This window comes from Dendrobates tinctorius, unplaced genomic scaffold (assembly GCF_039654945.1).
Source record: "Dendrobates tinctorius isolate UK_male_01 unplaced genomic scaffold, ASM3965494v1 ptg000098l, whole genome shotgun sequence".
Classification (NCBI taxonomy): domain Eukaryota; kingdom Metazoa; phylum Chordata; class Amphibia; order Anura; family Dendrobatidae; genus Dendrobates; species Dendrobates tinctorius.
In genome coordinates, this window is record NW_027361766.1 from 19143011 (window position 1) to 19215099 (window position 72089).

Genomic DNA, 72089 nt, shown 5'->3' on the forward strand with positions numbered 1-72089 from the left:
CACATGACCAAGGAGGGATGCTAGGCCTGAGGGTTAGTGAAGGGTTAAGGTGTAGTGCTTTTGTGTTTGTGGGGAAGGTGTGGGTTGGAGCTATGGGGCTTATGGTGCAATGTGAGTTGGCAGGGAGTGGTCAGTTGTGGGATGGATATATAGGGCAGAACTGTGGGGGGATGGTCATTCCTTACCTTGCAGACGTCCGGAATCGTCCCGCCCTCCCGCCCTAATTTTAGGATCTTCTGGAGATCGACATGGTGAAGAGAAGAAGAGGTTTGACGTTGTCGCAGCAGTCGGCGGAAAGGAGGGGGGTATTTGAAGTCGGTGGATTGCAAAAGAGCGGGGGGGTGAACCCAGTGCAGGAGCGGGTTACCCCTGGTGGTGCAATGGTATACTTGGTTAAGGTGGGTCCCAGCTGTGCTGGGTCACAGCGGGACATGTTAACGTGGGACCCTGCTGTGCTGGGTCACAGCGGGGCATGTTAACGTGGGTCCCTGCTGGGCTGGGTCCCAGCAGGACATTGGTTGGGCAACACTCGGCTGGGTGTCCTCGACCCGGTGTGGTGCGGCTGAGGGCACATGGTGGAGCTGGTGTTGCAATCATGTACAATGGACTCTTCATTTACCCCCCCTCCTTTTGCTGGTGGTTATGTTTATGGAATAGTTCTACGTTTATGGATAAAATGTTATTGCTTGTTTGGTGTTAATAAACGGGGCTGCTGTGGCCTTTTACATCCAATGTCACGCAGTCGTGTCTTATTTAAGTTAAGAAGGGGTAAGTGTGGGTTTTGGGATGGGTCATTACAGTGAAGCCGTCAGTCAGACTTTCCTAAGTCAAGTAGATGAAACTAGGGCAGGAAAGAAGGCGTCCACCTCTCATCAAACTCATGAAGAGCAGTGACGTTCACTAAGCCACAAATCTAGCCAGAAGGAACTGGAGTAGGATTTGTGTCAAGGCGTACACAGAGGTGGATGCCACTCACCCGACTCTCCTGATTCCTGAAGAGGCGTATGCCTCATTCATTTTCTCCCGGTAACAGCAATTTCAGTAAGTTTGCAAGAGAGCATTGTAACGTTATTAATCTACAGATTAACCCTATTTCTAAGGCCTCTGGTATCTGTGTTGGCCTGGAACATTGAGGCCTCTTAACAATTGAGCCACCCTCACCACTCGAGTAGCTGTGTGATTTCATGAGCTCACCAGGGAGAATGACTGGGGCCAATGCGCTCAAAAATCTGTATTTCTTCTATGTCCATGTCTAGAGAAGGACTATCTGAGCCCATGTAAATCAACAACAGGGCTCTTCCATTTCTGAGAGGGCTCACCGCTAGTCTGAGGGTTTTTGCTTCTATTGTGGAAATAGTGGGAGAATGTAAGGGGGTGTTTGGGTACCTCATGTGCCTCCCCCATCTTGATGCTGTTCACATGTTTCTAATATGGCACCTTGATGGTTATTCTTGTACTGTAATGCAAACGTATTGTGAGTTGCTGTAGTGTGTACTGTAATGTATTTGCCATACCTTGTAATGTGTTGTGTATTGTGCCTAAGCTTAGGGATAGATTAGTAGGTAGTGCAGGATTATAGGGGACTAGAATAAAGGGAGCACATTAAGGCCCCATCACACTAAGCGATCTCGCTAGCGAGTTCGCTGATTTTGTGACACATCAGTGATCTCGCCAGCGAGATTGCTGTGTGTGACGGGGATCAGCGACCGGCCCCCCTGCCGGTTATCGCTGATCGTGCTCGAGCGGCCAGGACCATTTTTCGATCGCTGGTCTCCCGCTGCCCAGCGCGCATCGCTGCGTTGCTAATGTAAACGTCGGGTATCCAGGAGTCGTGCAGCTCCTAGATACCCGATGTTTACATTAGAAAGCAGCATCCAGCGTCGCTGGTCCTGATCGCTGGGGCTGTCTAACGATGTCCCAGCGATCCCATCATGTCAGATCGTTGGTGGGATCGCTGGGACATCATTTAGTGTAACAGGGGCTTTAGAGATAGAGCATAGGAAAGAAAGAGTGTTAATTAGTTCCAGGCAGCAAAGGAGTTAAGCAGATGGGAGGGGCACGGAGCAGAGCACCACATAGCAGGGAAGTATAAGAAAAACACTTCCTGTTTAGTGAGCAGTTCCTGGGCATGCTGCCTGAAGGCAAGATGCAAGTAGCTGACAGGACTTTTATAGCCGGAAGAATGGAGTGGCTATGTCTGGAGGGAGTCTTAGGATAGGGACAGTGTGGTCTGCCACCAGTGAACAGAGGTCAACTCAAGGAGGATTCGGGGTCTATGACTGGGGCAGGTGGAGCTGAGAGAGCGTACCTAGCACCTTTTCCTAAGGAAGCCGAGCCTGTGACTGAGGAGGAACTGGTGAGCCTGGAACACGTGTGAAACAAAGTAAGTGCAGGAAGTGCATTGAGCAGCAAGGTGGTGTGCTGGTAAAAGGGGAAAAAGAAAAAAAAAAAAATCTTTTAAATCTTCTGCCTGAGCGAGTGTGAACGAGCTGAGTGTGACCTGAGCGTAAGTGCGAACTGTGGTAAGTGTGTGACTTGAGATTCAGTGAAGAGGTGTTTGGAAAACCTATAACAAATACCTGTGTGAGTTGCTGAATTGTAGGTTGCTGAGTGCTTTCTACCTGTTCAATTTTTGGGGGGCTTGGGGGCTTGTTTAACCTATTTTTTTTTTTTCTCTCTAATCTTTAATCTCTTATTTTACTATCTGTGTTTTTAAGGGTTAACTATATTGCATTTAAATCTTGAGGTGTAACTATATTCACAAGGGGTTAATTAAGGGTGGGAGTTCATACAGTAATTAAGGGTTTATAAGGGGCAGCTGGTTGGGGCTTAACTCCTTTTGGAAGTGCATTGAGCAGCAAGGTGGTGTGCTGGTAAAAGGGGAAAAAGAAAAAAAAAAAAATCTTTTAAATCTTCTGCCTGAGCGAGTGTGACCTGAGCGTAAGTGCGAACTGTGGTAAGTGTGTGACTTGAGATTCAGTGACTTTGGATTCAGGGAGTTTCCAAGGGAGGTATTACTGAATTACTGTTATATTTTATTAATACTTTTTATTTTATTTTTGCTTATCTTTCCTGTCTGGTGCAATCCCCATTAGGATGTGCTCCACTATTGCCAATGCCATCCAGTGCACGTCTTGCCGCATGTATGAAATCCTTGAACAGCCGGTCGAGGGTGCTGCTGTGCAAGATGTGAGCACGTTGTGCATTTGGAAGCCCAGATACTGGATCTAAATGTGCAGCTGGCAACACTGAGATCCATAGACAATATGGAAAGGAGTCTTCTGCTCACTGAGCAGACGCTCAATGGGATAGATGAGGGGGGGGATGCTAGGTTGGAGCTGCAGGACAATGAAGCAGCTAGCTGGGTGACAGTTAGAAGGCGGGGTAGAGGGAAGAGCACCAGGGAGGCTAGTCCTGATCTGGCACACCCCAATAAGTTTGCTAAGTTGGCAGATGAGGGGAGTGTTAGTGCAGGAGTAGCACTGCTGCAGCAAGGCATGTCCTCTGAAAGCCGGAGGAGTGTCTGCTCAAGCAAGGGGGGAAATAGGAGAGCAGGGCAGGCCAGACAGGTTCTGGTAGTGGGAGACGCAATTATTAGGGGAACAGATAGGGCAATCTGTCACAAAGACAGGGATCGTCGAACGGTGTGCTGCCTACCTTGCGCTCGAGTCCGACACATCGCTGATCGGGTTGACTGATTACTGGGAGGGGCTGGTGAGGATCCAGCGGTCATGGTGCACATTGGCACAAATGACAAAGTTAGAGGTAGGTGGAAGGTCCTTAAAGATGATTTCAGGGAATTAGGCTGTAAGCTTAAAGCAAGGACCTCCAAGGTGGTATTTTCGGAAATACTTCCTGTACCACGTGCCACGCTAGAGAGACAACGGGAGATTAGGGAGGTTAATAAGTGGCTCAGGAATTGGTGTAGGAAGGAGGGGTTTGGGTTACTGCAGAACTGGGCCAACTTCTCAGTTGGGTACAGGCTCTACGCTAGGGACGGGCTGCACCTCAATGGGGAGGGTGCAGCTGTGCTGGGGGAGAAAATGGCTAGAAGGTTGTAGGAGTGTTTAAACTAGGGACGGGGGGGAAGGTATTCCTTTTATAGGAGGGGAAGACAGTGCAGATAGAGACCTGGGCACAAATAATGAGATTGGGGGTGGGGGTGGCATGGGGGGTGGGGTTAGAACAGTTAATAATTTAAGAAAGAATAGAGGTACAGTAAGATACATAAAGTGCATGTATACTAATGCCAGAAGCCTCGCCAACAAGATGGAGGAATTGGAGTTAATGTTGTTGGAGCATAATTATGACATGGTGGGGATAGCTGAGACATGGCTGGACGAGAGCCATGACTGGGCGGTTAATTTACAGGGCTATAGTCTGTTCAGAAATGACCGTACTAATAAACGAGGGGGAGGCATGTGTTTATATGTAAAATCATCCTTAAAACCCATCCTTCGTGATAATATATATGAATCTAATGAAAATGTAGAGTCCCTGTGGGTAGAGATAAGGGGAGGGGGGAAAAATAATAAATTACTGATAGGGGTTTGTTATAAGTCTCCAAAAATAATGGAAGCAACAGAGAATATCCTCATAAAGCAAATAGATGAAGCAGCGACTCAAGGAGAAGTCATTATTATGGGGAACTTCAACTACCCTGAAATACATTGGGGAACCGAAACCTGCAGTTCCAGCAAAGGTAATAGGTTTTTGACAACTATGAGAGACAATTACCTTTCACAACTGGTTCAGGACCCAACAAGAGGGGGGGCACTGCTAGACCTAATATTATCCAACAGGCCAGACCGCATATCAAATGTAAGGGTTGGGGGTCACTTGGGTAATAGTGATCACAAATTAATAAGTTTTCATGTATCCTTTAATAAGATGTGTAGTAGAGGGGTTACAAGGACACTAAACTTCAGGAAAGCAAATTTCCAACGGATGAGAGATGATCTTGGTGCAAATAACTGGGACGATATCCTGAGACATAAAAATACACAAAGAAAATGGGAGACGTTTATTAACATTCTGAATAGGACCTGTGCACAATATATACCCTATGGGAATAAACATGTGAGAAATAGGAGGAAGCCACTATGGCTAAATAGTGCTGTAAGGGGTGCAATAAGAGATAAAAATAAAGCATTTAGAGAATTAAAGCAAGTAGGTAGTGATGAGGCATTAAATAAATGCAGAAAATTAAATAAATTCTTTAAAAAGCAAATCAAGACAGCAAAGATTGAGACAGAGAGACTCATTGCCAGAGAAAGTAAAAATAATCCCAAAATATTCTTTAACTACATAAATAGTAAGAAGCTAAAAAATGATAATGTTGGCCCCCTTAAAAATAGTCTGGGTGAAATGGTGGAGGAGGATGAGGAAAAAGCCAATTTGCTAAATGACTTTTTTTCAACAGTGTTTACACAAGAAAATCCCATGACGGATAACATGATCAGGGATAAAAATTCTCCATTAAATGTCACCTGCTTAACCCAGCAGGAAGTACGGCGGCGTCTAAAGATCACTAAAATTGACAAATCCCCGGGCCCGGATGGGATACACCCCCGAGTACTGCAGGAATTAAGCACAGTCATAGATAGACCATTATTTTTAATCTTTAAAGATTCCATAATAACAGGGTCTGTACCACAGGACTGGCGTATAGCAAATGTGGTGCCAATATTCAAAAAGGGGACAAAAACTGAACTTGGAAATTATAGGCCAGTGAGTTTAACCTCAACTGTGGGTAAAATCCTGGAGGGTTTTCTAAGAGATACTATACTGGAGTATCTGGAGAAGAATAAACTTATGACCCAATATCAACATGGGTTTACAAGGGACCGTTCCTGTCAGACTAATCTGATAAGCTTTTATAAAGAGGTAAGTTCCGGACTGGACCAAGGGAATGCAGTGGACGTGGTGTATATGGACTTTTCAAAAGCTTTTGATACGGTGCCACACAAAAGGTTGATACATAAAATGAGAACAATGGGGATAGGGGAAAATATGTGTAGGTGGGTTAAGAGCTGGCTCAGGGATAGGAAACAAAGGGTGGTTATTAATGGAGCACACTCGGACTGGGTCACGGTTAGCAGTGGGGTACCACAGGGGTCAGTTTTGGGCCCGCTTCTTTTTAACATATTTATTAATGACCTTGTAAGGGGCATAGAGAGTAGAATTTCAATATTTGCAGATGACACTAAACTCTGCAGGGTAATCAATTCAGAGGAGGACAATTTTATATTACAGGAGGATTTTTGTAAACTAGAAGCTTGGGCTGATAAATGGCAAATGAGCTTTAATGGGGATAAATGTATGGTCATGCACTTGGGTAGAACGAACAAGATGTATAATTATGTGCTTAATTGTAAAACACTGGGCAAAACTGTCACTGAAAAAGACCTGGGTGTATGGGTGGACGACAAACTCACATATAGTGGCCAGTGTCAGGCAGCTGCTGCAAAGGCAAATAAAATAATGGGATGCATTAAAAGAGGCATAGATGCTCATGAGGAGAACATAATTTTACCTCTATATAAGTCACTAGTGCGACCACACTTAGAATACTGTGTACAGTTCTGGTCTCCGGTGTATAAGAAAGACATAGCTGAACTGGAGCGGGTGCAGAGAAGAGCGACCAAGGTTATTAGGGAACGGGGGGGTCTGCAATACCAAGACAGGTTATTACACTTGGGGTTATTTAGTTTGGAGAATCGAAGGCTTAGGGGTGATCTTATTACAATGTATAAATATATGAGGGGACAATACCAAGACCTTTCTAATGATCTTTTTACTCTTAGACCTGTGACTGGGACAAGGGGGCATCCTCTACGTCTGGAGGAAAGAAGGTTTAAGCATACTAACAGACGCGGATTCTTTACTGTAAGAGCAGTGAGACTATGGAACTCTCTGCCATATGATGTTGTAATGAGTGATTCCCTACTAAAATTTAAGAAGGGACTGGATGCCTTTCTTGAAAAGTATAATATTACAGGGTATATACACTAGTTTCCTTAATATTGCGTTGATCCAGGGAGCTAGTCTGATTGCCGTATGTGGAGTCGGGAAGGAATTTTTTTCCCCAATGTGAAGCTTACAGTTTGCCACATGGGGTTTTTTTGCCTTCCTCTGGATCAACATGTTAGGGCAAGTTAGGATAGGATGGGTTGAACTAGATGGACTTAAAGTCTCCCTTCAACCTTAATTACTATGTTACTATGTTACTATGTAGGTGGAAGAAGTTGTCAGGAACAGATCAGAAGCTGATCATAAAAAGGATATATAGGAATACGGTTAGTCAAAAGGATACACCAGAGTTACCAGACAGTTGTAGCAGTTGGAGAAAGCCTGTCAGATTGCCAGGGAAAGGAAGGAAAGTGCCACTGCATGTGATGTATGCTGCCAGAGAAATTACAGCTTTGATGTTCAGTAAAGTTGCACCGTTGAACGAACCAGGGAGTACAGAATGTTTATTGGGACTCAATTGTCAGAGACTGAAGCAGCAGTGATCATGGAAATTCCAGTGGCTGAAGTGAGTACAGTATTGCATACTGCATTAAAAAGACTTGTTGTTATTCATGTGAGACAGCAAGGTGTGCGAACAGTTCTAACCATTGCCACGACTACCACTCTGGCTGTCTTACAAGCTGATTCTCATAGCTGATACTTGGCACCCAGTGTCAGGAGCGGTCACGGCACTTTAACCCCTGGAACACTGCGATCAAACATGATCGCAGCATTCCGGAGCCGGCAGAGGGGCTGACAGGCCCTCTGCCTTTGGATCGGAGACCCCGCATCATGATTCCTGCCATGGAGACCCAATGTCGTCATGACGACATCCGGGTCTCCAAACCTGAGAGACTTCCTGTCATGCACAGTGCATGTCAGGAAGTCTTTCAAGTCAGTACATAGAAGCTGCAGTGCTGACGTCAACTCGTCCCGCAAAAAACAAGACCTCACATTACTCTGTGGGACAAAATATTGGAAAATTATAGCTCTCAAAATGTGGTGATGCAAAAACTATTTTTTTGCAATAAAAAGCGTCTTTTAACCCATTTCCTTCATTGGACGTAATATTCCGTCCATGTGCCCTGGGCCCTAATTACCATGGACGGAATATTACGTCATACCGATAAGCGGCGCCCACGTGGTGAGGGCCGCTTATCGCGGCCGGGTGTCAGCTAATTATCACAGCTGACACCCGGCACAATGTGTCAGGGGCGGTTACGGACCGCCCCCGACACGTTAACCCCTTGTACACCGCGATAAAACACAATTGCGGTGTACCGGGGGTTAAAGGGAAGCATCGGCAGGGAGGGGGCTCCCTCCGTGCTTCCCTGAGCCCCCACGGCAGCGCAATGTGCAGCGCTGATGCGGGGGGCTCCTTTCCTGCAGGTCCCCGGATCCAATTTGGTGGCGGGGACCTCCAGGGGCCTGCAGGAAGCTGGCTTCCCCACTGCCCGCAGAGCGCAGGCATGAGGAAGCCTGCAGCACTGCCTGTGACAGATCGATGATCTGTCACAGTGATCTGTGATGTGACAGATCAGCGATCTGTCACATGACAGTTATGTCCCCCCTGGGACATTGTAATAAAGTAAAACAAAAAAAAGTGTAAAAATAATTTTAAAAAAATCGCTAAATAAATTAAAAAAAAATAAATTCCCCAATAAATTCATTTTTTTTAAATAAAAAACAAAAAAAACAATAAAAGTACACATATTTGGTATCGCCGCATCCGTAACGACCCGCCCTATAAAACTGTCCCTTTAGTTAACCCCTTAAGTGAACCCCTTAAAAAATAAAAATAAAAAACGAAGCAAAAAATAACGATTTTTTATCATACCGCCGAACAAAAAGTGCAATAACGTGTGATCAAAAAGACGCATATAAATATCCATGATACCGGTGAAAATGTCATCTTGTCTCCCAAAAAACAAGCCATCATACAGCATCATCAGCGAAAAAATAAAAACGTTATAGCTCGCAGAATAAAGCGATGCAAAAATAATTATTTTTGTATAAAATTGTCTTCATTGCATAAAAGCGCCAAAACATAAAAAAAGACATTAATGAGGTATCGCTGTAACCGTACTGACCAGAAGAAGAAAACCGCTTTATCAATTTTATCGCACGTGGAACGGTGTAAACGCACCCCCCCAAAAGAAATTCAAGAAACGCTGGTATTTGTAAATTCTGCGTCCCAAAAAACTAAATAAAAAGCGATCAAGAAATGTCACATGCCCGATCATGGTACCAATTAAAACGTCAACTTGTCCCACAAAAAATAAGACCTCACATGACTCGGTGGGTCAAAATATGGAAAAATTATAGCTCGCAATATGTGGTGATGCACATTTTTACAATAAAAAGCATCTTTTAGCATGTGACAGCTGCCAAATATAAATACCGCCATAAATAGTAAATCAAACCCCCCGTTATCACCCCCTTAGTTAGGGAAAAATAATAAAATTAAAAAAATGTATTTATTTCCATTTTCCCATTAGGGTTAGGGCTAGGGTTAGGGTTAGGGCTAGGGTTAGGGTTAGGGGTGTGTTGGGGTTAGGGTTGGAGTTAGAATTGGGAGTTTCCACTATTTGCATACATCAGGTGCTCTCCAAACGCAACATGGCGTCTGATCTCAATTCCAGCCAATTCTGCGTTGAAAAAGTCAAATGGTGCTCCTTCCCTTCCAAGCTCTGCCATGCACATAAACAGTGTTTTACCCCCTCATATGGGGTATCAGCCTACTCAGGACAAATTGCAAAACAACTTTTGGGGTCCTATTTCTCCTGTTGCCCTTAGGAAAATAAAAAATTGGGGGCAAAAATATCATTTTTGTGGAAGAAAATATGTCTTTTCTATTTTCACGCCTGGGCGTTATAAACTTCTGTGAAGCACTTGGGTGTTCAAAGTTCTCACCATAGATCTAGATAAGTTCCTTGAGGGTCTAGTTTCCAAAATGGTGTCATTTGTGGGGTGATTCAACTGTTTTGGTACATCAGGGGCTTTCCAAACGCGACAAGGTGTCCGATCTCAATTCCAGCAAAAAAAGTCAAATGGCGCTGCTTCCCTTCCGAGCTCTGCCATGCGCCCAAATAGTCGTTTACACCCACACATGGGGTATCAGTGTACTCAGGACAAATTGCACAATAACTTTTAGGGTCCTGTTACCCTTGGGAAAATAAAAATTGGGGGTGAAAAGATCATTTTGTGGAAAAAATATGATTTTTTAATTGTACCGCTGTACATTATAAACTTCTGTGAAGCCCTTGTGGGTTCAAAGCTCAACACATATCTAGATAAGTTCCTTGGGGGGTCTAGTTTCCAAAATGGGGTCACTTGTGGGGGGTTTCCACTGTTTAGGTACATCAGGGGCTCTCCAAACGTGACATGGCGTCCGATCTGAATTCCAGCCAATTTTGCATTGTAAAAGTCAAACGGCGCTCCTTCCCTTCTGAGCTCTGCCATGCGCCGAAACAGTGGTTCCCGCCCACATATCAGGTATCAGCGTACTCAGGATTGCACAATAATTTTTGCAGTCAAATTTCTCCTGTTACCCTTGGTAAAATAAAAAAAATTGAACCTGAAGTATTTTTTTTGTGAAAAAAAGTTAAATGTTCATTTTTTTTTTTTAAATATTCAAAAAATTCCTGTGAAGCACCTGAAGGGTTACTAAACTTATTGAATGTGGTTTTGAGCACCTTAAGGGGTGCAGTTTTTAGAATGGTGTCACTTTTGGGTATTTTCTATCATATAGACCCCTCAAAGTGGCTTCAAATGTGATGTGGTCCGTAAAAATAAAATGGTGTTGCAAAAATGAGAAATCGCTGGTCAACTCTTAACCCTTATATCTTCCTAACAAAAAAAATTTTGGTTTAAAAATTGTGCTGATGTAAAGTAAACATGTGGGAAATGTTACTTATTAAGTTTTTTGTGTGCCATATCTCTGTGATTTAAGTGCATAAAGATTCAAAGTTGGAAAATTGCAAAATTTTTGACAAATTTCCGTTTTTTTCACAAATAAACGCAAGGTATATGAATGAAATTTTACCACTAACATGAAGTACAATATGTCACGAGAAAACAATGTCAGAATCACCAGGATCCATGAAAGCATTCCAGAGTTATGGCCTCATAATAGGACAGTGATCAGAATTGTAAAAATTGGCCCGGGAGTTAACGTGCAAACCACCCTTGGTAGTGAAGGGGTTAATGTGTGACAGCTGCGAAACATAAAACCCGCTATAAATAGTAAATCAACCCCCCTTTATCACCCCCTTAGTTAGGGTAAAATAATAAAATTAAAAAAATGTATTTATTTCCATTTTCCATCATTGTTAGGGTTAGGGTTGGGGTTAGGGTTGAGGTTAGAGTTAGGGTAATGGTTGGGACTAAAGTTAGGGTTAGGGTTGAAGCTAAAGTTAGGTTTAGGGTTGGGGCTAAAGTTAGGGTTGGGGCTGAAGTTAGGATTACGGCTACGGTTGGGATTAGGGTTAGGGTTGGGATTAGAGTTAGGGGTATGTTAGGGTTAGGTTTGTGGTTAGGGTTATTATTGGGGTTGGCATTAGAGTTAGGGGTGTGTTAGGGTTGGATTTAGAATTGGGGGTTTCCACTGTTTAGGCACATCAGGGGCTTTCCAAATGCGACATGGCGTCTGATCTCAATTTCAGCCAATTTTGCACTGAAAAGTCAAACGGCGCTCCTTCCCTGCTGAGCTCTGCCATGTGGCCAGTTGTTTACCCCCACATATAGGGTTATCATCATACTCAGGACAAATTGCACAACAACTTTTGGGGTCCAATTTATCCTCTTACCCTTGGGAAAATAAAAAATTGGGGGCGAAAAGATCATTTTTGTGAAAAAAATATGAGTTTTTTACTTTTACGGCTTTACATTATAAACTTCTGTGAAGACCTCAAAAAGAGGAAAAAATCCCCCAAAAATTTCAGATACATACCAGACAGGCCTAAATGCATCTGCACTAATACAGGGTGCAGCGGACCCAAGTAAAATGGCAGCTGCACAGGTGCATAAATACCAAATGAAACAGCCAGTCTACAATCAGGGATTGGCCGTGTAGTACACCAGTGCAGAAAAATTAATCCGCATGTGGCAGTGTTCACACAGGGAATGCAGGGCTTCTGGTTCACAACCTCTTAGTAACACCATATAGGGGGGTTGCCCAGTGCCAACTAGAATGCATCCCGTGTGAACAGAGGCAACAAGTTTGCAGAACAATTTGGGCCCAACTGCACCCTGAAAGAAATATAAAAAGTGCACAAAAAACATCTCAATATATGTAAGGTATAGGTTGATATTAAGGCCTTAATACGGAAGCTGACAAACTGCGTCAAAGTTCCTTACACTTGCCAGTCCTACTCTAACATGAAAACCTCAAAAAGAGGAAAAAATCCTCCAAAAAATTCAGATACAAACTTCTGTGAAGCACTTGGGGGTTCAAAGTGCTCACCACACATCTGGGTAAGTTTCTACTTTTCAAAATGGTTTCACTTATGGGGGGGTTCCCGCCGTTTAGAAACATAAGGGTCTCTCCAAACGCGACATAGCGTCCGATCTAAATTCCAGCCAATTTTGCATTGAAAAGTCAAACGGCTCTCCTTCCCTTCCGAGCTCTGCCATGCTCCCAAACAGTGGTTTACCTGCATATATGGGGTATCAGCGTACTCAGGACAAATTGCACAACAACTTTTGGGTTCCAATTTCTCCTGATACCTTTGGTAAAATAAAACAAATTGGATCTGAAGAAAATTTTTTGTGAAAAAAGTTAAATGTTCATTTTTTTTAAACATTCCAAAAATTCCTGCAAAGCACCTTAAGGGTTAATAAACTTCTTGAATGTGGTTTTGAGCACCTTGAGGGGTGCAGTTTTTAGAATGGTGTTACTTTTTGGTATTTTCTATCATATAGACCCCTCAAAGTGACTTCAAATGTGATGTGGTCCCTAAAAATAATGGTTTTGTAAATTTTGTTTTAAAAATGAGAAATCGCTGGTCAACTTTTAACCCTTATAACTTCCTAACGAAAAAAAAAATTGGGTTCCAAAATTGTGCTAAAGTAAAATAGACATGTGGGAAATGCTACTTATGCTACTTAATGCTGGAGAAAATAGCGCAATATGGTCTTATCCGAGAAATAAATTATTGAAATTATAGTATTGTACTCACCAGATTTAGCCACAAAACAGGCTTGTAGAGATATCCGCTGCAGCAGATACACCGGTCCACTCGTGACCAACCGAAGATAAAAAAAAAAGGGGGGTAGTTTGTGGATTTAATTTGCGCTGCTGAATGATTCAAGGTCCAAAACATGTAACCATTCAATTGTGGATTTATTCAACGCGTTTCAAAGTACGCGACTTCTTCATCAGGAACATCACAATGTACATGTACTGACGTTACAGGACTTTCAATAGATGTGACATTCAAATTTAGACGCCCATAGCAATCACCTGACATACCGGTGTCAAAGTTCAGGGATGAGCACATGGTATATACATAGCATATATTTTACAAGAAAAGCACTTTTTTGTATAGTCTTTACATTGTTTCTCAATTCTCTTTCTTTCACAGTGAAAATATATAAAATGTAAAATATGAACAAGATACAAAAAAAAAACAGCTCATCAAAAAAACAAAAGGGGGGACAAGAACTCGCTGTCCCAGAAGACAGAATGCTATATATGCTACTGATAAATAAAGCCAAGAAAAGGACATGAAACCAAAAATACTTTACAGGAATAAATTTACTATAAAATTAAATAAAATATCCAGATTCTTGAAGATAAAACTAATAATTATAGGTATATGTCCAAAAACAATTGAATGGGAGACCATTCAGAATAAACTCCTATAGATATCTCACCAAGAATAAGATTAAAAATACATGGGAAAATGATAAAAAAATAATAATAAATAAAAAATAATAAAAAAAATTATAAGAATAAATAGAATTAAAATAATATAAAAAAAGGAAAAACAAAAAAAATAAAAGGACAGGTAGAAGTTACAATTTTAGATAAAATGCCTTTATTAATATAAGAAATTGGCAAATAGGTGCAAATATACAAAGGTGTCCACACAAAAAGATATTAAAAACAATAATACAAGCTGCCAAAGGAAATGCAATGATGCTACTAGATGTTACCATAAAAAAATAGGTATCAATATTATGTATAATAAAATGGTAATCATAAAATTACTGCTACTTGGCCATGATAGCCAAGGGGACAAATTATGACCCCTCCACTAAAACACTACACAGTAAATAGGGCAAATACAATTATAATGAGGCGACCAAAAGGTCAGCAATATGCAAGGTAGTGTGGTGTGAGTGTAATCAGCTATCAAACACCCAACACAGACTAGATATGTGGCCAAGGAAGAACAAGTAAATACCTGAACAAGCAGTATGGCAGCCCAAGGATTGTGCAGAGCACACCCCGATGCACGTTTCAAAGGTGGGATATCTATAGGATGCTACTGATAAAGGATGATGTCACTTCACATGAGCTAAATGGCCGACGAGACTCCTAACTAAAAAAATACGAATAGTTCATTTTATTTTATTGGTTAAAATTGATTAAAAACTTAATTAAAAAAAAGATTAAAAATTGATGAATGCTAAAATAAACTTAATGAAATAAACAAAGTGTTGAGAAGTTATTAATTATATATAAACTTGCAACTTAAAAAATTAATTTTAATATTATATCACCTCTATATGAATGATTGATTAAAAAAACTTTAAAAAAGCACTGGCAACTGAGAAATATACTCCTCTCAAAGTGCAAGAAATGATGAACTTACAAACTTACGAACTTTATCTTGTTCATGTTTTACATCTAATATATTTTCACTGTGAAAGAAAGAGAAAAATAATTGAAAACAATGTAAAGACCATACAAAAAAGTGCTTTTCTTGTAAATATATGCTATGTATATACCATGTGCTCCTCCCTGAACTTTGACACCGGTATGTCAGGTGATCACTATGGGCGTCAAAATTTGAATGTCACATCTATTTAAAGTCTTGTAACTTCTGTACATGTACATTGTGATGTTCCTGATGAAGAAGTCGTTTACTTTGAAACTCGTTGAATAAATCCACAATTGAATGGCTACATGTTTTGGACCTTGAATCATTCAGCAGCGCAAATTAAATCCACAATCTATCCATTTTTTTATATGAAGTACAATATGTCACAAGAAAACAATGTCAAAATCACCGGGATCGATGGAAGCATTACAAAGTTATGTCATAAAGGGACAGTGGTCAGAATTGTAAAAATTGGCCTAGTCATTAACATGCAAACCACCCTTGGGGGTAAAGGGGTTAAAATAGTTTGCAGCATCTAGTGTGTTATAGAGGCCTGATCCAGAGGCCACAAAAAATTCTTCTGTTATTAACATCATACAGTAAGGGACCTGACTTTAAAATAGCATGTAACATCTAGTGTATTATAGAGGCCTGATTTAGAGGTCACAAAAATTCTTTTGTTCCTAGTGTCATACAGTAGGGGACCTGACTTTAGATTAGTTTACAGCATCTAGTGTGTTTATAGAGACCTGATCCATAGGCCACAAAAAATTATTCTGTTATTAACATCATACAGTAAGGGACCTGACTTTAAAATAGTTTGTAACATCTAGTGTGTTCTAGCTGTCTGATCCAGAGGCCACAAAAAATTATTTTGTTCCTAGTGTCATACAGTAGGGGACCTGACTTTCAAATTGTTTGGACTTCTTTGTCATAAAGGCCTTATCCACATGTAAGGAGGTTGATCGGACCGTGGGTGCCTGCATGCGTGGTCCGGAACTAAAAAGGCTGTATCCTCTGTTTCCAGTGGGAAGCCTGAGAGAGGTGGACCTTCCCCTGCTACAAGAGGTAAGGAGGAGAGAAACGGGGTTTCCTGCTGACAGGATGGGGCGGGGAGAGCCTGAAAAGAGCACGCTGACCTAGGGGTATAACAAGGAAAAGCGCGCACTGCAGGGGAAGTTGGTGCCAAGTAAGTGCAGCGTGCAGAGCAGAGAAGAGCGTGCTCTGCTTCCCCCACCAAAGAGTGCTGGCCCTGTGATAGTCCATGCTTCTGCTGTCCAGGATAGGAGCTCTAGTGCTGGGGGGATTAGCTGTGCCAGCAGAGCGGAGCGTGCGGAGCCGAGCCAGCAGAGCGGAGCGTGTGGACTTAAGCCAGGTCCGTACACTATGAGACAGTGAGTACTGCACCCACTCTGCCAAAGAGCTACCGCATACTTGACAGACCCCTGCACTTAGGCCCACCGTTTGTGTATGACTGCCTGTCAGCTCCCACTACACTCCACCCACGCTAGGAAGATACCCCAGTTCTTCAACTGGGGTGAACAGCAGAGACTGCACTGAGTGTGCAACGCAGAGAGAGAGACGAACGGCTAGGCTAGAGCCTGAATACTAAGGACTTGTGTACACCGTGGAGTGAAGTCTCGTTCCGGCAGTATCTAACTTTTGACTCAGTACCATGCCAGACATTGTTAGGTACGGGAAATCTGCCCGCCATACAGAGACTGCGACGAGACGACCTTCATCGCTGTTGTCGGTGCCACCGTTGGATTCCCGCCTGTCAGAGACTCCATCAAGACGGCCCGCGCCGCTGGTGCCGGTGCCACCGATGGAACCCTGAACATCCTCACAACAGAAGTCTACAGTCTGATAAGTTTTACCTCTTTATTATTGATTTCTCATTCGTCCCTCACCTACCCTGCCATCCTCCCAATTCTGCCCCATTCCCTACCGTCACCCTACAATCCCTCACTCACTACGTGGAGCACATCCCCCTGTAAATAAACCTGTTTAACCCTTGCTCTGACTCCCCGTGCGTCACTGCATCCCACGTTCCTGCAGGTTATTACACACACACAATTCTTTTTTCTGTGACTAACACAATACAGCACACCATATTTCAACTTGGAATTTACTGTTGCTGAAATTCAGCTGTTTGCAGAGGTGGTGCAGAGTTTAAAATCTAATTTAATTTTTGTTGTTGCTAATACTGTGCTCACACTATCTGAGCAACATGACTGGTAAAAAGACAGGCTGTGATGGAAGGGGACTTAGGCTTGGTGTTCAAGGTGTATGTGGGGTAGGTGGTAATGTTTGTTAAAGCACTAATGAAGCAATGTCACGTCCTATGCAAAAACAACTGACAACTTATGTTACTGGACAGGCTACACCACTACCTTTCTTTGGCAGACGCACAGCGCTATGCCTTGTTCATGATGCTCAGAAAGAGCATGTAATAGAATGGATAGCAAGTGCAGCTTCAAGTGGCCTCTCCTTCTCCTCAACATCACACCCAGTACAGTCCACAGAGGTGGCACCCAAATTCTCCTTTCTTCCCCTCGCGTCCCAACTATCCCACCATTCAACTGACTGTACGGAACCACAGATGGATGAGTCTGAAGAGCTGTTCACACATTATATGCCATATTAATGAGAAGGGTACTCAAAAGCTTTGCAGAATCAAGAGGAGGAAGTTTTCATCGATGCCCAAAATTTTTTTAGCATGGATCCAAGGCACGATGAACTACAGTCCGAACAGCATCCTGACCCTCGTCATCAGACATTAACCATGGGAGGTGTTCCTGATGAGACTCAGATATTTGAGGCTCACGTGGACTATACTGTGCAGTCAGGGTAAGAAGAGGAGGAGGGTGACTCCAAGGGAGAGGAATGTGATAACACAGAGGATAATGATGAGGTGTTAGATCCCAGTTGGTGTGAACATAGAGGCACACAGCTGAGTAGGTCATCTGAGGAGGAAGACAAGGAGGTTACATTGCACCATACGATGCAGCCACGACGAGCAATGCATCCTCAGCCACAACTGTGCCTTTGAGCAGCAGCGTCCACGGGTCTGCAGCTCGCAGGGGTGGCAAGGGTTGCCTAGCCTGGGCTTTTTTGACACTGCAAAGGGTGAGCCAACTCATGTAATCTGCCAACATTGCAAAAAAAAATGAGTTGAGGTAAAAAGTTAAATAATTTAACAACTACATGTATGAGCCCACTGCTCAAAAAGGCGGTCCAGCGGACCTCAACAACTATCAGCCGCCCCACCAATCACATCTGCTGCTTCTACCTTCTCCTCTGTTACTGTGCCAACAATAGAGATGCAGGTCTTCGACCGGAGAACCTCGGGTTCTTGACCTGCTCCACTCACGCTGACTGAGAGCCCGCCTTCAACTGTAACGGAAGTGGACATGCCTGCTGTTTTCGACCGATCTCAGAGAACGAGCACACCACAAGTTTCTCGATCCACCATAACATCTCCGCCTGCACCTCTTTCACGTTCCAGCAGTTTGTCCGGTTCACCGTACTTTGCCCTCTCTCAGCACTGCAGCCAGCCCACGGTTCCGCAGTTGTGGTCACGTAAAAGATTGTTTCCTCCTAAGCAAGACAAAGCTAAGAGGTTGAAGCTAAGAGGTACCATCTCCAATCTGTTGGCCACGGAAATGCTGCCATTCTGCCTGGTAGATACAGACGGTTTCTGAAAGCTGATGGCCGTCGCAGTCCCCCAGTACCAATTACCCAGTTGTCATTACTTTTCTAAGAAAGCTGTGCCTGCGCTACACCAGCATGTCGCAGACAACATCACCCATTCCTTGACAAAATCTCTGTCTACCAGGGTGCATTCACCACAGACACTTGGACGAGTAAGCATGGCCAAGGGTGTTACATCTCACTGACTGGGCACTGGGTGACTTTGGTTGCTGTGGGGACAGGCACTGCTCCACAAGTCTGGGAATCCCTAAGGTTTGCAGGACAAACCGCTACATTTAACACTTCCTCTACTGCTTCTGCCTCCTCTGTCTCCTCTAAGGCCTCCACCTGTACCCTTAATCTCTGCCTTAACGAGACATGTGTTCCAACTTTGCAGAGCGAATCCCCACCACCTCAGTGCTGTGCAGCCATGGCTCACTGAAATCAGGCAGTCTTAAAATTGATATACCTTGCAGATCACAGTCATACAGCTGAAGACTTGTGGACAGCTCTCCAGGCTGAGATTGATCAATGGCTGTCTCCGCTAAACCTGCATCCAAGGAAGGCCATGTCCGATAACGGTGAGAACCTGGTGGCGGCCCTACAGCGAGGCAAGCTCACACACGTGAAAACCACAGAAAGAGGAAAAATCCTCCAAAAAATTCAGTTGCAAACCAAGCAGGCCCAAATGCATCTGCACTAATCCAGGGTGCAGCGGACCCAAGTAAAATGGCAGCTGCACAGGTGCATAAATACCAAATGAAACAGCCAGCTTACAATCAGGGGTTGGCCGTGTAGTACACCAGTGCAGAAAAAATAATCCGCATGTGGCAGTGTTCACACAGGGAATGCAGGGATTCTGGCTAACAACCTCTTAGTAACACCATATAGGGGGGCTGCCCAGTGCCAACTAGAATGCATCCCGTGTGAACAGAGGCCACAAGTTTGCAGAACCATTTGGGCCCAACTGCACCCTGGAAAAAATATAAAAAGTGCACAACAAACATATCAATATATGTAAGGTATTGGTTGATATTAAGGCCTTAATACGGAAGCTGACAAACTGCGTCAAAGTTCCTTACACTTGTCAGTCCCTACTCTAACATGAAAACCACAGAAAGAGGAAAAATCCTCCAAAAAATTCAGTTGCAATCCAAGCAGGCCCAAATGCATCTGCACTAATCCAGGGTGCAGCGGACCCAAGTAAAATGGCAGCTGCACAGGTGCATAAATACCAAATGAAACAGCCAGCCTACAATCAGGGATTGGCCGTGTAGTACACCAGTGCAGAAAAAATAATCCGCATGTGGCAGTGTTCACACAGGGAATGCAGAGCTTCTGGCTAACAACCTCTTAGTAACACCATATAGGGGGGCTGCCCAGTGCCAACTAGAATCCATCCCGTGTGAACAGAGGCCACAAGTTTGCAGAACCATTTGGGCCCAACTGCACCCTGGAAAAAATATAAAAAGTGCACAACAAACATATCAATATATGTAAGGTATTGGTTGATAGTAAGGCCTTAATATGGAAGCTGACAAACTGCGTCAAAGTTCCTTAACCTTGTGCAGCCATGGCTCACTGAAATCAGGCAGTCTTAAAATTGATATACCTTGGAGATCACAGTCATACAGCTGAAGACTTGTGGACAGCTCTCCAGGCTGAGATTGATCAATGGCTGTCTCCGCTGAACCTGCATCCAGGGAAGGCCATGTCCGATAGCGGTGAGAACCTGGTGGCGGCCCTACAGCGAGGCATGCTCACACACGTGCCTTGCATGGCTCATGTCCTCAATCTAGTGGTACAGCATTTTATCCACAGCTATCCTGGCCTGGATGAGCTGCTCCAGAAAGCACTTAAACTATATGCTTATTTCCGCCATTCGCTCCCCTCTGGTCATCGACTTGCATCGATACAGAGGTCTTTGTCCATGCCAGATAACAGGTTGATATGCAATGTGCCAACACGTTGGAATTCCACTCTGCACATGTTGCAGTGACTGTGGCAGCAGCAACGAGCCCTGACGCAGTATGTCATGTCGTATAGCCTGGGCCAACGCAGTACGGACGTGGCGCATATCACATTTACAGAGTGGGCACAAATTAAGGACCTTTGCACACTTCTGCACAGTTTTGAAATGGCTACTAAGATGGTTAGCACTGATGATGTCGTCATCAGCATCACTACTCCGGTCATCGATATGCTGAAGCAGACTTTGAATAGCCTGCGGGAGGAGATGGTGGTCCCAGACAAAGAGGAGGAAGCAGAGGAGGATGTAGAAGGGATAAGATTGTCTCTAATTTCAAGACTGTCATCACACAGGCGGGTGCCACGGGAGGGTGGATTACTGCGGTCGAGGTGGGCTGGTGATAACAAACTGTTATCAAAGGTGCAAGATCCATGGAACAAATGGAGGAGGAAGAGGTGATGGGCGAGCAACTGCAGGATGAAGAGGATAATCCTCCCCTCTCTGTTGTTTGTTGTTGCCGGGAGGGGACGGAGGAAATGTGCCTTATTGTTTCCCAGCCACCAACACAGCATAGGCTTGGACCTCATGGTAGAGCCCAATATACTGTATGTGTGCCTTCTTGCTGCACTATCTGCAACATGATCCCCGTATAGTTATGATTAGGAATAATGCTGCCTACTGGGTTGCCACTCTGTTAGATCCACGTTATAAAACCAACTTTTTCAAGATGATTCCCACCGTAGAAATGGACCTGCGAATGCTGAAGTATTGAAACACGCTTTTACACAACCTTAAGAGAGCTTTTCCCCAAAACAGCAGTGAAGCACACAGTTCACATCGCAGCTCTACGCTTCCAACCTCCGGCATGTCAATTCGTCAATGCCACAACATTAGCAGCAGCAGCAGTGGTGAAAGTGGAAGAAGCAATTTCTGTGAGTCCTTTGACACTTTTTTAGACCAGTCTTACACATGGTGAATGAATGGAGAGGATGGTGCAGGAGTATCTAGAACTTAATATAAATACCATCAGGGAGGGTTTGGACCCTTTCACATTTTGGCCTTCCAAAATGGATGAGTGGCCTGAGCTCACCTCACATGCCTTGGAGGTTTTATCGTGCCCGGCAGCCAGCGTTCTCTCAGAACATGTCTCAGCACTGTTAGTGGTGTTCTGTCCCCTGAAAGTGTAGACCGCCTAACTTTAATCAAGATGAACAAGTCATGGATCTCCAAGGACATTTGCACCTCAATCGCAGTCTGTACAGACTAGGTAATATTGCTTTTTTTTTACTGTGATGCATTAATGTCACGTAACTGCACTCTATGATATTTTAAGCGTGGCTTCTTTGCCTTCTGCTGCTGATGTTAAGACAAATTTTTGGAAATGTGAACAGTCATGGTTGGCCTACATCTGCTGGGTTAGCTGTAGTGGATGACGTCTCGGTCCCAATTATACTATTTCTATTCTCGTGACAGTTATTCCACTTTGGTGATGTCATGCCCTCATTTTTTAAAATGTGAACACTCCTGGTTGGGCGTCCATCTGCTGGATTGGATGTAGTGGAATACCTATTGGTGCCTATTATTCTATTTCTACTGCGGTGAAATTCGTGCCACTTCTGTTTTGAAAGGCCCTCATTTGTTTAAATGTGAACACTCCTGGTTGGGTGTCCTTTTGCTGGATTGGGTGTAGTGGAAAACCTATCAGTCCCTATTATACTATTTCTACTGCGGTGAAATTGATGACACTTCTGTGGTGTAAGACCCTCATTTGTTTAAATGTGAACACTCCTGGTTTGGTGTCCATCTGTTGGATTGAGTGTAGTGGAAGACCTGTCGGTCCCTATTATACTGTCTATACTGTAGTGAAATTGATGACACTTTTGTGGTGTATGCCAGTAATTTTTGGAAATGTGAACACTCCTGGTTGGATGTCCATCTGCAGGATTGGGTGTAGTGGAAGACCTGTCGGTCCCTATTATACTATTTATACTGTGGTGAAATTAATGCCCCTTTTTTATTTATTTTTTTTTTTTTTTTAATAAACTGTCTTTATTGATTGTAATACAAAGTATACATATAATGTCCAATAACATAACAGAAGAACATTTATGCAATATTATTAACATTAGACGGCATTTTTCAACTATAACCCCCCGCCCCTCCCCTCCTCCCCCCACTCCCCCCGGGCAGACTCCATAACTTCGTAACATAATTTCAATCCAGTCTAACAGGGATATTACCAGCAAGCTGCTCTCTCATATACCAGTTGGTGAGCTGGAAACAACTATGTATCGCCTGGCATGTGGAAGATATCTGAGTATTGATAAAAGAGGACCATGTGAAAAAAAAGCGTTCGGTGTCTTTTTCTTACTTTTGTAGTAATTAGGCTTAAAGAAGGTTTTACATCTTGTGCCCACAAATGGAGAATGCTTTTACGTGTGGCTGCCGCCCATATGAACAATATGCGGCACTGCTGGACAGAAAGCCTCACCAACTGGTCCTGTGCGAGAATATTAAATATAGCCCACTCTGGGGAAAGAGAGATTGCTATGCCAAAAGTGTTGATGAGATGTTGCAGAAGTGTATCCCACACCTCCCTTATTTTTGGGCAGTCCCAAAGGCAATGGAAAATATCAGCTGGAGAGTGTAAGCATTTAGGGCAGGGATAGTCCCCTCAGGGGGACATTTTAGACTTCCGGGGAGATGTATGCTCTATGAAATATCATAAGAGACATGGTTATGTAACTGTCATATGGTAATATTGAGTTTACGTAATGTCTAATTTGAGAGATAGTAAAATTGTCTTCTGTAAGGATTGGGTATTTGAAAACCATGTCCTCTAAGGTAAGAAGGCATTAATTATTTGTTAACGTATATCAGACCAGTCTACACCCATTGTTTCCAAGCACCTTGTAAATGAGAGCAGGGCCGCCATCAGGGCATTACTGCCCTGACTGGCGTATGGGGCCCGGTGGGCAGAGTGGGCCCGCATCGGGCCCTGTCTCCTCTGGTCACTGGGCCCTTACCGGTAAGTAAACCGGGCCCTTGGCACTGCCGCAGCTAAACACTATTGACAATGCGGCCCGCCGGCCCGCATGTCAATAGTTAACAGCCGCCAGCCAATAGGAGGCTGGCAGCTGATGTCAGCCGCAGCGCGCACCTCGCCGGCATCTGACGTCACTGTCAGTCGCCGGCTGGGACGTGCTGAAGTGTAGAGGGAGCGCGAGCATCGCCCGCCGCTCTACCGCAGCCAGGTAAGAAGAACTTTTTTTATTTTTTTAATTTTTAAGAGCGGCAATCCGGGGGGCCCGGGGGGAGAATGAGACATGGGGGCAGAATGCTGGACATGGACAGAATGCTGAACGCTGGGGCAGATTGCTGGACGTGGGGCAGAATGATGAACACTGGGGCAGATTGCTCGACATGGGGCAGAATGCTGGGCACGATGGGGCAGATTGCTGGACACGATGGGGCAGATTGCTGTTCATGATAGGGGCAGAATGCTGGACACGATGGGGCAGATTGCTGGACACGATGGGGCAGATTGCTGGACACGATGGGGCAGAATGCTGGGCACAATGGGGCAGAATGCTGGACACGATAGGGGCAGAATGTGACAGTGAGACACAGGAGGGGGCTGAATGGATGCGGGGGCAGAATGTGACAGTGAGACACGGGAAAGGGCAGAATGTGACAATGAGACACAGGAAGGGGCAGAATGTGAGGCATGGGGGCAGAATGTGACAGTGAGACACAGGAAGGGGCAGAATGAGATACGGGGCATGATTGGAGAAATGGGGCATGATTGGAGACACGGGGCAGGATCAAAGACATGGGGGCACGACTGGAGACACTGGGGGCAGGATTGGAAACAGATGGGGCAGGATTGGAGACAGATCGTGCAGGATCATGGGGCAGGATGGATACGGTGGAGACAGATGGGGCAGGATGGGGAGATCATATGGGGCAGAATGGATACTTATGAGGGCGGGATGGGAGAACGGATGGCTGAAGCCAGGAATGAGACACACGGGGGCTAGGATGGGGGATATTATTACCACAGGGTCTAATTAAGGGATATTATTACTGCAGTCATGTATTTACTTTATTTTTTGAGTATACTGTTTTAAATGGGGGAGGGCGGTCCTGTTACTGTGTAGAGTGACACTATGTTGCCTTTTTTTCTTCATGTGATGTAATGTAGAAGTTGGGAAAATTAAGTAATATGTTCTGCAAGCGGAGCTCTAGGTAACTGTGTTACTTCCTGCAGAGACGAGCCCTGGCTGGAAGACGTGATGGCGGTCTGTGCTGGATGAAAGATGAAAAGCAAAGATGAAGAACTTCACCTAGAGACGTCACTGGTGAGTTAGTGTGTCACCTATACACCGACACTATACACTGTATAGAGGCCTTGTGTATAATGTCATTGATCACTGTATTACCTGTACACAGACACTGCATACTAAGTACAGATCTCCTGTGTATAATGGCACTTATGGTGATAGTATTGTGTTTTTTTTATTACTGATCAGTATTGTAGTATTCAGTCACTGTGGTGGTAATATGTGGACTGGTCATGGTGCGGTGTTGTTCCTTGTAGGTGATATTATTCGGTCACTGTGGTGGTAATATGTAGTCTGGTCATGGTCTGGCGGTATTTGTTCCTTGTGTGTGGTATTATAGGTCACTATGTGGTCTGGACATGGTGCGGTGGTATTTTTCCCTTGTATGTGATATTATTGGTTATTTTAAAAATTGAAAAATAGAAAAAATCCTAAATTGTGTCACATATTTTGACAAATATTTAATAGATTACAGTAGAATAGAGCTCAGCCAAAAGAGTCTACCCTGTTATGGTGGCGGCTTAAAAAATCTTTTGGCCAAAACAAAAGCTGCCGGCTATATGTGTGATCTGGTGATGGGAACTGTTAATGTGTGATTGGTGATAAGTGGAGTTTTTCCAAGAGAGAGCGGTGGGACTTTTGACAGTTCGAGGGGTGGAGGCGGGGCTGGGGTGGAGCCTGGGCGGGGTCTCAAGGGGCCCCCGAAAATTTTACCAGTATGGGGCCCCGAAATTCCTACTGGCAGCCCTGAATGAGAGGTGGCTTGCCTTGTAGAAAAAAGGGTTACCTTGAAAGGGAAGAAACATCGAGATGTGGGGGTCAAGACCGCTAACTCGTCTAGCTTGACATCATCCTAAGATTGCCGACCATAATAGAGGATTATCTCTAACCTCCACTGGAATTTCAGCATTTCGTAGATGAAGCAATGCTGGGAGGCTGAAGGGTCTACACATGGCCTCATCTATTGGGGTATTAGTGAAGCGATTAAAGGCATATATCCAATCAAGGGAATGGCGAAGAGCAGCCACTATACTGTAGAGGCGTAAATTTGGGAGATTAAGTCCACCCAAAGATTTGGTTTGCTGTAGCTTAAAGGGAATCTGTCACCCTTTTTTTGACTATCAGCTGCCGGCATTGACATTGTCCGATAGGTGTCGCGGTCCGGTCCGACGCCTCTCATCTTCATACGACGCGTCCTCCTCTTCCCTTCCTGTAGTAGCTTCTGTTGAGGGCAGAGCAGAGTCCTGCAGTGTGGAGGTGGGTCGCCCTCCCAGGGCTGTGGGGTACTTGGTACCGGGCCCGATGAGCTTCAATGGGAGATGTCACGGCAGCTGGGACCTGGCCCGTGGCCCTGGGCGCTCATTGTAAAAGGAGTTGTTGCAGTGTGCTTAGGGTGATGAAAGTTTATAAGTGATTCGTGACGCCACATGTGGTGTTCGGCAATGAAGATGTAAGCCGACGCTGCAGACAGATCCTCTGGGACAGATGGTGTGGTGCAGCAATGATGTTATAGCCCTCCACAGGCAGGGCTGTAGTCCCAGGGCAGAGTATGTGAAATGACACTTAGATGGTGTAGTGTCGGGCGCAAGGGATGTAGCAGTGCTGGGTGGGTTGACACAGGAATAAGTGGAGGACACCAGGGCATGTAGTTCAAAAGCTTGCCGTGTCCTCCGGGTCAGGAGCTCAGCCAACCTCCATGCAAGATGAAGGACTCCTTTCCAACACTCCGCCAACATATGTGCCTTTTCTGAACGTCTCCCTCTTAGCGCCTTTGAGTGAAGTACTCACAGTACTGAGTTACACTGGAGTTCCTCCTGTCAGATGTTCCTATGAACTCTACTTGTACGGCAGACAGCTGTAGCCTGCTTCGGGGACTCCTTGCTACTAAGTCCTGGCTCTCTTGTATGTTGCTGTTATGCCCCCAAGTCTTGTGTGGGAATAAAGTGGTGACAACTTCTATTCCTCCGGTGTCTGCTGCAGGACCATTAATATCCGTACAACCTCAGGGACCAGACCCTGGCCTTGCGCTTAGAACTTGAGAAGGGTTCTCCTTTTACCCTAGTCCTTGTTCTCTTATTCTCCTCACGTTCTGTGCTAATCCTTCTTCCCAATGGAGAATCAAGCTTCCTTTCTCTGTCTCTTTCCTGTGCCAGCAGACCCAGATCACTGTGGCCTGCTGCAGCACTTCCTTTCCTTCTACATCCTCACTCATTGACTGAATTGGGTCGCCCCTCACACCCAGGGCAGCGGGGTACTCGGTACCGGGCCGGTGTCAGGGGGAATGTGTGTCACAGCAGCGGTGACCCGGTCCGTGGCCCTGGGCGCCCAATATCAATGGCGGTGATGTTAATGATGTAATAGTTTATTTGGATAGTTCGTGACGCCACCCGTGGTGTTTGGCAAATGAGATGTTGAGCCAACGCTGCGTGCAGATCCACTGGGACTGATGGTGTGGTGCAGCAAAGATGGTGTAGCTCCCCACAGGTGGAGCTGTAGTCCCAGGGCAGTGTAGGTGCAATGGTTGAGGAGAGGCGCAGAATGGTATAGATGTTGTTACCCAGATGTAGCGGTGCTGGAATAACTGGAGGACACTAGAGTATGCGGTTCCAAAGCTTTACTCACTGTTTGCAGTTCACACAACTGCCAGCCTCCGCACTGTGTTCTTCAGGTCAGGTCAGGGCCCCATCCAACCTCCAGGCAGGATAGGATTCTCCCCTCCACACTCCGCCAATATGTACCTTACTGAACGACTCCTCCAATGCGCCTTTAGGTGCGAAGCACTCCAGTACTTAGTTACCCTGGAATGCCTCTCTCTAGGTGTTCCTAGTCTCTACTTGTATGACAGACAGCGTAGCCTGCTTCGGCTCTCTATTCACAACATTATCAAATATGTCATCATAAAACATTCAAAGATTCTTGCAAAGTGCTGAACACTGCTCCCAGCCGGGATTTCTTGCAGTGTCCCTTGAGGTAGACATCATTCTTCGAAAATTGTCCATTCAAAAACATCATCTTCGCAAAGTGTCTTTGTGTAACCATTATTTTCACAAAGGGGTCCTATATGTAAAACCAAGAAAGGGCACCTAGAGAGGTGCAAACTATGTACAATAAAAGTTTTGGACCAATCAGCATCTATGATCTCTACAGTTCCATTTCAAAAACAACGCTGCCAATCAAAAACTGGGCAACATGATGAACAAAAAGGCAAAGGTACAACTGGTGCAAACAAAACCCTCCTGGGTAACGAGATTTGGAAAATTATTTTTCTTCTACTGGTGATCACCTCCTGGGGTTCTGGAAGCTGAACCATCACCATATTCGAGATAATCATTGACCATTTTTAGGTAGTCCTCTTCCCACGGTGTCAAGCCAGAGATCTTCTTTTTAGGCTGCCGGATTGGAATTCACGTGGTAATGGTTGGATTCCTAGGCACCTGAGCAGCTTGGGTGGTAACTGTAGGTGGAGGAGCATTAACAGGTCACTTTGGCAGGTACCGCTCAATAAATTCTGCAGGGACATGGCGTACATTCAGGGCGTACCATCCCCTGAGCCCCTCATGGCAAGTGAAGGTGACATACTCCCCAGGCTGCAGGTTTCTTTTAGGGTGTCCTTTGGGCAAGTGGGATTCAACGTCCCTCCGGCTAAAGAATAAGTCACTTATCCTCTTGGGGTCTGCAATAAATCCGAACCCCTGTTCTTGATTGATGTTAAGGACCTGCCCCCATCCTGCGGCATCCTGGGAACTGTAATGTCCAGCACGGGTCCTCTCTTTCCTGCTCAAGTCCGGGCCCAGTACAGCCAATCTCCTCTGCTCCCTCTCCCGGTACTCAGCTGCCAGCTTTTTAATGGTGGCTCGGCAATAGGCCTCATTCTGCTCCTCCTCCTCCCGGAACCTGCTTTTGCCTACTGGGCCTGCGTTACCACCGTTGGGGGTTCCGGTGTCTCCCCTCGGGGACTGGCTTCCCGGTCCCAGACCAGGTCTAGTACTACCTGGCCGGCTGCTGCAACGGTGGGGCAACCCCGGGTCTTCTCGGGTGAAGGGGCGCCGGACATACCTGAGGTCTCCCGGCGGTGCAGCCTCTGCTCCGGTGCAGGTGATGAAGGAGGAGGTGCGGACTCTGGATCCGCAGGGGTCTCGGTGGGGACCGGCGCAGCTGCGTCAGGTCCAGGCGGGAGCTCCGCTTCCACTCCCAGGTCCTCCGATAACTTCTCCGGGCAGGTGGTGCTCAACCGCACGGTCAGGGTAGATGTGTAGATCAGCGCTGCTCGGGGACAGTTCGGTGTGGTAGCGGCAGGTACCGATGGAGGGGGCACCACTGGTGTAGGCCCTGCCGGGGCAAGCTGCCATCTCAGCCTCTCCAGCGCTTCTCTTCTTAGCTGCAGACGAGTAGTCAGTTCCGTGATCTCATCCTGTAGCTGCCGGCAACTCATGCCAGTTCAAGGGTTGGAGCCATCAGCCATGGCGCCGGGGGTTTGCACTTCCACAGGCCTCCTTCCCTCACTCTCCAAAATGGCGTTCTGGCGTTCTTCTTCTTGCTCCGCCCTTCTGTTCGCCACTGGCTTCCTCTGCCCCTCCTTCCGGGGGCGGCATCTGCTTCCAGCGCCTCCATACCAAGCCAGTATACGAACCCCTTGGGGGGTGGGCCATGCATCTGTCACATAGTAATTCAGGCAGGGAAGGCCCAAGACTCTTCGCGGTCTTTTCTTAGGACCTCCCATCTCTTCACGCCCTTCTTCTCCGCACCAGCGGCCATTTCTAATGTCCATTTTACAGTCTATTAAATTTGGTCTTCTGCACATTTTCAAAAGTTGTAAATCCAAGGCACACAGAACCCGACGGCATCGGGTCTCGTCATCCTGTTCGTGACGCCAAAATTGGGTCGCCCCTCACACCCTGGGCAGCGGGGTACTCGGTACCGGGCCGGTGTCAGGGGGAATGTGTGTCACAGCAGCGGAGACCCGGTCCGTGGCCCTGGGCGCCCAATATCAATGGCGGTGATGTTAATGATGTAATAGTTTATTTGGATAGTTCGTGACGCCACCCGTGGTGTTTGGCAAATGAGATGTTGAGCCAACGCTGCATGCAGATCCACTGGGACTGATGGTGTGGTGCAGCAAAGATGGTGTAGCTCCCCACAGGTGGAGCTGTAGTCTCAGGGCAGTGTAGGTGCAATGGATGAGGAGAGGCGCAGAATGGTATAGATGTTGTTACCCAGATGTAGCGGTGCTGGAATAACTGGAGGACACCAGAGTATGCGGTTCCAAAGCTTTACTCACTGTTTGCAGTTCACACAACTGCCTGCCTCCGCACTCTGTTCTTCAAGTCAGGGCCCCAGCCAACCTCCAGGCAGGATAGGATTCTCCCCTCCACACTCCGCCAATATGTACCTTACTGAACGACTCCTCCAATGCGCCTTTAGGTGCGAAGCACTCCAGTACTTAGTTACCCTGGAATGCCTCTCTCTAGGTGTTCCTAGTCTCTACTTGTATGACAGACAGCTGTAGCCTGCTTCGGGGACTTCTCTCTGCATCCCGGATCTCTATTCAGTTGCTGTTGTGTCCCAAGTCTATGATGGGAGTAAGGTGTTAGTGGCTCACTACTCCTCCGGTGTCTGTTGCCGGACATAAAGATCCAATCAACCTCGGGGACCGGGCCCCGGCCTTTGCGCTCTGGACTTGAAGGGTTCTCTCTCTTTCTCAACCTGCTTCCCACCGTCCTTCTATTCTCCTTCGTTCCAATCTGTTCTATCTCTCTTATGGAATCTGTAGTCTCCAGTCTATGTCTCTTTCCTTCTGTTTCTTTCCCGTGCCAGCTGGCTCAGGTCACTGAGGCAGCTGCAGCTCTCCTTCCTCCATCCCTCTTCCAGGGATCCTCACTCCTGTCTGAGTGACTTCCTTTCTCTCTGACCCTCTGTCAAACTGACCTCAGACTGATCTGAAATCCTACACCTTCCCTCTCTTTTATATCTAACTCCACCCGCCTCCCCAGCACCTCCCGTGTTACAAAGCCAGGGACCACAAAAGGCACCCTATGACCTTTCCAGCATAAAGCATGGATGGGTCCCTGCTGAACTATCCTGTGTGTGGGGTGCAGGTGTTAGAATGCGAAAGGGAGTTCCCACCCTACCTGGATGGTGGGGTACCACACCTTAGGAGAAGGTGCAGTACCTCTGTGGCGACTGAAGCCTCAGGGGCATCACATAATCAATGACTGAATGACTCAGCGACTGACTCAACTCTTCCCGCTCTTTTATGTAAACTAAACTCCACCCACCTCCCAGCACGTTTCGTGTTCCAAGCAGGGAGCCACCAAGGGGTGCTTTGCTATACTCCAAGCAGGGAGCTGCCAAAGGTGCTTTGCTACACTACTTTGTGGTGTGGGGTGCAGGTGTTGGAGTGTGCTCAGGTGTCTCCACCTTACCTGGATGGTGGGGCACCACACCTCAGGAGGGGGTGCAGTACCTCTGTGGCGACTGAACCCTCAGGGATGCCACACAGGCATCGGGAGAGGTCTGGCACCTGCCCACTACTGTATTCTGCTCTGCCCTCAACAGGGCAGAGCAGTGCGCCGGAGCCACTACAGGAAGGGAAGAAGTGGACAGCATCGTATGAAGATGGGTGGCGTTGGACCAGACTGCGACACCCATGGGACCGGACCGCCCCCTCCGGTGAGTATAGTCTAACGTGTTTTTCTTAGCTTTCAGGTTACATCGGGGGCTTATCTACAGCATTACAGAATGCTGTAGATAAGTCCCTGATGTCAATGACGGCAGCTGATAGTAAAAAAAAGGGTGACAGATTCCCTTTAAAAACACTAATTCTAGAGCCCCCTTCTGAGCCCCAAATAAATTGGCGGAAGGCTCGTTTCAGTAGCCTATTATCAGCTTTAGAAAGTAGAACCGGGGCAGTCTATAAAGGAAAGAGTATTTTAGGGAAAGAGATCATTTTAATTAGATGGGCTTTACCTGCAAAGGATAATTTAAGGGATTTCCAGGATTGAATCTCTTGTATAACTACAGAAATAAGAGGCTGAACATTTAATTTATATTGATGCCACTTTTGTGGTGTCTGCCAGTATTTTTTTTTAAATGTGAACACTCCTGGTTGAGTTTCCATCTGTTCGATTTGGTGTAGTGGAAGACCTGTCAGTCCCTATTAAGGTACTGTCACACTTAGCGATGTACCAGCGATCCCGACCAGCGATATGACGCGGTCAGGATCGCTGGTACATTGCTAACTGGTCGCTAGTGAGCTGCCACACAGGCAGATCTCACCAGCGACATCGCAGGGGTCAGGGGTCGCTACTTACCTGTCAGACGAGGCGATGAAGATGTACTCCCGCCCGCGTCCACGGGCCAGGACAGTCCAGGACGTTCTTGCGTGATCAGCGATAACCAGCGGGGGAGCGGTCGGAGGTAAGTATCAGACATAGCGATATCGCTATAACGTCACAAAAACCAGTGACGTTATAGCGCTATTGCTAGCGATATCGCTTAGTGTGACAGGTCCTTTATACTATTTCTGCTGTGGTGAAATTGATACCACTTTGGTAGTGTCTGCCAATAATTTTTGGAAATGTGAACACTCCTGGTTGGTTCTCCTTAATGCGTGTTGCCTGTGGCAGTAGGCCTTCGACGCCGTCACGCCTCCACTACCTTGGACTCAACCCCCCGTGTTACAATCCTTAAATTTTTCTGACAATGGTAGTCTACAAAACTGATATATGTGCCATCTGAGTGTGGCTCAGCATGAAAGCAGGTAGAGGTGTTGCATGTAGTATCAGGGCCCCCAGCACAGGACGCCTACACCAATCCCTCACCCACCTAGTCTTTCTGTGACGTTCAATTGAAAGCTGTAAATGCTGTACCAGACCCCGATACCTCATGCCTGGCTGATTGCTGCAGTTCCATGCCTAAATTTGAACTGTGAGTGAATTGAGGCCACTTTCCTGGTCCCTCACTTGATGTGTTTTGGCAGCATTTGGGACCGTTATAAGGTGTTGTGCATGCATTTGTTTTGCCTACCATTGAGCTGAATGGCGTACGGTTATGTTCGGCGAATATTCAACAAATTAATCCGCGAATATTGCAAATTCAGCGATCGTAATCCAAACCGAACACTGAAATATTCACTCATCTCTAGTCAGGTTATCTCAAGTAGAGCATGGACATGGGCTTCATCTGGAGATCAACATCATCGGTCAGAGCAGAGGTCTTTTTTATAAAATAGAGGGATAGATACTTCAGAAATTGTATTGATCATGGGATTTGAACAACATCATAGTGATAGATCACCACCCGTTGAATCTGTGCAAAAATAGATCTTTGCTGAGTCTTCAAATTATTTGTATAATGAATGGTGATGGATTGAGGACAGCATTTAAAGCCCATGATAGTCTTTCTGAATAGCTAATCATGACCTTTTGCCTGTGAAATGCATCAGCCAAGCTCTTGCTCTTTGTCAATAAAAATTTATTGGATGCTCTGAGAACCAGTATGTTCCTACTGTATACTGTACTGGACAACATACTGATTTTCTCCAAAAATCAGCACGGTGATTTAGCTTTACATATTGCAGCAAAATAATCTGTATGCAAAACTATAGAAATGCTTATTTGATTGCCAGGACTTGCCATTTCTATAATATATTATTTAATTAAGTTGGTAGTTTCCAGATGGACCTGAGAAAGTTTCAGCAATTCTGGACTGAACAGGTAACAACATGCGTACCTCAAAGCCCATTAAATGTTCCTTGGCTTTTCCAAGTACTATCAGCAGCTCATCAAGAACTATTCTGAAATAGTTTCTTCTGTTTTAGCCCATACTTAGAAGAGAGCAAATTTTTGAAAATAGCTGGACATCGCAATTAATAATAACAATAATAATTATTTTATTTTTATAGCGCCAACATATTCCGCATCACTTTACATTTTAGAGGGGACTAGTACAGACAATAAAGACAATACAGAGGAACAACAATCGCATAAAACAACAGATATCAAGAGAAGTGAGGGACCTGCTCGCAAACTTACAATCTTTGAGGAAATAGGGGAGGTGCGAAAGAAGGATGATAACAATTGCTTGTATTGTATGGTTCAGCTATCAATATATAGGGTATTCATGTAATGCTGCATAAACCGGTCACCAACCAGTATTTATACAGACACAGAGGGCTATTAAGTGCATGTAGAGTTTGTGAACAGATGATACGTGGGTCCTGGTTTTGAAGAAAATTTTGTATGGGCAAAACAGGGATAGTTAGATACGTATGTTGAGGTGATAGGCCAGTCTAAAGAAAAGCATTTTAGGGCACGCTTAAAACTGTGGGTATTTGTGATTAATTGAAGTGTCCTGGGTAGTGCATTCCAAAGAATTGGCTCAGCTTGTGAGGAGTCTTGGAGATGGGATTGGGAGGTTCGGATTATTGAGGATGCTAATCTTAGGTCATTAGGTCATTAGCAGAACAGATGGCCTGGGTAGGCTAGTAGACTGAGACGAGGGAGGAGATGTAGGGTGGTGATGTAGAGTGATGAGTTTATATTGAACATGATATCTGATGGGCAACCAGTGTAATGACTGGCACAGGGTGGAGGCATCGATGTAGCAGTTGGTGAGGAATATGATCATGGCTGCTGCATTCAGTACGGATTGGAGAGGGGAGAGTTTAGTAAGAGGGAGATGGATTAATACAGAGTTGGAATAGTCTAGACGAGAATGAATAAGAGCAACAGTAAGAGTTTTTGCTGAGTCAAAGGTAAGAAAAAGTCGAATTATTTAAATGTTTTTGAGGTGTAGATGACATGAGCTGGCGAGTGATCAGATGTGGGGAGTGAAGGAAAGATCTGAATCAAGTATGACCCCAAGACAGTGGGCATGTTGCTGGGTGGTAATGGTAGAACCACACATGGAAATGGCAATATCGGGCATAGGTAGGTTAGTCGAGAGAGGAAACATAAGGAGTTCAGTTTTTGTCAGTGATGTCAGGACTCGGGAGTAGAGGTGTATAATTGGATATCACTGGCATAGAGATGGTATGGAAAACCAAATCTATTGATTACTTGTCCAATAGGGGCAGTATACAAGGAGAAGAGAAGGGGTCCAAGGAATGATCTTTGAAAAACTCTGACAGTAAGTGAAAAAGGAGTGGAAGAGGAGCCAGCAAAAGATACAGTGAAGGAGCGGTCAGAGAGTTTGGAGGAGAACCAGTACAGAATGGTGTCTTTGAGGCTGATAGAGCATAGCATATTGAGGAGGAACTGGCGATCGACAGTGTTGAATGATGCAAAGAGAATCAACATGGAGTAGTGACCATTTAGATTTAGTTGTTAGTAAATCGTTAGAGACTTTAGTGAGGGCAGTTTCAGTAGAGTGTATACAGCAGATTCCTGTGACAATTTATGCCAATCAGAAAAATCTGAAATATCTTCAATCCGCTTGCAGATTGGTCCTCATCATATACGATAGTTAAATCTCTCCTCCAGGTTCGATTTCATACTCACCTACAAGCCAGCAGGAGAGGATCTGTGACAAAGTGAGGCAAAAATGCAGCAGTTCTGTTTAGCATTTTGTGACTTCTGGTACCGCCCAGGCTGGAGCTTGTGAGTTAATTCCTCACATTGTTATCTCATTAACTCCTTTCTCTGAGCACTGGGTGAAGCTTCAACTATTTAAACCACGTGTTTACCTCCGGCCCCCAGGCAGATTCCAGGGACCGCAGTGCTTGGGCCGGCAGCTACGTTATAATGGATGTTGGTACTTTAATTTCTTTTTGCTCTGCGAGCATGCAGCTTTCACTACTGAACACTGCGGTGCGTGAAATGAAAGATTACGTCGTGATGCTGGCCAGTGCCAGCATCACAGCATACTTTGTGGAGGAAGTTAGCGTGCAATGTGCTCCAGTCTTACAGAAGACAGAAAGCAGCTCCATCATCTTCTGTGATGTCAATACCACAGCTCCACACAACAGTCTTGTGTCTCATATGTGATATATAAGCAACAGTCTCAGTGTCTCCTACATGATATATATACAGCAGTCTTGGTGTCTCCTATGTGATGCATACAGCTCTTTCTGTGTCTCCTATGAGATGTGTATATGACAGGCTCATTGTCTCCTATGTGATGTATAATACAGCTCTCTCTGTGTCTTCTACATGATTTGTACACAACAGTCTCAGTGTCCCCTATGTGATATATATAGAGGAGTCTCGGGGTCTCCTATGTAATGTATACAACAGACCTCCCACTGCTTGAGTTCTATAAATGTAATTTGAGCAGTGATGAATTTCCCACTGTGAGGAGACCTGCAGTGTAACATATATACTGTGTATATATATATACAGTCACGGCCAAAAGTTTTGAGAATGACACAAATATTATATTTTCACATGATCTGCTGGCCTCTGGTTTTTATGTGTGTTTGTCAGATGTTTTTATCACATACAGAAATATAATGGCAATCATATTATGAGTAGCAAAAGGTTATATTGACAGTTAGAATGAGTTAATGCAGCAAGTCAATATTTGCAGTGTTGACCCTTCTTCAGGACCTCAGAAATTCTCCCTGGCATGCACTCAATCAACTTCTGGATCAAATCCTGACTGATAGCAGTCCATGCTTGCAAAATCAATGCTTTTATTTTGTCTGAATTTGAAGGTTTTTGTTTGTCCACCCGTCTCTTGATGATTGACCACAAGTTCTCAATGGGATTAAGATCTGGGGAGTTTCCAGGCCATGGTCCCAAAATCTCTATGTTTTGTTCCCTGAGCCATTTAGTTATCACCTTTGCTTTATGGCAAGGTGCTCCATCATGATGAAAAAGGCATTGTTGATCGCCAAACTGCTCTTGGACGGTTGGGAGAAGTTGCTCTTGGAGGACATTCTGGTACCATTCTTTATTCATGGCTGTGTTTTTAGGCAAGACTGAGAGAGAGCCCATTCCCTTGGCTGAGAAGCAACCCCACACATGAATGGTTTCATGATGCTTGACAGTTGGCATGAGACAAGACTGGTGGTAGCGCTCACCTGGTCTTCTCCAAATAAGCCGTTTTCCAGATGTCCCAAACAATCGAAAAGGGGATTCATCAGAGAAAATGACTTTACCCCAGTCCTCAGCAGTCCACTCCCTGTACCTCTTGCAGAATATCAGTCTGTCCATGATGTTTTTCCTGGAAAGAAGTGGCTTCTTTGCTGCCCTCCTTGAGACCAGGCCTTGCTCCAAGAGTCTCCGCCTCACAGTGCGTGCAGATGCACTCACACCTGCCTGCTGCCATTCCTGAGCAAGCTCTGCACTGCTGGTAGCCCGATCCCGCACCTGAAACACTTTTAAGAGACGGTCCTGGTGCTTGCTGGTCTTTCTTGGGCGCCCTGGAGCCTTTTTGGCAACAAGGGAACCTCTCTCCTTGAAGTTCTTGATGATGCGATAGATTGTTGACTGAGGTGCAATCTTTCTAGCTGCGGTACTCTTCCCTGTTAGGCCATTTTTGTGCAGTGCAATGATGACTGCACGTGTTTCTTTAGAGAAAACCATGGTTAACAGAAGAGAAACAATGATGCCAAGCACCAGCCTCCTTTTAAAGTGTCCAGTGGTGTCATTCTTACTTAATCATGACAGATTGATCTCCAGCCCTGTCCTCATCAACACCCACACCTGTGTTAATGGAGCAATCATTGAAACGATGTTAGCTGGTCCTTTTAATGCAGGGCTGCAATGATGTTGAAATGTGTTTTGGGGGATAAAGTTCATTTTCTAGGCATATATTGACTTTGCAAGTAATTGCTGTTAAGCTGATCACTCTTTATAACATTCTGGAGTATATGCAAATTGCCATTAGAAAAAATGAAGCAGTAGACTTTGTAAAAATTAATATTTGTGTCATTCTCAAAACTTTTGGCCATGACTGTATATACTAGCTGAAGAGCCCGGCGCTGCCCGGGCATAGTAACTAAGACACCAGAAACGCATTGAGAACACAGGCATCTATATCTTCTATGCTGGCATTTTAACCTCTACCCTGTATCGATTGAAGTGAATAAAAGAAATTTGTTTTCACTACATTGTGGAGCTAGACAACCTTTTTCCATGTCAGAACCAGAGCGCTGAGTGGAACGGTCCTAACTTCCATACCAGGGATCCCTTTAAGAGAGGCCTGGGGGGAGAATCAGAGCACTGAGGGATTTACCCTAACTTCCATACCAGAGATCCCTTTAAGAGAGGCCTGGGGTCAGTACCAAAGTGCAGAGTGGATTTGCCCTGACTTCCATACCGGGGATCCCTTTAAGAGAGCCTGGGATCAGAACCAGAGCGCTGAGTGGAATTGCCCTGACTTGCATACAGGAGATCCCTTTAAGAGAGCCTGGGGTCAGTACCAGAACATTTGAAGGCAATTGCCCTGACTTCCATACCGGGGATCCCTTTAAGAGAGGTCTGGGGTCAGAACCAAAGCACTGGATGGATTTGCCCTGACTTCCATACTGGAGATCCCTTTGAGAAAGGCCTGGGGTCAGTACCAAAGCGCAGAGTGGATTTGCCCTAACTTCCTTACCAATGATCCCTTTAAGAGATCCTGGAGTCAGAACCACAGAGCTGAGTGGAACGGTTTTAACTTCCATACCGGGGATCCGTTTAAGAGAGGTCTGGGGTCAAAACCAAAGTGATCTGTGCTCCTTTCTGAGGGGCAGACAATGGCTGGGAGCTTATGTTGCCAGGGATGCCATATTTCTCCCACCCAGTCAGTGTCTGCTAAGGTGTTGTCAAGTGGGAAAACTTGCTCACAGCAACCAATCACAGCTCAGCTTCTTTTAACCAGCTCTGGTGAAATGAGAGATGCTTAGTGATTGACTGCAAGGTAAACTGTTGCTCATAGCAACCAATCACAGCTCAGCCTCTTTTGAACAGCTCTGACGCAATGAAAGATGCTTCGTGATTGGTTGGTGATACACACATACATGCATTCAGATAGATAGATATATATATATATTGTGGTGTAGTGACCACTATGTCCGCTAGGGGGCGCTGTGTGGGTGTCCCAGGACGGGCCTACAGGCATATCCATTGTGGTAATGGGTATAGGATGCTGAATGACCGCTATGTATCCCAAGGTAGGTGGCCTTGAGATGCAGGCTCGAGTATTGATCAGCAGAGGTACTGCTGACGTTTCCGTTACAATGTGTCAGGGAAGCCTGTGTGTGGATGTGTGTAATAGGACCTTTAGTGGGGTCATAGCCATGTGATCACCTGTGGGTGTGGTTATGGATCATATAAGGTACCTGAGGTCTGGTCACATGAGCGAGAGCGCATGGATCTGATTGGGCCATGTGGAAGGTCCAGGCAGGCCTAGGTGGAGGAAGGTGGGCTACCTTCCTGAAGACCGCATGCTGAGGCTGCTGACCCGGTGAGGCCTGTGTATGCTGGCTGTATGTGAGGAGGGATAAGCCTCTTGTGTTTTGCTGAAGCTCCAGGACTGAGCCTGAAATCATTGTTATGCTTGCTTTTGCCTGAACTAATGGCTATTTCTGTGTCTTGCTATAGATAGAGCTCTGCTATGGACATTGCCCTGGCCTGTGTGTGAACAGGGCCTGAGGAAACACAGCCCAGCTAAGGACTGTTTATGTTGCTTTTGACTGCTGTGGAGGCTGGAAACCGTGTTTTGTTACTGTGAGGTTTATGAGGCAAATAAACCGAAAGGAATAATTTTAACTCTGAATGTGCCAGTGTTTACCTCCAAGACCTGTAAAGTGGGTAATCCCCGTCCACTCACATGGTGGAACGCTACTATATATATATATATATATATATATATGTTAGGTATGACTTACTGCTTCAAGTTATTTACAAACTTATCATTCCAAGGAGTCATTTGCGCTCCAGACTGATGAAAACATGGAAAACCAGTTATGAGTTGCAACAGCATCCATACCACCTAACTTCATATGTCTCAGCATAGAGCTCCAGTCATCACATTAGAGTTGAGATAATTAAGTGTTTGACAAAATATTGCAGGGTAATTTTTAAGTTGTTAATTGTGTATATGGGGTATAAATATCCAAATGGCCCTTGGCAGAGAAAAGGTTCCCCACACCTGATTTAAACATTGAGCTCCCTGCTTTCAGTGCTAGTTATAAGTTCTACTTACTCTAGTTTACTTTTATTACACTGCTCCTGCTCAGCTAGTTTGTTTCCCGTTACGGACCTCAGCTCATGTTTTGACTATCCTACTGTCTGACAACTTTGTTCCTATCCTGACCTCTTAGTGTTGACCTAGCTTTCAGACCATGCACATGCCAGCAGCCACTTAGAGGACTCAACCCAAAGGCCGCTGAGTAAGGATAGGTTCAGATTTGCGTTCAGGAGGGCTGCAGATGGCAACCTACTTCCTCCTTTCTGCCTATGCTCCGCCTACTTCTGTATGCATCCTTCGTTTCCCTGTGTACCTAGCTTTAACATTGGGTATGCAGGGAAATGCGTTGTATGTGGATGCCTCCGCATGCAGAGATTTGGCGTGTGCGGCGACCACACAAAAATGCAAAATTTTGCGTTTCTGTGTGGTCACCGCACACGTCAAATCGCTGCAAGGAGGAAGTAGGCAGCCGTCCTGAACGCAAATCTGAAACCAGCCTAAGTCCAAAATCCCTGTATGAGTGTTAATGGGTTAAGATCAGGGTCCCCATGGAAAATTCTAGAAGGAGTTGCTAGTTCAAAGCTTGCAAATGTAAGCCATTTTAAGTGCTGTGAACCTTCCACTGACAGTGTGCTCTTACATCACATTATTAAACATGAACACATTATGTCAACTCTCTCTTTGTCTATTGATGTTCCTCCTAAAATACTTTGTCTATGATAGGAAAGTCTTGTATTGGGTCCAGTCCTCACTCCTTTCAGGTGATACTGGAATCAAACGTGCTATAGAACTTCGCTCTCATTTCTATGGATGGCTGAAGTGTAGACAAGACTTAAAGGGTGTGGTCCAGTACCTAAAATGTTCTTTTAAACCCTTTCCAACGTTGGGTGTAATAGTACACCCACGTCGGAATCCCTCCCTTTGATATGGGCTCCGGCGCTGAGCCCACATCTTTCCTGGCACATGTCAGCTATTTTGAACAGCTGATATGTGCCTCTAATAGCCGCAGGTGGAATCGCAATCCACCCGCAGCTGTTAACCTGTTAAATGCCGCTATCAATCTCTCACAGTAGCATTTAACTCGCGCTTTCTGGAAGCATGCCGGTAATCCAGCCTGTCACCGATGGGTTGGCATGACAACCAGAGGTCTTTAGCAGACCTCAATGGTTGTCATAGCCGGATTGGTACAAGCTCCATCCAATGATCGTCAAGCAAAAAAAAGTTTTTAAAACTATTACAAAAATAAAAAACTGTAAAAGTTCAAATCACCCCCCCTTTCTTCCCATTCAAAATAAAACAATAAAAAAATCAAAATATACACATATTTGGTATTGCCGGTTTCAGAATCGCCCAATCTATCAATATAAAAAAAAAAGAATTAACCCACCCGATCGCTAAATGGCTTAATGAGAAAAAAATTCAAAACGGCAGAACTACGTTTTTTTTTGGTTGCCACTACATTGCAATAACAGGCAATCAAATGACCATATCTACACCGAAATGGTATCAATAAAAACATCAAATCGGCGCACAATAAATAAGCCCTCACCCAGCCCAAGATCACGAAAAATGGAGACAGTACATGTTTGCAAAAGGCTCCATCATTTTTTTTTTTTTTTTTTTTTTATACCAAACTTAGGATTTTTTTTCACCACTTAAATGAAAAAGAACCTAGACATGTTTGGTGTTTATGAACTCGCAATGACCTGGAGAATCATAATGACAGGTTAGTTTTAGCAGTTGGTGAATATGGTATAAAAAAAAAAAAACAACTGTGGAATTTCACATTTTTTGCAATTTCACCGCACTTGGATTTTTTTCCGTTCTGAAAAATAAAAAATGGGAGCAAAAATCTAAAACGCACAAAAAAACCTCTTAACGACCAACGGTTAAAATACCTATCTTTATACCCTAATCACTTTTCTCATTTGCATTATTATACAATGCCCTACACTTCTCACTATATATCTTATTCTTAAATGTGTTTTTTAACTTCACTTCCTGTAACGTTTAGTTTCAGAGACATCTCAAACAGGATGTCACAGTCGCCTGGGGTTGCACTCACCTTCCTGCAGCACCTATTGCCCCTCCTGGAATAGGACGTCATCAGGGGGCAGTGCTGCAGTTACTTACTACAATTTCTTGCATCACACCCCTCTGAAATGTCTTGGATCAATGGTCATGGTGATAAAATCCATCGGAGATGTGAGTGCAGGGCCGCATTCTGATTCTACCATCTCCACCACTGGTTCTAACTATGAAAGAAGACAGTGTGGCGGTAGAAGCAATGAGTGGCCCCAGCCCTGCACCACAGCTTCTAGGGCCGGTTTCAAATGAATTGTAATCAAGGGGAGCTTATAGAAGCAGTGAGTGACACCAGTGTCACCCTCTGATGACAATGTCACTCACACAGCTTCTATCACTGCCTCCTGATGATTTATCACTTATTAGGCTGTGTGCCGATGTTTCAATATAGTGTTTTATCAGCAGGAGATTATCACTGGACTAATTGCCTGCATGCCTTCTGGTCCTACCATGCCCCCACCACTGATTAGCAGCTTACTGCCAATATACAATGTATGTAGAAACCTGCTAATCAGGGGTGTGGGTGGGGTCAGCTTTCTGAGACCTCTACAGCACAGAAAACCTGATTGTATTACAGCTGCTGCACCCAGTAAAGTAAGTAATACATTGCTGGAAACAGGGTCTCCTTCCCTTCATTATGCTGCTCTCAGATAAGTAGCAAAAATCTGGTGACAAGTTCCCTTTAAAAAAAGTTCCACACCAAACAACCCTTCTCTCTTCAGTCAACATTGCCATAATGTGGCCAGCTCTGCCTTGAACTTTGTGCCAAACTTAGGCCGGTTTCACATTAGCGCTTTTTAAGCGCACGCACGGCCGGGGGTAGCTCCGCCCCCGAGCCGGCTCTCTGCCCGGCGTGCCCGCCCCTTGCTTGTAGCGCCGCCTACTAGCGGACAGCTGCGCCTGTGATCGGCGCACCCTATCTTTAGCATAGGGTGCGCAGATCGTGCGCAGGCCGTGCGCTAGTTGCGCTAGTTGCGCTTTGACCTGCGCTGCGCACTTTTGACGGTGCGCCGTGCGCGCCAAAATCCGAAAAGTTTGATTTTGGCGAGCACGGCGCACCGTCAAAAGTGCGCAGCGCAGGTCAAAGCGCAACTAGCGCACGGCCTGCGCACGATCTGCGCACCCTATGCTAAAGATAGGGTGCGCCGATCGCAGGCGCCGCTGTCCGCTAGTAGGCGGCGCTACAAGCAAGGGGCGGGCACCCCGGGCAGAGAGCCGGCTCGGGGGCGGAGCTACCCCCGGCCATGCGTGCGCTTAAAAAGCGCTAATGTGAAACCGGCCTTAGCTCTGCAAAATTACTGAATGAACGCTGCTGTTTCTCTGCCAACGCTGCATTGAAATTCTGCAAGCTCAGCTTTGTTACTCCACTGAGTTATCGCTCCTTCTCTACCTGTCCAGTCCTGCCTTGGAAACCCCCATGTTGTTTTGTTCCAATTGCTGCTTATTTGTGGACTACACTATAGTGCGCATTGTTCTTTTCTCAACTCTGCATAATCAGATCCCATTTTCTCTCATGTTGCTGTTCTTCCATCTCAGCTTCCATTGTTGCATCTCCGTGCTGCACTGACATCATCAGTCCGTGATGCATCATACTTTTACATCTGCACCAAGAGCTTCAAGGTGAGCCATACCAAAATCTTCCCTCCCCTAATAGGGGCCGCTTATTGTATATGGATTTATCACCAAGTTCAATAGCAAGTCTATAAAACCCTATACAATACAGTGATCCTATAGTGGTGACTATTGGTAAACCCAATGCTATCACGAACATCTATATTGGTGTGAAAGAAAGCATGGGCTCAGTTTTGGGAAGACAGAGCTCTGGCTTTTAATGTGTATTTCTGACCTATTAGAGCAAACAGCATGAAACCATAGATATATTTTCCTGCTCTAAATCATTGTTTTGCATATTCCAAATTACCAATTAGTCACAAAAGTTTGGACATCTATAAAATGAAATCCACTTTGCTATCTCCAATGTAGGCACCAGGGGCGCACATATCATTGGTGCAACCTGTGAGGCCAGGGTCGGATTGGCTCACCGAAGAACATGAGGATTCTCCAGTGGGCCCAGGCACTGACACCTGTTGGCATACTTGCCAGCAGCTGCCTAGGGCCCCCACTGCTCCAGGGGCTCCCACTGCTATGGGGAACCCCGGTGCCAGCGGAGCAGCAATGGGTGACAGGAAGCAGAAGTTGGCTGCTTTGGCTAAAGTCTGTCTCCGCTGCTAAAAAGAAATGAATAGTCACTGCTCACCACTCCCCCATGGGCGTGGAGAGGGGTGAATATTAATTTCACTTTAGCTTACTGGGCAAAGCAGTGACAGAAAAAGTCATCAGAACGCAAGTGCGCTCTGTTACTTACAAACAGTGTGCCACAGTCTGCAGCAGACAATCGTGTCAGCTGTGTTATCAGTGACGCCTGCGCTGCTCTCTGACTAACTGTGGGAGGAGCTGCGAGCAGGGCATCCTCCCAGCGTGACGTCACCACTACTCACGGCTCCGGCGCTCAGAGCTACCCAGAGAGCAGTGCGGGCGTCACTGATAGCACGGCTGACATGTTCGGCTGCTGCAGACCGCGGAGCACTATTTGTAAGTAACAGAGCGCTCTTTTGTCCTGATGACTTTTTTTGTCACAGTACTTCCCTGGGATGAACAAGCAGGGAGAATGGAGCAGCTCTTGATAAGGATAACACTGATTGGCCACAGCGGAGCCAATCAGTGTTAGCTTTGTTTGGGTCCTCTTCTCCCCGCCGTACTGCACAGCTCAGGTAATGAGCTGCTATCATCCATAACATGCACTCCCCTCCCGAACAGTGTAAGCAACAGAGGGAGATAGAGGACTCCCTGCTACAGCTGCAAAGGTTGAACAAAGGTCCCCCTGCCAGCCTAAAGCAAGCCTCCCAACCATCCCGGATCCAGTGGGACAGTCCTGATTTTGACCCTTCCACACTCTGTCCCGACCGGGAGTCTATTTTTCCCACACTCCACTGAGATAAGCCACACACCCCCCATGCACCCCATCCTCGCCCTCGCGGAGAGACCCACCGCAGCCCCTCACAGCCAGCAATGACATCGCTAGGCTGTTCTCTTCTGTGCGCACAGGACCTGTGATGAGGTCACAGGAGGGGAGGAGTCAGGAGTCACATGATCAGGGGCCTCAGTGTATGCAGGACTGTGGGGTCAGGAGGGGTTTGCAGGGTGGATGCAGCAGAACTGTGTGTGTACAAGGTGTACGGAGTGGAGATGTGTGTGTACGAGGTGTACGTAGCAGAGCCGCGTGTGTATGAGGTGTATGGAGCAGAGATGTGTACAATGTGTATGGAGCAGAACCTTTGTGTACGAGGTGTACGGAGCAGAGATGAGCACGAGGTGTACGGAGCGATGCCGTGTGTGTATGAGGTGTACGGAGCAGAGCTGTGTGTGTACGAGCCACGTGTGTGTGAGGTGTATGGAGTGGAGCCATGTGTGTACGAGGTGTACAATGCGGAGATGTGCATGAGGTGTGCGGAGCCGCGTGTGTACGAGGTGTACAGAGTGGAGCAGCGTGTGTACAAAGTGTATGGAGAGGAGCCGTGTGTGTACGAGGTGAGCGGAGCCGTGTGTGTACGAGGTGTATGGAGCAGAGCCGTGTGTGTACGAGGTGTATGGAGCAGAGCCGTGTGTGTACGAGGTGTACGGAGCGGAGATGTGTATGAGGTGTATGGAGCGGAGCCATGTGTGTGTATGAGGTGTACAAAGCGGACCCGTGTGTGTACGAGGTGTACGGAATGGAGCCCTGTGTGTACGAAGTGTACAGAGCTAAGCCGTGTGTTTTTGGAGCGGAGCCATGTGTGTACGAAGGGGAGCCGCACGTGTACGAAGTGTACGGAGCGGAGCCGTGTGTGTACAAGGTGTATGGAGCAGAGCCACATATGTACAAGGTTTACGGAGTGGAGCTATGTGTGTACAAGGTGTACAGAGTGTGGCTGCGTGTGTACAAGGTGTACGGAGCAGAGCCGCATGTGTGTACTGAGTGGAGCCATGTGTGCATGAGGTGTACGGAGTGGAGACGTGCGTGTACAAGGTGTATGATGGGGAGCATTCATACCTCCTAAGCATTCCGCATCCAGTGGGATAGTCACAATTTTGAGAGTCTGCCCCACTGTCCCGGCCGAGACCTTACTTTTCCCGTGGACACAGGAGTACATGGCGGAGCCCCGAGGAGCACTTTAAAATTCGCACATGACGTTCCACTGGAAGTGACATGCTAGAAGCTGATCAGAAATTAGGTAATTTCGGGAGGCGATTGTGACGGAACCATGGAGTCAATTCAAGGAATGGTTCAGATCCATCATCCTCCGACAGCATGGACAGCGGGAGTGTCTTGGACTCCGGATATCGGCCATGTGAGTGGATCATGATATGTCCTGCACCAGGAGGTTCAGGTGGGCACTACAATGGGAGCCAGGCTGCTATAGTATCTTTATAGAATCTTTCTTTCTTTCTCTGTTTCTTTCTCTCTCTGTTCTTTCTTTATCTCTCTGTTCTTTCTTTCCTCTCTTTCTTTCTCTCTCTGTTCTTTCTTTCCCCTCTTTCTTTCTTTCTCTGTTCTTTTTTCTATCCCCTCTTTCTTTCTCTCTCTGTTCTTTCTTTCTCTCTCTGTTCTTTCTTTATCTCTCTGTTCTTTCTTTCCTCTCTTTCTTTATCTCTCTGTTCTTTCTTTCCTCTCTTTCTTTCTCTCTCTGTTCTTTTTTCTATCCCCTCTTTCTTTCTCTCTCTGTTCTTTCTTTCTTTCTCTCTCTGTTTCTTTCTTTCTTCTTTCTTTCTCTCTGTTCTTTCTTCCCCTCTTTCTCTCTTTCTGTTCTTTCTTCCTTTCCCCTTTTTCTTTTTTCTTTTTTTCTTTCTCTCTCTGTTCTTTCTTTCTCCTCTTTCTTTCTCTTTCTCTCTGTTCTTTCTTTCGCTATGTTCTTTCTTACCCCTTTCTTTCTCGCTCTAATCTTTCTTCTTTCTCTCTCTAATCTTTCTTTCTCTCTCTCTCTATTCTTCCTTTTTCTCTCTCTGTTCTTTCATTCTATCTCTCTTCTCCTTCCCCTCTTTCTTTCTCTTTCTCGCTGTTCTTTCTTTTGCTCTGTTCTTTCTTTCCCCTTTCTTTCTCTCTCTAATCTTTCTTTCATTCTATCTCTGTTCTTTCTTTCTCTCTGTTCTTCCTTTCTCTCTCTCTCTGTTATTTCTTTCTTTCCTTCTTTCTTTGTTCTTTCTCTCTATCTCTCTGTTCTTTCTTTCCCCTCTTTATTTCTTTCTCTCTGTTCTTTCTTTCTTTCTTTCTCCCTCTATATTCATTCTTTCTTTCTCTGTTCTTTCTTCCCCCTCTTTCTTTCTCTCTTCTTCTCTGTTCTTTCTTTGTTTCCCCTTTCTTTTTTCTCTCTCTGTTCTTTTTTCTGTCCCCTCTTTCTTTCTCTCTGTTCTTTCTTTCTCTCTCTGCTTCTCTTTCTTTCTTCTTTCTTTCTCTCTGTTCTTTCTTTCTTTATTTCCCCTCTTTCTTTCTCTCTCTGTTATTTCTTTCTCTCTCTCCTTTCTTTCTTTCTCTCTGTTTTCTTTTTTTTCTCTGTGCTTTCTTTCTTTTTCTCAGTACCAGTCAGTGTGCCCACAATACCAGCCACTGTGCCTATAATGCCAGCCACTGTGCCCTCATTACCAGTCAGTATGATCAGCAGTGCTAAATGGGTGTGGTTGGAGCATGTACATGGGTGTGACTAGTTGTGAAATGGGTGTGGTTGGGGGCATTGGACCCTCTCCCCCTGTATCATCCCTGACTGACTGAACCCCCTTCCCTTGTATCACCCCTAGCAGTACCACCTCCCCCTGTGTAACCCCTGACTGACTGAGCCCCCTCTCTCTGTATCACCCCTTACTTCACCACTTCCCCCTGTATAACCCCTGACTGTGTCCCCTCCCCCTGTATCACCCCTGACTGCACTACCTCCCCCTGCATCACCCCTAACTGACTGAGCCCCTCTCCCCTTTATCACCCCTGACTGACTGCATCACCTCCCTCAGTATCACCCTGATTGAGCCCCTTTCTCCCCATTTATCACCCCTGACTAAAATTTTTCTTTCCCTACTACTAACAAAATGAGGCCCTACATAAAAAGTTATGGCCTTATAGGTGGCAGAGAGATTTCTGCAAAAAGTGTATGAGGGGTGTGAAGGAAATCTCTTTCGATATTACTCCAATGTCATATACTGTATAAGTGATCTAGGACCCCCACCACTAGAAGAGGGGACATTCACATAATGTATTTGCTGCAGAAATCAAACAGCAAATTAACAGCGGAAATATCCACACAGACATTGTGCAGCTATTGCTGCGTTTACTACTATGTACCACTTTACCACTGACCTGATTCTTTGTATTGCAAAGGATAATAATCTTTATTTTTATATAGCGCTAACATATTCCGCAGCGCTTTACAGTTTGCACACATTTTCATCACTGTCCCCGATGGGGCTCACAATCTAAATTCCCTATCAGTATGTCTTTGGAGTGTGGGAGGAAACCGGAGTGCCCGGAGGAAACCCACGCAAACACGGGGAGAACATACAAACTCCTTGCAGATGTTGTCCTAGGTGGGATTCGAACCCAGGACTCCAGCCACTAACCACTGAGCCACCGTGCTGCCATGGTGCAGGATGAAATCGGTTGTGAATATGATAAATCTGCATCCGTCAATTCCCGACGTGGATTTTCTCAGAGTATAGATGAGATGTTATAAAATCTCCTCCACTACACATTGACCTAGTGGTTAGTAAACACCAGGGAACATTTATCATTGAGTTTGAACCAAAATGTGGGCACCAACCCCTGCTATATCATGAAGACGTGTACTACCTTATGTTATGCACTGATATTAGCGTGTTATTTTGCGCAGTTGTTGGTCTTGTATTTATTTCTATGTAGCTACATAGTGGGCCCCAAGAATGATTTTTTCTGGTGGGCCCAAGGTGCTCCAGTCCGACGCTGTGTGTGGCCATACAGGGACTCAGAGGGGGCCATTTTTACCACCAGAGCAGAGAGCAGGTGCAATTTTGCATTTTTAGGAGCTGCAAAGGGCCCATGTATTGTTCGTGCACATGGGCTCTTTTCTGTCTGTGTCCGCCAGTGGTAGGCACCAAAGTGCTTTGAATTCCCCCTTTAAAAAAATCTTGTGAAGACGATAGAATAAGTCTAATACTGTTCTGGCAAGACATTTCTTAGCGAACGTAGGAGTTTGGCCAATTTCCAGTGATAATTTCCTACCCATTGTGACCCATGCAAGGTGTACAGAACATTCGATCCAGTAAGAATATATTTTCTGCTAGCTATATCTCATGTTATACAGTAGCAACTACTCGGCTACACCATTGAATAGAATAAAACCAGCTGCATATTTCCCTAAGCATATGTGTCCATTATTTACAGCTTGGTAGAAGAATGCCATTCAACCTCTTCTTGTCCTTACTCTCAACTGTCTGAATGCTGTTTAAGAAGCTGTGATCCCTTCCTAACAGAAAATGAGACAATTAGCGGCTCAGCTCTAGAAGAGCTCTCAGCAGTCAGTTAATCAATGCAGAGATAGTGTTTAGAGACAGAAGTACTCTGACAAGGTGACAGAGAGGCTCCCCCTTCATCATCCAGCAGCTTTTCATGGAGTTGGCAGCATATAAAACTCTCTTGAAAACTGAAGGTCTGTATAACAGGCTATTGTCCACTGTAATCAGCAATGACAGTCTACATCCAACGTTATCGGCCTTTACTGCAAGCCAATTTTGCTTACACGTGGTCAGGACAGTTTTAAAATTATATAATAACACAATCAGCACATTTATCAATGCGTTGCATCAAGAGATACGTGAACCCCAAGACCAGCAGTCTCCTTTAGACCAGTTTTACGCAATCATAATCAGCCACCATAGTAGTGCATATATACATTTCTGAACCTATTTAATTGATGGGCTACATGTTGACCTAGGCCCCGACAATGGTTGAGCTGCCAAAGATCCCTGTGTGTAGCTTCTACATTGCAGCACAATACAAGTGAATGGTGTAACATTATGACACATTGTATACTGCAATTGTGACAAGCAATATCCAACTCATTTTTGAGTTTCTTGTCGCGGTTACGGAACGTTAGATGTCGCAAAGCGTTTCCATTCAGTTGTATTGCACTGTAATGTAGCAGCTAAACACAGGGTCTTTGACTGTGCCATAGGGGTCTGATACAGAATTGGCCAGAGCTGAGCCTCCCCCGCCCCCCAAAGGAGGCATAGGCGGAGGTCAGCATGATAGGGGGGGTGGTCGGCTACCAGGGGGAGTACCCTAGAGTTGGGGGGAGTATATAGAGGAGGGGTGTGGGTGTCCCCTTCCTCTTTGGATCTGGCCCCCCACAAGGAGAAGTCACCCTACCATGTCGGACGTGGAGCGGGTCTTGGAGCAGCTGCGGGCGGCGGCGCGGTCACAGCCCCCAGGCTGGCTGGCGTCTCAGGTGGCCAGCATCGTTCCTGGGACGTCCGGAGAGGCTGCAGCAACAACGGGGAGGGAGCGGCGCTGCAGACGGGTGAGGCCTCCCGAGCGTCTCTCACCCGAAGCATCCCCCAGGGCCTCGCGACGCCGCCGGAGCCCCTCCGGGGACCCTCCAGGCCGGGCGCGGCGTTCTGTGCCGGTCGCCGCTACTCGGCCCGGGAGGAATCCGCAGGCTAGGCGAGGGCCCGCAGCAATGGCCAGGCCGCGGCCTACTTCCGGGCGAGGGGCGGGCCTGTCAGGCGCCGGGTGGCGGCAAGCTCCTGGATCCAAGGGAGGCCGCGGCGGTAACCTCGCCGCGCGGCCTGCCTCCCCCTCCAGCAGGGGGGGCGGACGTCGGGGGAGATTCGGCCTGCAGCCTGGCAGGGCTTCCAGCATCATCCCCAGGCAGTGGGGGAACACCGATTGCGGCAGGGGGCCGTGGCGAAGGGGCCCAGCATCGGCGGTCCGCTTCGGGGGCCGCTACAAGAGGAGGGGGATGACTCCACACCAGGACCGCGGCCTGCTCCCCTGCGGGGCCGCCTGCAGCGGTGCCCATGTACAGTGGTGATGGGCTTTTTTCCGGGGACCTGGAGGTGCAGCGGGGGGCCCTCAGTGCTTCGCTGCAGGAGCCAGCTGTGGCAGCGGGAGCAGACCTCACGGTGTCCCAGTCAGCGTACATTGCCGGGGTCCCGTCATCGGGGTCCCTCGGGGGGGCCCAGCCATCATCATTTGGCTCCTCCTGCGGGGAGTCCCAGAGGTCGACAGCAAGCTGGCGAAGGTACATCCGAGGACCCAGGTTTTCCAGCTGGAGGGCACACAGCCCCCTTGCAGCCCGGTGAATATGGCTCTGTGTCCCCTGTTTGTCATCCAATTGCAACATCATCCTGGTTGGGTGGGGGGCCGTTGGCGGAATCCCTCGGGGTCAGCGGGGGGATGGGATTTGGTGGCGTAGCCGCGGCCGGCGGGGTTAGCGACGTGCTTGCGGATATGCGTAATTTAGTGTCACGTCTGGAGCGGGGCCTCGCTTCACCGTCACCGGTGGCAGCTTGGACTCAAGCTGGGAGTCCGGCGGGGCGGAGTGGGTCGGATCTGGTCGGTCGCGCAAGCGAACCGGTGTCGGTGTCGGTGCAGACTGAGAAAGAGAAGGAATGTCGCGTGCACTTGGACGATAGAGCGCATGGGGAGGTGTATGTTTGTTTTGAGGGTCAGTTGGGGGCTCATTTAAAAAAAGAAGTAAAGGAGCGCATTTGGAAGGACGAGTATGTGGAAATATTTTCCCTATTGCCATTAGAGAAATTTAACTTGGATAAAGGAAAGAAGGAGGATAGCAAAAAGGAGGATGAAGAGAAGCGTAGGTGGCGTTTGATCCTGCAAACGTTCGTTAATTGGCAACAGGCGTTCTCTATTTTGGCGAGCGTCATTGGAGAAAAGTCCCCCGATAATTGCTCAGCGTTATTTTGTTATTTTGACGCCATCGGGGAGGCCTATAGGGTGTACGGGGGTCAGGCTTGGTTGCTCTATGATGAGCAATTTCGGCAGGGGAAGGCTGTACGTCCGGCTATCCGTTGGGACCAGAAGGACATTGGGCTGTGGATGCGGGTCATAGCTCAAAATAAATTTGGTAGCTCCTTTCATGGGGGGGCTGGGAGTACCAGCCAGAGTAGCGGCAGTTCCAGCATCTCAGGAGGGGGCGGGCAAGTTCAAACGGGAAATCATAAGTTGGGGGTGTGCTAGCAGTTCAACGACGGCCCGTGCAAATTTGGGGCGAACTGCAAATTTAAACATCTTTGCTCCAACTGCAATAGCGCGTCCCATGGAGCCGCCAAGTGTTTTAAGAAAGGGAAGCCCCGAACCGGCGGTGGTAATTCCCAAGGGGGAGACCCCAGTGAGGCTGGAAAGGATGGTCCCTTATCTAAATAGATATGGGGATAGGGAGAAGTCGGCTTTGCTGTACGCGAGTTTCAAGGACGGTTTTGTGATCCCTCACCCCCCTTTTGCTATTCCTCGGGTTTTAAAAAATTTGCGTTCGGCCTTGTTAAATGGTTCAGTGGTTTCAGAAAAGCTGCAAAAGGAGGTTTCGTTGGGACGTATGGCTGGCCCCTTTGTTTCCCCACCTTTTTCGGATTTGGTTGTTTCTCCTCTAGGGGTGGTTCCGAAGAAAGAGCCGAATAAGTTTCAGCTTATCCAACATTTGTCGTATCCTCACGGGGGTTCTGTTAACGATGGTATCGATCCGGAAATCTGTTCAGTGGTTTACTCCTCTTTTGATGAAGCAGCGCGGTGGGTGCGAAAATGTGGTCGGGGCGCCCTTATGGCTAAAACGGATGTGGAATCCGCTTTTCGTTTGCTCCCGGTTCATCAGGATAGCATGAAGTTGTTAGGTTGCTATTGGGATGGCATGTTTTTTGTGGACAGGTGTCTACCCTTGGGATGTACGTTGTCTTGTGCGTATTTTGAAGCCTTCAGTTCCTTTATGGAGTGGGTCGTGCGCGATGTTTCCGGTTTTGATTCGGTTATTCATTACTTGGATGATTTTTTGTGCGTGGGCTCCGCGGATTCCGATTGTTGCAAGAGACTGTTGCAGGCCATCGAGTGGGTGGCGGAGCGTTTTGGTGTTCCTCTCGCGCCTGAAAAAACTGAAGGCCCCTGCACTTGTTTGCGTTTTTTGGGAATTGTCATTGATACGGTGAATTGGGAGTTCAGGCTGCCCGAGGAGAAGTTGGCTGATTTGCGGGCGGAGGTGGTCCGAGCGCGCAGGGTCAAGAAGTTGTCACTGCGTGATCTCCAGTCGTTGCTGGGAAAGCTCAATTTTGCCTGTCGAGTCATGCCAATGGGTCGTGTTTTTTCACGTCGTTTGGCCAGTGCGACCGCGGGTGTTCGGGCCCCTCATCATTTCATCAGGTTGTCAGCGGAACTCAGGGCCGATTTGGCGGTTTGGGAGTCATTTTTGGAGGGGTACAACGGTCGTTCGTTGTTGATGGAAGAGGTGGTCAGCAGTGACGTGTTGGAGTTGTTTACAGATGCGGCTGGCGGTGTTGGTTTTGGGGCTTACTTTCGGGGGCAATGGTGCGCATCCCAGTGGCCCAAGGAATGGGTTGCGGATGGCTTGGTACGCAATATCACTCTGCTGGAGATCTTTCCGATTCTGGTAGCTGTCCATTTGTGGGGACGTGCATTTCGGGATCGGCGGGTGCGTTTCAATTGCGATAACATGGGCATTGTGTGCGCGATCAACGGTCTTACTGCATCGTCTCCCCCAGTCGTTCGGGTGTTACAGCGGTTGGTTCTCCTCTGTTTGGACTTGAATGCACAAGTGACCGCGACGCATGTTCCATTTGTTAAGAACGATATCGCTGACTCTCACTCTCGTTTACAGTGGGATCGGTTTCGTTCGTTGGCGCCAGAGGCGGAGGTCATGGGTTTAGCTTGTCCGGAGGAGCTATGGATCGTGGCCTACAGGCCGCCGCATCGTTGATTGAGTCGTCTTTGGCTCCAAAGACCTGGGAGGCTTACCGGGCTGTATGGTGCAAGTGGGAGGAACAGTTAGCGGCCGGCGTAGCAGTCGGGCCCGGCTCAGATCAGGAGGGAGTTTTGTTGTCTTGGTTGGGGCGGGGGGCCTCCGAGGGTTGGTCGGGTGCAAAGGCCATGCGCATTTTAGCGGGTTTGTCCTTTGGATTCCGCTTGCGCGGCTGCCGCGATTGGACGAAAACATTTTTGGTGAAACAAGCTGCGAAAGGGTTTCGCCGGTTAAAAAGTGGGGGTGACTTGCGGCGTTTTGAGGTGCTTGAACGGTTGGGCAGCATTTTGGAGACTGTGTGTTCTTCACGCTATGAGGTTTTGTTATTTCGCGTAGCCTTTTCGTTGGCATTTTTTGGCGCACTAAGGGTAGGGGAACTAGTGTCGGGGGAACAAGCAGTCAGCCGGGGGTATTTTGGCCAGGGACGTTGTGTTTACTGCGCGGGGCATTGAGGTTGCGACGGTCTAAGACGGATCAGGCGGGTAAAGGTCGCCGAGTGGTGTTGGGCCATGTGCCCGGGTCTTTGATGTGTCCCGTTCAGTGTTTGCGGGGGTTTTGGGAGCTGGGTCCGAGTTTGAGCGGCCCCCTTTTGTGTCACGTGGATGGCTCTAGTTTGTCGAAATACCAATTTGGTGCGGTTCTCAAGAGATCCATCCGATCGCTGGGTTTGGATGAATCCCGTTTCGCTTCTCATTCGTTCAGGATTGGGGCGGCATCAGAAGCAGCAGTTCGGGGTTTGGATGCGGCTTCGATTCGGCGCATTGGTGGTTGGGCGTCCAATCGTTACCGAAGTTATGTTAGGTCGGTTTTTTATTCCAGGTGTCGAGCCGTTGCTGGTGTGGATTTTTGGTCATTCCTTCGTTTACTGGGGAGCGTTGCGGGTGGATGTCCGGAACGAAGGCAGACAGCTTGGTTTTTCCAGGAACACGGCCTTGGTGCGCTGGTGCGGTTTTAGGGGGATGGAGTGGAGACGTGTCTTGCCGGAGATACACGAGTGCGTTCGGTTGGACCGTGCTCCGGACATCCTGGTGTTGCATGTTGGGGGTAACGACTTGGCGGTTCGACCTTTTCGGGAGTTGATACGGGACATCAAGCAGGACTGTCTGCGCTTGTGGTTATTGTACCGAGGGGTCACTATCGTTTGGTCCGACATTGTTCCTCGGAGGCGATGGCGTTCCATGAGGTCTCTCGCGAAGGTTAATAAGGCCCGGATAAAAGTGAACAGGGCTGTGTCTTCTTTTGTTATCAGGAATGGAGGAGTGGCGGTGCAACACTTTGATTTGAAAAAAGGCGAGGGTGATTTCTGGCTGGCCGATGGGGTTCATTTGAATTCGGTTGGTTCTGACATTTGGGCTCTCGGCCTCCAGGAGGGTATTGAGCGGGCCATGGCATGGCGGGTTCGGGGGGTCTCGGGCCATTGAGGTGTTCAATGGACCCTCGTTGTGGCGGTTTCGAGAGGGGGGGAGTCCTTGAAGTTGGTAAAAATTGGGTTTGGAGACTCAGTGTCTAGGGTCTCCTTCATTTAAACAGGTATCTTGGGGGTGATCTGGTGAAAGGTGGTGGGGGAGTTTCCGGCCAAAGTGGCGGATCCCCGAGTAGCTTAGTGGACAAGATATATCGGTGTTGGTGCTCCCGAGCCAGTGGGGTATCGGCTGGGAGCAATCATGAGGGGTTTTTTGTCCACAGCAATTTTTGGGGTTATTCACCAACATCTTGGGGCTTCAAGGACTCCTTCTCAGGTTCATGTTATTGTTAAAGTGTTTTATGATTCACTGTTTGTATTTTGGTGTTTATAATAAAGGCTGCTGTGGCCATAACATTGCAAAAGAAATTTTGAGTCTCCGTGTTTTGTGGTGGGGATTATTGGAGGTGAGGCGGGGGGGGGAGGTTTGGTGACAGGGTGAGATGGTTCCCATGCCTGTCTGGTGGCAACTCGACACTACCAACGTCATGTTATTTCAAGTCACTACATCCACAGCTGAGCTGAGACTTGCCTCTGCAATACTGATACTCCTGTGTGAAATTGGCCTTACAATCCTATGAAGAGCCAAGATCTCAATCTACGCATGATCCACCCCTGATGCCATTTCACTGAAGACCGTGTATTCACCGCCCACCCCGATGAAGGCAGCGGCGGAGCGGAATTTCAAAAGGGAGGCAGGTTATTGAATAATCAGTGACCTGTAAGAGAATCATAGGAAGCTGGCTGAGGGGACCCCACCCCTTATCCCCACCCTGATGCACAGATATATAATTAGAAGAAATGGCTAATTAAAATGTAAGGGGGTGAAGTACAGGAGGAGCCGAGGGAGGGTTGCCTCCTCTGCTCCGTGCCCGGAACCATTGAGCAGGTCAGCAGTTCCCCGGGGGACAGTTTAGCAGCCTGTTCAGCAGCCAGGAACAGGAAGGGAGGAGAGCACAGAGCCGGAAAACAGTGTGCTTTGTTCAGAGCAGCGCAGACATCAGACGGGGAGGACGCTGATGCAGGCGGGGAGAGAATTCTGGTACAGCCGCCAGAGTCAGAGAGACCGCGGACAAAGACTGCAGACTGTGAGTACATGAAGCCTGGGACTGCAGTGTCAGGAAGGTTGCACACTCCCCCATGTGATAAGACGCTGCCCCGCAGAGAGACTGTGTTCTGTGACAAGAAGCTCCCACCGCAGAGAGACTGTGCTCTGTGACAAGACGCTCCCCCACAGAGAGACTGTGTTATGTGGTGAGATGCTTCCCTGCAAAGAGGCTGCATTCAGTAACGGAGCTGTGACCTGTTTAGAGAGACTGAGCCACGTACAAGGTTGCGGTGACTTATGTGTTAATGCAGAGCCCCTGATTCCGGTGAGAAAGCACCGCTGCAGAGTAAAAGAGAATGACTTGGAGCAAAGGGGATATCGTCAGTCTCAAACCCCTCTGGCTCCCGCAGTAACCCCTCGTACCCTGGCTGGACAATGTTAAAGGCCCAGGACAGAGAGTACTACGGACTACAAGTGCCGCTGGTGATTCGGCGCCAACATTGGAGAAGAGTGACCCATTCAATCAAGACCCCTGCAGACTGATAAGTTTTCACCGTAGGAAAATAATTCTTACTATCGTTAAATTCTGTTTATGCTTTTCTGCTGTTTGCTAAACCCGTTCACATTATATTCATTTCTATACTGTTAACTTTACCAGTATTATTCGCTGTAAATAAACCTCCCCTTTAACTGTTGGTCCGTCTGCTCCGTGGTGACATACCTATTCCTGCACGCTTCTTACAAAACAATAACCACTGCACGGATTCCCTTGTAGGTGGTACCTCTCTTACGTCGGTTCCGGAACAATTGGGGCTGTCACCATTGTTGCCGGAGGGAAAGCTTTCTGACCTGGACGGACCTTTGCACTGTAGGGGGCGTGACAGAGATAAAAGAGATGGTGCGCGAGAACGCGAGACACTTGGCGGGAAGACAGAGTGCACAGCAGGAGAAGGTTGATTCCCTCTCCGTGGAGCTATGCCAAAATCCATGCCCGCGCTGCAGCTCCCTAGCCTATGTGCACACTGACTGTGAGCAACGTATACCTGTGTGTCCGCTCATTCCTGTCACTGAGAATCCGTCCTGCACCGCTCCGCTGACTGACGCAGGTGTGCGGCCTAAGTCTGACCTGGTTAATTATACAGAGCCAGGTCGCTTCACTCCCTCCTCTGCCGCAGGACTGAGTCACACTCCGGCAGTGCCACAAAACACTCAATACCACGGACGTCATTCTGGAAACACAGGACCTTGCCTAGGAGAGCCAGGATACGCTGCTTCTGTCAGATGATAGTGCCTCAACTTTCTTTAGGATCAGGCAAGAGACATCATGCGTCACTTGCGGCGCCGCCGTTGGATTTCAAGCTTCCCCTGCCCGGAAACCATCAGACTGATAAGTTTACCTGTTGCATAAACATTCGTTCTTACCCTTATACAATACTCAGTTTTACTCTCCTCATAACTCTTTCTCTCCTTGTGTGGAATATCCCCTGTAATACACCCTTTAAAGCTTGCTCTGCCTCCTGCTCGTCACTGCATCCCGCGTACCTGTGATTTCTACACTTAACGTAGTCGGCAGGATGCAGTCTAACAGCACGGAGGCGGCAGACCAAGTAGTTGGAGAAGCCAGAGATTCAATCATGTTACGACCCCCCAGGGAGCGAGACACCTTTAATAAGGTGCTAAAAATTTTGGTGGGGACCCCACGGATGTAGGGGAGTTAAGGATGCATCTATTTAACCGTATGCAAAGGGAGGGGGAGACGGTGACTCAGTACATGAACACTGTTCAGGAGATCCATACTGCTATCATTAAAAAAGACAGCATAGGCGTAGGGCCTACTGACGTATTGCTGCGAGATCAATTGGTGACAGGCTTGCGGGATGTGCTGATGAAACAGGCTTTGCGGGAGCGCATGTGGGTGAATCCTTGCATGACCTTTTCTGAGATAGGAAGTGAAGCATGCACACTCGAGCAGGAGCAGGGGGTGACAGTCCCAGTGGGGAAGGTCCGGAGCAGAGAGGTATCTGTAAACATGATCATTGAACCACAATGGGTAGAGGAATTGCGGAAAGCGATCCAGGATATTCGAGGAGAGTTGGTTGAGGTAAAAAAAGAAGTCAGGAGGTACCTTGAATCCGCCAGGGGGCAGAGATTACACCGAACACCGCCGTGAAACAAGGATGTTCCATCGAGCGAGACCCCTCACCTGTTATAATTGCGGGGAAATTGGACATATGGCTCGGGAGGGTAGGCCCCTTCAAAGTCACCAGTTAAACTAGAGGGCTCCGAGCCCAGGGGACGCCGCACTGAGCCTGAACAGTCACGAAGGAGTAACAGAAGTCCCACAAATCCAGTCTCTACATGCCCTCTCATCTTGGCCGAATTCGACGGCTGAGCAGTACGTTCTCTGGTGGATACTGGCTCGCAAGTGACTACGATGCCTGAAACTTACTTTCAGCGACACTTTCCTGAGGCAATGCGGCCTGAGTGGGGCCCAGTGATAAAGTTGACAACTGCCAATCACTTGCCCATTCCAGACGCTGGAGTGGTCTGAATGCAAATAACCATCTGTGCAGGGGTCTGGGTTGGAAGGGAGTGGTGTTGACCATTGGAGAAGCAGGTAACGGACATGATGTCACCCTGGGGATGAACGTGCTGAAGGAGTTTGGGAGTCTTCTCATCAGTGAGCCCTCAGACGTGACCCTGAAGCAGTGGAGCCCACACACTCCCCAAAGAAGAGTGTTCCAACAGTTAATCCGCATGGCTCATGCTCAGGGGTCCTCCAGTGATGGAGGAATGTTGGGAAAAGTTATTGTCCCCGCCTCTGCTAAACTCGTCTTGACACCAGGACAGACTGTGCTTACCCTGCCTTTATGGGCTTGTACCCCTTTAGAAGGAGTTGAGATCCAGATTGAACCAGCTTCTGTGGAACAACTACCCCAGGGCTCCTTGTGGCGCTAACGCTAGCCATTGTACGTGATGGGACGGTCCCAGTATACTGTGTCAATTTAGGAGAAGGTAACATCATACTTTCTCCCAGAAGTGAAGTGGCTCAACTTATGGGCATGCCAGAAGAAGTGGTACCCCCTTAGGCCATGCAGTTTACGGTGAAGCAGGGAGACCCTTGGACTGTGGCTGTGGATACCTCTGTGAAACCGGAACCCCAGCATATCTGGGAAGGGCGTTGCATATTGGAGCAGATGCGGGCTGCGCTGACAGACCTTACTCCGCTACAGATCCAGCAGGTGGAAGCTCTACTGGGGCGATATCAGAACCTGTTCGCACGCCATGAGGATGACTTCGGCTACACTACGGCAATCACACACAAGATACCGACTGGGAAAGCTGCACACATAAGAGAGCGGTATCGACAAATTCTTCCACAACTATATCAAGAGGTGAAAGGTATCCTTACTGAGATGCTGCAGAAAGGCGTCATAAAGGAGAGTCAAAGTCTATGGGCAGCCCCCATTGAGCTAGTGCAGAAGAAGGATGGCACACTGCGTTTTTGTGTAGACTATCGTAAACTCAATGCATGCAACGTGCGAGATTCCTATCTGTTACCCAGGATTGATGAATCCTTGTCTGCACTAGGAAATGCCAAATTCTTTTCATCATTGGATCTAGCCAGTGGCTACTGGCAAGTACCGATGTCGGAGCAGGACCGGGCAAAGACAGCCTTTATACTGTACTTCCTATGAGACTGTATGAGTTCAACCGGATGCCGTTCATTTTGGCCAATGCCGCTGGATCGTTTCAACAGTTGATGGAGAGGTGTTTTAAACTTTGAAGCTATGCTCATCCATTTAGACGACATCATAGTTTATGCTTCATTTGAGGACCATCTACAAAGACTGGAACAGGTGTTGAGTCGCCTTTAGAGACACGGTCTAAAAGTGAAGCCTCAGAAATGTCATCTGTTTCGCACTCAAATCAAGTACCTGGCTCATGTTGTTTCTGCTGAAGGGGTGAAGCCATCCTGGGAGAAAATTTCTGCAGTCCAGGATTGGCCTACCCTGATAATGGTGAAAGATGTCCAAGCGTTCTTGGGGCTGACCGGGTAAAACCGGCGTTTCGTGAAGAATTTTGCCCGCATAGTGATACCTCTGCTAGAACTTTTAAAGGGAGTACTCCCAGGCACCAAGAAATGGACTGTACGATGGGAATGTCATGATCCAGGACGGGATTTCGCTTTGACCCGTCCTGGTTAGACTATGGGTTAATTGTGCTGCCACTCTCTGGCAGAAGGAGGCTATTTAGTGCTCACTGGACTTGGGTCCGGTGTCAATTATACTCCTGCCCTCGGCTAAGTTAGTTGACCTCTTGTATACGTGTGCCTTGTGCCTGATAACTTGTTGCCTGCTTGGTTGTGGGTTGTGATCTGGTTCTGTCCCTGTTACGAGTTCTGCCTGACCCTCTTGTACTGCACTACCTCTGGTGTATGACTCTCTGCTTGTGACCCAACTTCTCTCTGCTTGTCCCCCTTGGTACCACATCACCCTCTTGTGTATGACCTTTGGCTTTGTCTGACTACCCGTCTGTTTGCCCGTGCTGTTGTGACCTCCATTTTGCCTGACTCTGAGTTGTTGTATGGTGTCCTGTCATATCTGAAAGCAGGACGCTAAGCCCCGCCCCCTTGCAGTCACATGACCATAGGTCCTGTGCCAGCTTGCTCATTTTCAGTGTCCGCAGGTCCCGTGCCTCTTTACTTTCCAGCGCTGACTGGACTGTTATGATTGAGTCACCGTAGGAGGCAAAAACAGAAATACAAGCTAAGTCCAGAAAACCAGAGAAGTTGGCAACTATCAGATTGCAGACCCCTGAACCTATCAACACAACTAGCAGTAGCCGTGGGGGGTTCCTACGATACCTAGACCCCTCGATCACAGCCGGAGAATTAAATAGGCCTAAAGAAAGAAAGGGGAAATCTAAACTGCCCCAGAGCAGACCCCAAAGCAATAGGCAGCCCCCAACATATAATGACGGTGAAGCAAGAAGAAAACACTAACACAGACAGAAAGATAGACTGAGCAAAGCCGGGGCCCAAAACTACCTAGATAGGAAAGGACAGGAAGGCTGCTGTCTGCAATCTGCCAAAACCCTATCAAAGACATAAGCCAACAAGCTGATATGAAAAAGACCCTGAAGCAGCTAGGCTTCAAAAACTAAATCAGCACTCAGGTATTTTCAGAAGACAGAGCTAAGGAATTCAGCACACCCCAGCAGGGAATGGCAGAAATCAGAAAAACAAAGCAAAACAAAGTCAAAGCACAAATGCAAAAAGCCGAGCAGCAAACTTAGCTTTAGAGGAGCAGGAATTCAGACTGGTCTCCAAGGATCCCACAGAGAAATCACCCGCAGGGCAGAAGGGCGTCGGCAGCCTTATATCCAGTCAGTAACTCCACTCAGCCAGTCATCATCATCAGCCTCAGGTGTTTGATAATCAGGCTCACTACCTTTCTTTACCAGAAGAGGGAATTCCTCGGGCCTCAGTAGTGAAGGGGAAAATGAACTCACAACAGTACCTCCCCCTTGAGGAGGGGTCACCGAACCCTCAACCACGCCACCAGGGCGATCAGGGTGAGCCCGATGAAAGGCATGCACCAATCTTTTGGCATGAATATCCGAGGCAGAGACCCAGGAATTATCCTCCTGACCATAACCCTTCCACTTAACCAAATACTGGAGTCTCCGTCTAGCCAGACTGGAATCCAGTACTTTCTCTACCTCATATTCCATGTTACCTTCAACCAATACAGGGTCTGGAGGTGCCACCCCAGGAACAACAGGTTCAACAAACCTCTTCAACAAAGATTTATGGAACACATTATGGATTTTAATTGTGACAGGAAGAGCCAAACAAAAAGAGACCGGATTAATAATCTCCACAATCTTGTAAGGTCCAATAAATCTAGGCTTAAACTTAGGAGAAGCCACCTTCATAGCAATATTTTTTGATGATAACCACACCATATCACCAACCTTAAACTGGGGACCAATGGTCCTATGTCGGTTGGAAAACCGCTGGGCCTTTTCCTGGGAGAGAGATAATTTATCCACCACTTGGTCCCAGATCTGGTGCATTCTCTCCACCACAGTGTCAACACCTGGGCAGGCAGAGGGCTCCACCTGCCCTGAAGAAAATCGAGGATGAAACCCAAAGTTACAAAAAAAAGGTGACATCAAAGTGGCAGAACTAGCTCTATTATTTAAAGCAAATTCGGCCAAGGGCAAAAATGAAACCCAATCATCCTGATCAGCAGAAATAAAACATCTCAAATATGACTCCAAGGTCTGGTTTGTTCTCTCTGTCTGCCCATTGGTCTGAGGGTGAAAAGCAGAGGAGAAGGACAACTGAATTCCCAGCCTGGAACAGAAAGTTCTCCAAAATCTAGACACAAACTGGACTCCTCTGTCAGATACAATGTTCTCAGGAATCCCGTGCAAACGAACCACCTGTTGTAAAAACAGGGGCACCAACTCAGAGGAAGACGGCAACTTAGGGAGTGGTACAAGATGAACCATCTTAGAGAACCTATCACAAATCACCCAAATAACAGTCATCCTTTGAGAGACAGGCATATCAGAGATGACATCCATTGAAATATGGGTCCATGGCCTCTTGGGGACAGGCAAAGGCATCAACAACCCACTAGAGCGAGAACACGATTTAGACCGGGAGCACGTCCCACAGAACTGCACAAAATTCCTGACATCAGGAGACAAGGAGGGCCACCAAAAAAACCGACTCACCAGATCTCTAGTACCAAAAATACCTGGATGACCAGCCAAAGCAGAGCAATGAACTTCAGACATCACTCTCTTCTTCCACTGGTCAGGAACATACAACTTTCCACTGGGACAATGCTCAGGTTTGTCCTCCTGGAACTCTTCCAGAGCACGTCTCAAATCGGACAAGATGGCAGAAAGAACTACCCCTTCGCCTAAGATGGTAGCAGGCTTGGTCACCACAGGAGAATCAGCAAAGAAGCTCCTAGAGAGGGCGTCTGCCTTGACATTCTTCGTCCCAGAAAGAAAAGAAACCACAAAATCAAAACGTGTAAAAAACAAGGCCCACCTAGCCTGTCTAGGGTTCAAGCGCTTAGCCGACTCTAGGTAAATCAAATTCTTGTGGTCAGTGAGGACCACGACTTGATGCTTAGCTCCCTCCAACCAATGTCTCCACTCCTCAAATGCCCATTTCATGGCCAACAGTTCCCGATTCCCCACATCATAGTTACGTTCAGATGGAGAGAACTTTCGGGAAAAGAAAGCACAGGGATTCATTTTAGATGTTACAGGATCCTTTTGGGACAAAACAGCTCCTGCACCAATCTGAGAAGCATCCACCTCTACTGGAATGGAAGTGAGACATCAGGTTGCCGCAAAACCGGGGCGGAGGTGAATCTTCGCTTCAGCTCCTGAAAGGAAGAAACAGCCTCCGGAGACCAATTTAACACATCAGCACCCTTCTTAGTCAAATCAGTCAATGGCTTGGCAATACTAGAAAATTTCGCTATAAATTTCCGATAAAAATTAGCAAAACCCAAAAACTTCTGGAGGGCCTTCAAAGAAGTGGGCTGAACCCAATCGTAAATGGCCTGTACCTTGGCCGGGTCCATTTCAATAGTTGACGGGGACAAAATAAATCCCAAAAAAGAAATCCTCTGTACTCCAAAAAGGCATTTAGATCCTTTGACATACAGGGAATTCTCCCTCAAGATCCGGAACACAGTCCGAATATGTTCCACATGAGAATCCCAATCCTTGGAGAAGATCAAAATATCATCCAGATAGATAATCAAAAATTTATCGACAAAATCTCGGAAAATATCGTTCATGAAGCACTGGAAGACAGAAGGGGCATTAGTGAGCCCAAAAGGCATCACCAGGTACTCAAAATGTCCCTCCGGAGTATTAAACGCCGTCTTCCATTCATCCCCATGCTTAATGCGAATAAGATTATACGCCCCCCTGAGGTCAAGCTTGGTAAACCAGCAAGCACCTTTAACTCTGGAGAATAGATCAGAAATCAGGGGTAACGGATACTGATATTTAACAGTAATTTTGTTGAGGGTACGATAATCAATACAAGGTCTTAATGATCCATCCTTTTTGGCTACAAAAAAAAACCCGGCACCTAAGGGTGACGAGGATGGTCTAATATGACCCTTCTCCAACGCCTCCTTAATATAGGATCGCATAGCCTCGTGCTCGGGTACAGATAAATTGAAGAGCCGACCCTTGGGAAATTTACACCCCGGGCTCAGTTCAATTGCACAGTCATAAGTCCTATGAGGAGGCAGAGACGCAGACTCATTCTCACTAAATACATCATAAAAGTCCGCCAAATAATCAGGAACATCATGCGACTGAGGAGAGGTGGAAAACACCGGAGCCTCACTAAAGGCACACCGACAACCCCAACTCACCACAGACACAGATTTCCAATCCAAAACTGGATTATGAATTTGTAACCAGGGAAACCCCAGAACAATAGTATCATGCAGATTATGCAACACCAAAAATCTGCAATTTTCTTGATGGTCTGGGGCGACCCGCATGACCACCTGGGTCCAAAACTGAGGTTTATTTTTAGCCAAAGGAGTAGCATCAATCCCCCTCAAAGGGATAGGCGTCTGCAGAGGTGTCATCGGAAATCCACAACGTTTAGCAAAATCCAAGTCCATTAGGTTTAGAGCTGCTCCCGAATCCACAAAAGCCTTGGCGGAAAATGTGGACAGGGAGCAGATCAGAGTAATAGCCAGAAGAAACTTAGGTTGAACACCCCCAACAGAAAACGTGTGTGCAAGGCGTTTCTCTCGTTTGGGACAGACAGAAATAATATGCGAGGCATCTCCACAGAAAAAACACAACTTATTACGCCTTCTGAACTCCTGACGCTGCTCTCTGGAGAAAACTCTATCACATTGCATAGGTTTAGACATTTGTTCAACAGGTGGCAACACCTCTCGTGCAGCTTTGCGTTCGCGCAAACGCCGATCAACCTGAATGGCTAATGACATAGAATCGTCAAGACCAGAGGGAACAGGAAATCCCACCATAGTATCTTTTACGGCTTCTGACAACCCCTTCCGAAAGAGAGCAGCCAAGGCATTATCATTCCAGGTAGTAAGTACTGCCCACTTTTGGAATTTTTGACAGTACAATTCTGCAGAATCACGACCCTGGTTCAATGCCAGCAGGGTCTTTTCAGCCTGATCAATGGCATTAGGTTCGTCATACAACAACCCCAAGGCCTGAAAAAATGCGTTCACATTAGTCAGAATAGGATCATCTGGTTTCAAAGAAAACGCCCAATCCTGGGGATCGCCACGCAGCAAAGAGATGACAATTTTAACCTGCTGCGCGGAGCTCCCTGACGAGTTAGGCTTCAAGGCAAAAAATAATTTACAATTATTTTTGAAATTCAAAAATTTAGACCGATCCCCAAAAAATACATCAGGTGTAGGAATCTTTGGTTCAGCAGCATGTGAATGAGCAAGGTAGGCGAAAATTCCCCGCACTTCCGCAGCGAGCTGCTCCACACGATCAGAGAATTGCTTTATCTCCATTGAGAGAAAAAAAAAATTCCCCCTACGGCCTCAGAGATATAGAGGAAAAAATATACACACTTTTTTTTTTTTTTTTTACAATTCTTTCCTGCTATTGAGTACCCTAGGATCTGCGGTATGGCGGGTGATTCTGTTATGATTGAGTCACCGTAGGAGGCAAAAACAGAAATACAAGCTAAGTCCAGAAAACCAGAGAAGTTGGCAACTATCAGATTGCAGACCCCTGAACCTATCAACACAACTAGCAGTAGCCGTGGGGGGTTCCTACGATGCCCTAGACCCCTCGATCACAGCCGGAGAATTAAATAGGCCTAAAGAAAGAAAGGGGAAATCTAAACTGCCCCAGAGCAGACCCCAAAGCAATAGGCAGCCCCCAACATATAATGACGGTGAAGCAAGAAGAAAACACTAACACAGACAGAAAGATAGACTGAGCAAAGCCGGGGCCCAAAACTACCTAGATAGGAAAGGACAGGAAGGCTGCTGTCTGCAATCTGCCAAAACCCTATCAAAGACATAAGCCAACAAGCTGATATGAAAAAGACCCTGAAGCAGCTAGGCTTCAAAAACTAAATCAGCACTCAGGTATTTTCAGAAGACAGAGCTAAGGAATTCAGCACACCCCAGCAGGGAATGGCAGAAATCAGAAAAACAAAGCAAAACAAAGTCAAAGCACAAATGCAAAAAGCCAAGCAGCAAACTTAGCTTTAGAGGAGCAGGAATTCAGACTGGTCTCCAAGGATCCCACAGAGAAATCACCCGCAGGGCAGAAGGGCGTCGGCAGCCTTATATCCAGTCAGTAACTCCACTCAGCCAGTCATCATCATCAGCCTCAGGTGTTTGATAATCAGGCTCACTACCTTTCTTTACCAGAAGAGGGAGTTCCTCGGGCCTCAATAATGAAGGGGAAAATGAACTCACAACACTGGACCCTGACACTATTAGCTTGAAGCACGCCTGGTCACCTCTGCGGCCCTGCTCCCCAGGCAAATTTTAGCACTGCTTCTGTACTCAGGACACGCGCACTGGCTCTATGAGCAAGTGTAGTGCGGTGTCTCTGACAGGGAAGAGCAGCAGGAAATGGCATTTCAAGATCTGAAGAAGGCGCTGACGGAAGCACCTGTGTGGGCTTATGTGGACTTCTCTCAACTGTTCATTCTCGACACCGACGGAAGCTTGCATGGACTTGGGACAGTGTTGTCGCAGATGCAAGACGGGAGAGAGAAGGTGATCTCTTATGCGAGTCAGTCCCTTCATGATTCCGAACCAAGTCCCGACAATTACAGTTCCCTCAAGCTAGAGCTGCTGGCGTTGGTGTGGGCTATGACGGAGAAGTTTGCGGAATACCTATCCGGTTCTGAAGTACTGGTGTGTACTGATAACAACCCTTTGGCTCATTTGGAAAATGCAAAGCTAGGAGTTCTGGAGCAAAGATGGGTGGCTAGAATGGCAAAGTTTCGATATAAAATCGCCTACAAAAGAGGGGCTGATAATACTCAACCTAACGCCTTTTCCAGGGTAAAACATGAGAAACTTGAGCGGAACAGAGATGAGGAATTAGAAGATGAGGAAACTCCCAAGTTCTGAGATTCTGCCAGGACGGTGGTAGCAACGCAGGAACAGGTGCAAGTTTTGATCCGGGAGGGTGTCTTAGGACGATACCGTGATGAGTGGGTACGGTTACAGCAGGAAGATGGGGAACTTGCCCACCTAAGACAGTGGGTGACGTCTAAGCAACTTCCCATTCAAGAAGAGAGAAATGCCCTGTGTCCAGAGGCTCTGCGGATTCTTCCACAATGGGAAAGACTCCACATAAGAAATGGACTGCTGTATCTGAAGATGCAACTACAACGAGAACTGTGTCACCTGACAGGTGGTAATTCCAGAGATGCTGTTATCTAAGCTGGCCACCGAGGTGCATGAAAGAGGAGCACACTTTGGCCAAGAGAAAACCTTTCAATGGTTACAACAATTAATTTATCATCTTTGACTGAAGGCTGTAGTGGAAGAGACCTGTAGGCTATGCAGTTTTCATTATGTAGTTACTTATACATTTCTCTCTCACATAAAGGAGTAGGCCTGATCACCACATTGCCCCCTTTATCAGAGGGTTTAAAAACAACTCCCTTCATTGATTGTAGTTCTTTAATGGCCACTCTTTGTGCTGTTGTAAGGTTATCTCTGGTAAGATTTTCTGGAATCTTCTCGAGATCATTTGTTATCAGTTTAATGAATAAATCCACCGATGGGCGCATTGAAAATTGTGAAAACTTGCTAGATCTTGTTAAAAGGGTGCATGGGTACTTACCACCTTCTGAGTCATTTTGGTCTTGTAATAGCTCCTCAAGGTCACTCAGGGCTTGTCGTTGAATGGTTGTATGGAAAATGTCACCATGGGTTTCTTTAGCAAAGATCTTTTTGTACATAAGCTTTCTGCTGAAAAGATGTAAGTCTTTGATTACAGAGAAACGGTCAAGCATGGCAGTAGGAGAAAATGATAGATGCAAACTAAGGGCCCCGTCACACATAGCGATCTCGCTAGTGAGATCGCTGCTGTGTCACAAGTTTTGTGACGTAACAGCGATCTCACCAGCGAGATCGCTGTGTGTGACACCTATCAGCGACCGGCCCCCCTGCCGGTATCGCTGATCGCTGTTGGAAAGCCCTGGACATTTCTTTGATCGCTGGTCTCCCACTGGCCAGCACGCATCGCTGCGTGTGACAGGCGGGAGACCAGCGATCAGCTGGTAACTAAGGTACACATCGGGTTTCTAAGGGACGTGCGTCACTTAGAAACCAAATGTGTACCTTAGTTACTAGCTCCCTGCATCAGCGCACTGGTAACTAAGTTACACAGCGACGCCGTGCGTGGCGTCGCTGGTGCCGATCGCTGGTGAAGATGTCTGTTTGACAGCTCACCAGCGATCACGTAGCGACTCACCAGCGATCCTGACACGTTGATATCGTTGTCGGGATCGCTGGTGAGTCGCTATGTGTGACGGGGCCCTAAGAATATCAACTTGATTTTTTTTAATACATTTTCAGATAAATCTGAAAATGTATTAGTGTAGTTGCATCATAGAGCTCTGGCTCGAGGGTGATGAGGAAGGAACACAGATACACACACACACACACACACATACAGATATGCACACATAGACATGTGGTGTTCTCATGTGGTGTATGGCAATGTTTGCACAGTAACTGCCTATAGGCAGAAGATGATGATGGTGGTAGTAGTTGATGCATTTGAGCCCCAGTCATGAAGCAGCCGTAAGAATTTGAAACAAAAGTCTTTTTACTGAAGATAATGTGGCAAATTATTATTTACAAACAGCAGTAAACTGAGGTACAGGATTACACTTACGGTTGATGATTTCTGTGTACCTGCAGACAGGCAGATCTTAGTAACCTCTGGTTTCATAAAATCTGAATATCTCTTCTTCAGCACTGTGCTCTGTTTCTGCCCTGAGGTAATTCTTCCTCCTAGAGGTGCAATGGTAGTCTTCTTCATATGAAGACTATTAACTCCCCTTATCGTGCCAGTCCCCTTTTTAAGCAAATCTGCCAGGGAGAAAGAAGGTAATTCCTTCATCTACAAAATAGCTTCCTCTTCTTAAGATGTCCGGCCACTGTCTGCCACTTCAGATTTAAAACTATATACACCAGGACTTGGCTCCTCCCCTTCTATGTGACTGTAGAGCTGCCGTCATTGGCTGACTGCCCTGGGGCATTTTTCCAGAACCTTCTACATATTAAAACAGAGTTGGGTCACCTGATCAAGCCTGGGAGGAGATTAACCCTTTTTGTGTTGCCTGTCAGCAGGTCTCACAATGTATTTAAAATGCACAGTCCACATAAAAATTCACAGCATTATATATCCGGTATCCCATAGAAATGGCCACTTTGTGGGATGCCACAGACACACACAGAGATATACACACAGACAGATACACACAGAGACAGAAAAACAGACATGCACACTCACAATAGAGGACTTACCACCAGTCTATCTCCTCTTCAGTTCGTTTGACTCCGGCAGAGTACAGGAACATCACGGTCATATGACCGGTCACATGACCGTGATGTCACCAAAATTCCTGAAGCAGTCTCCATATCAGAAGCTATTAGTGAGGAGACACAGATTAGATATTAGAAAAAATTTTTTGATAGTTATAGTGATCAATGAGTGGAACAGGCTGCCATGAGAAGTGGTGAGTTCTCCTTCAATGGAAGTCTTCAAACAGAGGCTGGACAGACATCTGTCTGGGATGATTTAGCGAATCCTGCTTTGAGCAGGGGGTTGGACCAGATGGCCCAGGAGGTCCCTTCCAACTCTACGATTGTGTGATTCTAGTGTAGCTCCTGCTGTAGATGCTGTGGTCCGAAGGGAGTGGGGGACCTGGGCAATTGCCCATTTTTCTCCCAATGCTGTACCTGCTCACAACTATTGACAACCACTGTGCATCTAGATAAAGTTCAGCTAATCATTTATTAATAACAATGAAAGCACATTTCACCCTAACCCCACAGGCAGATTAAACTAAAGGGTACAAATTTGGCAAGATATAAAACATCCAAAACTTAAGCAGGGAGCCAGTCGGAGGGCTTCCTGCCAGAAGTAAAAAAGTAATTTTATTTCCTCTAACACTAAATAACACTAAAGTAGTAAATATAGAACAAGCCAGAATGAAGAATTCAATTTCCAGTTGCATTTATTCACTGGCACGATAATGTTATAACAAAACACATTTATTTAGATAATCATCCATCTACCTCTAGTCCCTGGAGATTTACTGGCGGCAATGCAATGTTCAATGGCCCCTTGAAATAACCTTCTCTATCTTCTTACTCTGCGAATGCTTACCGAGTGAAAAAGCAGCCAAGGCAAGTGTCTTAACTGAGCTCTAAGGTATCTTATTATTAGACGATGTAGATCCTCCTACTGATAAGACTCGGGGAGGAATTAATAATATGAACCTACATAGGTTAAGCATACCTCCCAACTTTTGAAGAACAGAAAGAGGGACAAACTATATAGCGCACATAGTGCATTGTGGCAAATTTTGACCATGCTCCTACCCACACCTCAATATACACCCATTTACCTTTGCATCCTACCCTGGTAAGAGGAAATGTCAGAGGTGCGCTGGCATTCAGAAGACGCCCAAAAATGCAGGGCATAGACTCAAATCCAAGACTGTCTGCTATATCCAGGATGATTGGGACTGGAGTTGAGCAGATTGATTCACTGGAGTTATCCAGGATGATTGGGACTGGAGATGAGCAGATTGATTCACTGGACTTATCCAGGATGACTGGGACTGGAGATGAGCAGACTGATTCACTGGACTCTGGTCCAGGTTAGTGGCATCGGTTACCTGAACAGGAGTCCACGTATCTCTTACCTTGCGGCATCCCCAGCATAGCTTTTGATTAGCCAGGGCAGGCACAACATCATCTGTGCATCATGCTCCTCTCTAGTAGGGACCTAGAGATTTATTTTTGGTTCATTTGTAATGTGGCATGAGGCGATAGCCATGGGCAAGGTACTCTTCTCTTACCCCCAGCACGTTGCATGAAGGTGAGGGTCCTGGCTGGGTGTGTGGGCTTCGTCTAAGGAGGTGCTACTCCATTGTAGACCACATGCTACCGATGACTTTGGTTGGCCAGGACTAGATGTTTGAAAGTTCAATGAGGGAGATCCCCAGGCCAAAATAAACAGTCCAGCCACTTGGTGGAAACTATGTACAATAGATAGCGGGTGCATAACATCACAAACATTTCCTTTGTAACACAGAGCATTTTCACATACAGATTCTTTACTACTTCCAAATTTTACCTTTTTCTGCTTCAACTAAATTTACCTATTTATTCCTCAACTAGTCCTGTTTCCTCCATCACATGTTAGCACACTACTAC